This window comes from Aquarana catesbeiana, linkage group LG04 (genome assembly GCF_042186555.1).
Source record: "Aquarana catesbeiana isolate 2022-GZ linkage group LG04, ASM4218655v1, whole genome shotgun sequence".
Lineage (NCBI taxonomy): Eukaryota > Metazoa > Chordata > Amphibia > Anura > Ranidae > Aquarana > Aquarana catesbeiana.
The window spans coordinates 384,946,497-385,018,585 of NC_133327.1; the positions used below are offsets into that span (position 1 = coordinate 384,946,497).

The 72,089-nt window shown below is 42.2% G+C and overlaps 1 protein-coding gene across 1 annotated transcript; it reads left to right on the forward strand.

Moving 5' to 3' along the window:
* The first annotated feature begins 23,788 nt into the window (after positions 1–23,788).
* LOC141141257 (uncharacterized) lies at positions 23,789–49,899 on the forward strand. The gene is made up of 8 exons (XM_073628937.1): positions 23,789–24,058; positions 28,805–29,078; positions 32,181–32,312; positions 33,904–34,161; positions 38,796–38,887; positions 41,398–41,579; positions 48,249–48,418; positions 49,575–49,899. The coding sequence occupies exons 1-8, from the start codon at positions 23,789–23,791 to the stop codon at positions 49,748–49,750; spliced, it is 1,554 nt and encodes a 517-aa protein (XP_073485038.1). The 3' UTR covers positions 49,751–49,899.
* Positions 49,900–72,089: the final 22,190 nt, after the last annotated feature.

Sequence of the window (72,089 nt, forward strand, 5' to 3'; positions counted from 1 at the left end):
TATGATATACAGTTACCTGACTAACCATACCGAAGAGTCAGCCCGTCATTTGTTTCTCAATGGGAAAGGGATTTAGGGATTCAGTTTTCACCACAGCAAGTAGATAACATGTTGACTTTGGTACATAAGTCCTCTATTGCAAATCAATACCAAGAAATTGGATACAAAATTGTGTCCCGATGGTATAGAGTCCCCTACATACTTCACAAGATGGATGGAGCCATTTCGGATAGATGCTGGAGGTGCAATGCAGATACTGGCACACTTATGCATATTTTTTGGACCTGTCCGTTACTGAGATCATTCTGGGAGGAGGTGACAACTACAATTAGAAACTTGACAGCTGTTGACCTGAAAGACAATCCGGCTGCGTGCCTTTTACATGTGACATCCATTCGGAAGTATAAAAAGACCTTGACAATACAGCTTCTTAATGCAGCAAGGGCATGCGTTCCCGCACTCTGGCGGCAATCGCAGCCGCCAACGAAGATCCTGTGGTATTCTAAAGTTCAATGTATACTCCGTATGGAGGAATTGACTGCCACCCTTCACAATACAGAGGAATTAATACAGAAAAAATGGATGCCATGGAGATATTTCATGGGTACAAATGCATATATACAGGAGGTGGCTGAGTCGGCGTTATCAGGTGTCAGGGAAGACCAGCCAGTACTCAAGATGGCCGAAGGAGAAGTCGACCTGTGACCTCAGCCTGTCAGGGAAGACTAGCCAGTACTCAAGATGGCCGAAGGAGAGGTCGACCCGTGACCTCAGCCTCTGTCAGAACACCTTCGGTTCACCTGTGTGCACATTATCAAAAGGCTATTTAAACTTGGTCTGTGCTTGCATCCAGTGCTGTCCGTTCTACAGCATTCCCGTGTGTTCCTGCCTGCTTTACCCGTGATACCTGCACTTGTTTACCGACCCGGCTTGCCTCTGACTCTGCTACCTGCTGCCTGCATCTGACCCGGCTTGTTCTGACTCCGCATCTGCCTGCTCCTTCTACTACCACGCTGCCAGCCTGTTGCCGACCCTGCCTGCATCCAGACTACGCACCTGCCTCCGCTCCTGACGTTCCCGCCAGTGTTTGACCCGGCTTGCCCGACCTGCATCTTCTGCTCATTGGAGAACCCTGCTCCAGCACCGTGCCACCTGCCGCTGTTCTACATTACAGTGAAGACGAACTGTTTGGCACTTGTGCGACTCTGCACTTTTGCTCCTCCTGTCTACTCTATCAGGGGGCCAGAATCAGAGGAGCAAGAGAGGCCATTCCCTGCATATCAGGCTCTACCGTCAGGTACGTGACAGTAACGGACAGCCATGTCTGAGCCTGCGCAGGGACCCTCTCCTATGGATGAACTTTGCCAGCACCTGGCCGGCTTGGCACAAGCCGTCAAAGACCTACAGCAGGGCTACACTCAGCTAGAGGGACGCCTACAGACCCTGACGGGCGCTGCAACTCCGCAGGGTCCACCTTCAGCATCAGCCTTCTCTCAGGGATCTTCTCCTGCTCCTGCCGTGGTCATGCTCCCACCTGAGCCCAGGGTACCTACCCCAGACCGGTTCCTGGGTGAACGCAGCAAATTTAGAGTGTTTCGGAACGCATGTGAACTGTATTTTGCCCTTCAACCCCGCACATTCTCCTTAGAAGCTACCAAGGTCGGCTTTGTAATCTCCCTGCTACAAGGGGAGCCACAGTCCTGGGCCCACCGCCTTCTGGAACAGAAGGCCGAATGCTTATCCGACTTAACCTCTTTCTTCAGTGCCATGGCCCAGCTATACGAAGATTCTCAGCAGACAGCTTCAGCCGAAGCGGCCCTCCATGCACTTCAACAGGGTCGTAGGGCGGTGGAAGACTACGCCTCTGAATTTCGATGATGGGCATTTGACACAAACTGGAACGACGTCACCCTACGATACCAATTTCGTATGGGCCTCTCCGAACCACTCAAAGATGAGTTAGCGCGGGTAGGGGTACCCCCTACCTTAGAAACTCTGATTGATCTATCCATCCAGATCGATCGCCGGCTGAGAGAACGAAGACTAGCGAGAGCGTCCACTCCATCCCGTCCAGTGTGGATGTTACCTCGGGTACCCAGCTTGTCCTATCCCGCTCCACCTGCTCCAGCCACTCCGGCTCCTAACGCCTCGGAACCTATGCAACTCGGCCTGCTGCGGCCCTCTCTTACTGTTGAAGGACGACAACGCCACCGCCAACAGAACTTATGCTTATACTGCGGGGATCCAGACATTACGTGAGGTCCTGCCCAGTGAAACCTCGTAAGTCTCTCTTCACTACTTCTGCCTCGCTAACCCCAAGCTCGCTTAGCAACTCCGCTCACTTTACTATTCCCATTTCTCTACAGCTGCCAGGAAGGACTCTTCAGACTACCGCCATAATTGATTCCGGAGTCTGCAGCTGCTTTGTGGACTTGTCCTTTGCTGCCGAACACCATATCCCCCTGCAGCCTAAAGCACAGAAACTCTCAGTTCACTTGGCCGATGGTTCCACCATTAAGTCCGGAGCAGTCACTCACGAAACCATTCCTCTGCTGACCATCATGTCCCAGGACCACCGAGAACTGCTACGACTAGACGCCATCGCTTCCCCTCTGTTCCCAGTTATCCTCGGTATACCTTGGTTGAAGGCCCACGATCCCCATATCGACTGGTCTAAAGGAAGCATTAACTTCGTCTCCTCTTACTGCACCCAGCACTGCCTACAGACCTCCTGTGATGTTCCCGCTCTGCTGTGTCTAGATACGGACTCTGAAACCAGTCAGCTTTTGCCTACAGCCTACCACAGCGTCCTAGATGTGTTTAGTAAGAAGGAGGCAGAGATCCTCCCACCTCATCGGCCCTATGACTGCCCTATAGAGCTACTCCCCGGAGCCGAAGTTCCCTTTGGGAGGATTTTCCTTCTGTCTGAAAGCGAGCTGGTGGCACTGAAGGACTATATCAATGACAATCTCAGGAAAGGCTTCATCCGCCCTTCCACGTCTCCAGCTGGGGCGGGGATTTTCTTAGTCCAGAAGAAGGATCAGTCGTTAAGGCCCTGTGTGGACTACCGTGAACTTAACAAGGTGACGGTGAAAAACCGTCACCCACTTCCATTAGTTCCCGAACGTTTTCAAAGACTTGGTTCCGCTACCATATTTACAAAATTGGATCTTCGGGGCGCCTATAATTTGGTGCGCATTCGGGAGGGAGACGAGTGGAAGACTGCTTTCCACACACGATTTGGGCATTACGAGTATCTCGTGATGCCCTTCGGGCTCTGCAACTCTCCGGCTACTTTCCAGCATTTCATTAATGATGTTCTCAGAGACTTTCTGGACTTATTTGTCATTGTATACCTTGATGATATGCTAATTTTTTCTTCCTCCCTAGAACACCACCGCAGACACGTGAGAAGTGTATTAACCCGCCTTCGACAACACGGATTATATGCCAAACCCGAGAAGTGCGAGTTTGAACGCCAGAGTATCCAATTTCTGGGGCTGATCATTTCCACTGAAGGTATCCGGATGGATCCCCAGAAGGTAACGGCTATCCTGGACTGGCCTACTCCATGTGACAAGAAAGGTATTCAACGTTTCATAGGCTTTGCAAACTTTTATCGAAAATTTATTCGGGGGTTCTCAGCAATCATTGCCCCCATTACACAGCTTACCAAACAGGGGTCCCGATTCCGCTGGTCTCCAGAGGCTCAGTCGGCCTTTGAAACGCTGAAGAGGTTTTTCACATCCGCACCCGTCTTGAAGCACCCAGACTCGGCCTTACCGTATGTCTTAGAAGTGCATGCCTCGGAAACTGCGGTGGGAGCTATCTTGTCCCAAAGACAAGGCCCTATTGCACCCAGTCGCGTTCTTCTCGCGTAAACTGTCTAGAGCGGAGAAGAATTATGGCGTTGGGGATCGCAAACTTTTAGCAATTAAGGCAGCATTAGAAGAATGGAGATACCTTCTCGAGGGAGCAGCACATCCAATCTTAATCTACACAGATCACAAGAATCTCGAATATCTGAGAACAGCAAAGAGATTGAGACCTCGCCAGGCCAGGTGGGCACTTTTCTTTTCGAGATTTACCTTCCATCTGACATACAGACCTGGATCCAAGAACATAAAGCCGGATGCGCTATCACGCATGTTTAGCAAATCCCAAGACATCTCTCCCCGGATACGATCCTGTCCTCGGGAAATTTCGTTCTCCTACAATGGGACTTAATGACGCAGATTAAACAAGCCTCTGTGAGGAGTTCTACACCATCTGGGATCACTTTACGGACACAGGAAGGGCTACTCTGGTATGAGGATAAGGTCTTCGTGCCGGAGGATCTACGAACTGCCACGTTGAGCATGTGCCACGACCACGCGCTGGCAGGACACTTTGGGGTCAGCAAGACTGCTGAATTGGTGCAGCGAACCTTCTTGTGGCCGGGGGTGGCAAGAGACTGTAGGAGATACGTGGAATCGTGCACCACCTGCATCCATAATAAGAACAGCAAATCCAGGGCCTGGGGTCTGTTGAAGCCATTACCTGTCCCGAACAGACCATGGAGAATGATTTCAATTGACTTCATTGTGGAACTGCCCCCATCCGAAGGATACAGTACTATCTTTGGAATCGTTGATCGATTGTCCAAGATGGCCCACTTCATTCCTATGAAGGGCACCCCTTCTGCACAAGAGACGGCACAGGTCTTCATCAGAGAGGTTATAAGACTCCATGGGGTTCCGGCTAACATCGTCTCAGACAGTTCACCTCCAGATTCTGGAGATCCTTGTGTGAATCCTTGGGTATTGAACTTTCATTCTCTTCAGCCTATCATCCGCAGACTAATGGTCAGACAGAAAGGACCAACCAGACACTGGAACAATATCTGCACTGCTTCTCCTCCTTTTCACAAGACGATTGGGTGTCCTTACTTCCCTTAGCCGAGTTTGCCTACAATAATTCTTCTCATTCAGCCACGAAACAATCTCCCTTCTTCGCAAACTACGGTTTTCACCCTGTTTAATAACATTCCAGAATGCCCGGTACCCACTGTACTTGAAACATTGGATTTCTTTAGATCCAACAACAAGCTGCTACAAGAGACGATGGCCAAGACTCAAGTTTATAACAAACAGATCTTCGATAAGAAGAGAAGAGGGGACCTGGTCCTGAACCCGGGGGACCAAGTCTGGTTAGCCACAACAAATCTGAAACGAAGCTGTCTTTCAAGGAAATTAGGCCCCAGATTCGTGGAACCGTTTCCTGTAAAGAGACGAATTAACGATGTTGCCTATGAGCTGGAGTTACCGGAGACCTTCAGGATCCACCGGTGTTTCAGATAACCTTACTGAAGCCCGCCATCCCCAACTCTTTTCCAGATCAGAATACAGAGCCACCCGAACCTGTGGTGGTAGCTGGCGAAGAGGAATTTGAAATAGAGGCGATTTTAGATTGCAGGAGAAGGAGAGGTCAAGTTCAATACCTTATTAAGTGGAGGGGTTACGGTCCTGAAGACAATTCGTGGGAACCTGAAACCAACATTCATGCCCAAGAACTGATCCAAACCTTTAAGAGGACCTATCCTGACAAAGTAGCCAGATTGGGCATCCGGAGGCTGCCCGTTAGGGGGGGGCAATGTCAGGGAAGACCAGCCAGTACTCAAGATGGCCGAAGGAGAAGTCGACCTGTGACCTCAGCCTGTCAGGGAAGACTAGCCAGTACTGAAGATGCCCGAAGGAGAGGTCAACCTGTGACCTCAGCCTGTCAGGGAAGACCAGCCAGTACTCAAGATGGCCGACGGAGAAGTCGACCTGTGACCTCAGCCTCTGTCAGAACACCTTCAGTTCACCTGTGTGCACATTACCAAGAGGCTATTTAAACTTGGTCTGTGCTTGCATCCAGTTCTGTCTGTTCTACAGCTTTCCCGTGTGTTCCTGCCTGCTTTACCCACCCGGCTTGCCTCTGACTCTGCTACCTGCATCTGACCCGGCTTGTTCTGACTCGCATCTGCCTGCTCCTTCTACTACCACGCTGCCAGCACGTTGCCTACCCTGCCTGCATCCAGACTACGCACCTGCCTCCGCTTCTGCTCCTGACGTTCCCGCCAGTGTTTGACCCGGCTTGCCCGACCTGCATCTTCCACTCATTGGAGAACCCTGCTTCAGCACCGTGCCACCTGCCGCTGTTCTACATTACAGTGAAGACGAACTGTTTGGCACTTGTGCGACTCTGCACTTCTGCTCCTCCTGTCTACTCTATCAGGGGGCCAGAATCGGAGGAGCAAGAGAGGCCGTTCCCTGCATATCAGGCTCTACCGTCAGGTACGTGACATCAGGGAACTAAGTAACTACGACAATTAATACGATATTGAGACCCCGTTTAACTCACCTTACCAAACCCCCCCCCCCCCTTTTTTTTTTTTCTATCTCTTCTTTCCTGTTCTTTTCTTCTCCTTTTTATCTTTTTCTTTGCTGTTTTTTCTTCTGTTTTTTTTCTTTTTATTATGTAGTGATAATACAGCCGTAATCTCGGCTGTTATAAGTATAGAGAACATAAGATACATTGAGTTTGCAATTTAGGTTGTTGAAATGAGGACATATGTTCACGTATTAAAAGGATCAGATATGTATACTATTAACTTGGCAAATGTGCAGGGGGCTCTCTGAGGCCTTCTGGTCTTTCATAGCCTTTATAGGAATTATATAGACAAAGTAGTTGTTATTTTTGTTAACGAAATTGCTTTCAAGTCATGTAATGTCCTTTAACCTATGGAACAATTTGGCTAAGATGTGTATGTTTAAGGAACTGATGTATTTTGTGGAATGCTAAGCAACTTTGTCTTAAAAAAAATAAATAAAGAATTAAAAAAAAAAAAAAGTGTGTGTACGTTCAACCGCTAGTCGGGCTGATGATTTGCAGGAGTGGTGTGCAGCCCTCATGACCAAATCAAAGAATGCCTTAAGGAAAAGGAATGGCCGTAAACTTGTTAGTAAAGCCAGGGTACGTGCCATTGTCACATCCCAAAATTGGGATTGTGAGGAGGTGCTCTCCTCAAATGATAGTGAGGATGAGGAGATAGAGTTTGATATTTCGCATGATGATCTGCTTGTGGGAAAGAAAAAGTATGCCAGACCTCTCATTACTAAGCACAGGAAATGGCAACATGATAGAGAGGATATGGCAGATGGGAAGGTGCATTATCGCAACCCCAGAGATGTTGAATTTGAAGAAGTACTGGAGTTTACACAAACTGAACTCCATGAGCTGGCAAAACAATACAAACAAAGGTCTGGGGAGCCCCTATTGAGTTGGCTCCTACGCTTATGGGATGAAGGGGCGGACAGTGTTGTTTTGTCAGGTAAGGAAGCAGTGACTATGGGAGTGTTAACCCATGATCCACAATTGTGTCAGGCAATGCAAAAAGTCTGAGAGTTTAGCGTGAATTTTTCACTGTTAGACCTCGTGAGAGATGGAATAGTCCGAGTATACGCTAGTCCTACTGACCTGGATAATACCTACTCCTGGAAATCAATAGGAGAGGGTATTTCCAGGTTACATGAGATGTGTTGTATAACCGGATTAAATACATTTCCAGAATGGATGGGTCCAGATATGGAATCCTTTACCTCTGCTCTGCACTCTAAGCTGATGAAGTCTGCGCCATTTAATCTCAGGGCTTCATTATTGTCCTTGTTAGGAGGCCTGGGATTAAACAGCAAGATTCATGAAGCCACAACCCTTTTAAGCCAGTTGGGGGAGCTAGAGGAGACTAAAACAAAACCTGTCAGGGCAGTAGATAAGGTCAAGGCCAGACAGGAAGAATACAAGCAGAGAAGAAAGGGAATGGGGTAGAGAAGACAGCAGGTGAAGAGAAAACCAGGCTAGTTCTTTCTAGGAAAGAAATGTGGGTGGACCTATTAAAGGCAGGAGTACCTAAAGATGAGATAGATGGGATTTCTACTGCAGAAATGCTGAAGAGGTGGAAACATTTAGTAGGGAAAACTGTCAGGGTCAGAAACACTACTCCTAGTGAAGATAACATCAGCCTGGACTTAGAGAAAACAGAACAGACCCCTCCTGTTAGCTCCAAACCAATTCCCAAAACTGAACATGAACCCAAACCCAAATCCCTTTATCCTGGGGAGGAGTTAGAGAGAATCAGAAAAGGGGATTGGGAGGTTCCTTATCCTTTATGAAGGGAAGGTGAGTCTCCCGTAATAGCAGTGAAGGCAGTGACAGCAGGAGACCGACGCCCATATGCACCTGTCACTGTATGGTGGGTCAGTTTCTCCTACACATGTAATGGCTTTAGTTGATAGCAGAGCCAAAGTTACACTTTTGCAAGGAAATCCTTCCCATCACAAAGGAGAATTGATTTATGTAGGAGGTTTGGGAGGGCAAACTACACCAGCAGTTAGGATACGGGTGAAATTGGCTATGGGCAAGGGATCAGGATTTCTGACAAATGTTTTGGTATCAGAGTTACCCGAAAATATTCTTGGAATGGATGTACTTCATGGTCAGTCAATTCAGACTGAAAGAGATACATTCACATTCGGGTATCCTGATAAAGCGTATCTGGTAAGGGCGGTGAAGGCTGTGGTCAGAGGTCATGCGAAATAGACCCCTGTCTACATTCCTCCACCAGAGAAGCCAGTCTGTCTCAAGCAGTACAGACTTCCTGGAGGTCACAAAGAAATTGGGGAGACCATTCAAGAATATTTGAGAGTAGGGATCCTTAGACCTGCTGCAAGTCCTTTCTCGTCTCCGGTGTTCCAAGTAATGAAACCCGAAGGGACATATAGAATGACTGTGGATTACAGAGGTCTAAACAAAGTGGCACCTACATTGAAGTCAGCTGTAGCAGATATGATCTCAATTGTTGAGAAAATTGCTAAAGATGCAGGAGAATATCATGCTGTGATAGACCTGGCTAATGCTTTCTTTTTGATTTTGATAGACCCAGAGTGTCAAGACCAGTTTGCTATGGTGTGGGATGGCCGCCAGTACACTTTCACCGTGCTTCCTGAAGACTATGTTCATTCTCCAACGATTTGTCATGGACTGATTGCCCAAGATTTAGGTACCCTGAGTTTGAAAGTCGCTGTGTTCCACTACATTGATGACATCATGATCTCTGGAACAAAAGAAGATGTAACTGAAGCACTGCACCTGCTGATACATCACATGGAGAACAGAGGGTGGGCTATCGACAGAGACAAAGTCCAAGAACCTGCCACAGAAGTGAAATTCCTGGGAATGATGTGGACTGGGCCGCAGACGAAAATTCCAGAGACAGTTGTGCAAACTATCCAGGCGCTGTAGTCCCCTACTACCAAAAAGGAGGCACAGGAGTTGTGGAGTTCTGGAGATCGTTCATCCCATATCTTGGGCTGATTCTGAGGCCTATATATGTCACCAGAAAAAAGACTGAGTTCTCATGGGGTTCAGAGTAGCGGACTGCATTTCTGGCTGCTAAAGAAGCTATTTTGCAGCATCAGGGATTAGGACCCATGAGACAAGGAGTACCATTTCAGCTGGATATAGTTGAGCAGAATGGTACCATATCTTGGAGTCTGCGGCAGCCAAATGAAAAGAAAGGACTGAGAGCAATGCCCATTGGATTTCGGTCTAAACAACTAACAGGGGCACAGAAGAGATACACGCCCCCTGTGCCTGTTTGGGGCCTACACAGCACTTCAAAAGACCATTACAGGAAAGGACACAGTCACCATCCATACTGCATTGCCAATAGCAGGATGGGTGAGAAATAACGGACTGACCACTAGGGCAGCTGTAGCCCAGAACCAGACACTGATGAAATGGAAATGGTACCTTCAAGAAAGAGGAGGTATTGCAGCTGGGGATGTTAGAGACATTTCATAACAGTTGGCAGGGCTTGTTACTTTCACCAGCACCCGGCCAGAAGAAGAAATTCCTGTGCTGCAGTCATCTCCCATTCAAGAGGCTCCACCCTTTGAGTCTCTGTCAGAAGACATGAAGGAATCAGCGTGGTTCACTGATGGTTCAGCGATAGTCACCTCATCTGGGCGTAAATGGACAGCAGCAGCCTACAACCCAAGTACAGACACAGTCCTGCAGGAGACCAGAATTGGAGGGTCCAGTGACTATGCAGAGTTGAAAGCTGTAGTGATGACTCTTCAGGAGGATCCTTCTTCCCATGTCACGATGTACACTGACAGCTGGGCGGTTTTTAAAGGACTGACAACTTGGATGCCCACGTGGAAGTCCAACGAATGGAAGATTCATGGAAAGGTGGTGTGGGGAGGCAAGGAAGTCTAGGACTACATCTGGAAGGAAGCTCACTCCCGCACCATAAAAGTGGGGCATGTGGATGCACATGTGCCCCTAGTCCCAGACTTTGAGAACTATAACAGAGTTGCAGATGAAATCGCCAAAGTGAAGGCAGTTGTGCCAATTGATCATGTCTTGATGAACTTGGCCAACTGGGCCCACAAGCAATCTGGACATTTGGGGCAGAAAGCAACATACGAATGGGCACAGCAGAGAGGATTGCCTATATCCATGTACATTATAAAGACTGTATCAGGGAACTGTACAGTGTGTGGAGAAGTGCGACAATGGCCATTGCAAAAGTACTCCACCGGGTCGATTAAGAGGGGTGAGAGGCCTGCAGAGATCTGGCAGACTGACTTCATTGGCCCCCTGCCCCAGGGAAACAATGGACTGAGATATTGTTGCACTGCAGTGGACACCTATTCAGGACTTGTTCATCCTTGCAAACGTGCAGATCAAGCCGCAACGCTTCAACTGCTCCAGAAACTTGTCGTTGCTTACGGTTGTCCCAAACAAGTCCTGACGAGCCGAGAAAAGTTCAATAGCCAGTGCTGCGCTTCTGCTCGATTCCGAGCATGTGTGGCACTTTGTGTGTCGGAATTGTCTACACACGATCGGAATTTACATGAACAGATTTTGTTGCCGGAAAATTTTAGAGCCAGCTCTCAAACTTTGTGTGTCGGAAATTGCAATGGAAAAAGTCCAATGGAGCCCACACACGGTCGGAATTTCCGACAACAAGCTCCGATCGCACATTTTCCGTCGGAAAGTTCAATCGTGTGTACAGGGCATTAGGGGTAGAGAAAGGTTCAGATAGAACTCCATTTACTTTTATTTGTGCCTCCGGCCTTGTGTGTATGCTCGAGATCCAACCTACCATCCTCTCCCCTACACCCACATACCGTAGTACTGAAAACATAAAAGACCAACTGACTTTTCGGCATCCGTTCCCAGGAGCACAGTGGATGTTTTAGAATGACCGGCTAAGTGGACTAGATTCAAAATTTTAATGGTATTATCACGGGCATCCTGCGTTGGAATGAAGCCTACCTAGTCTGGGTGTACTAATGCAGTCAAATGTGGTTGTATACATGTGGCTAATATTTTTGTAAATAACTTAAGATCTACATTCAATAATGAAATGGGGCGATAGCTGCCACATATTGATGGGTTCTTATCCTCCTCCGGAATAACGGTGATATGTGCTTTCAGGGTTTCTGAAGTAAATCCTGTCCCGTGTCCCATTGCATTAAATGTTTGTACCATCTGCTTACCCAACTGAGGGGAAAATGTCTGTAAATATTTATGTGTAAAGCCATCCGGACCCGGAGCTTTCCTGGGTTTGGATGTCCTGATGACCTCTTGCAATTCCTCTAAGGTAATAGCAACGTCCAACTCTTCTCGAATCTGTTCTGTCAATTGAGAAATACCTGAAGAGGAAATATATTCCTCCATGATATTTTGAGGTTTTGATTTGGTAGGCAAATTATATAAGGATTGGTAAAATCTACGGAAAGTCCAGACAATCTGGGAGGGAAGGTGTACCTTTCTACCTTGGGGGTCCACTAAGTGGGGAACATAGGATTGAGTCCTCTGTTCCTATAAAGCTCTAGCCAGTGAATGGCCGCATTTGTCTCCTATTTCATAATAATATTCCGGCATCTCTGAAGTGCTGCCTTAGCTCTATGTTGGAGTAACTCTGTCACTTGTCTACGCAATTTAAGGAGTTCTGTCTCCCCCGTACACCTCGTTTTCTGTTTATGTTGGGTCTCTAACATCTGTATATCTGTCAGTAATTGGGTCAATTGGGCTTCCCTTTCTTTTTTTATTCTGGAACCATGCTTAATGAGTACCCTTCTTATTACCGTTTTGTGCGCTTCCCAGATTGTCCCTGCATCAGTCTCCTCTACAGTATTATTAAACTTGCAAGGAACCTCCACCATGCTTAACTGTTGCCCGCAGACACTCATTATTGTACCGCTCTCTAGCCCTTCGGCGAACAAATTATCTCCTGCTACAGCCAAATATTTCAAATTTTGAAATCAGTCCAGAGTACTTCCTGCCATTGTATATAGGTGAGTGAATCGCCCTGCCTTGTTTCCACATTGGAAGTACTGCTTTTTGGCCACAATTCTTGCATGAAGACCACTTCTGGCCAGACAACACCAGACAGTAGATGGGTGTACCTGGGTCCCATTGATTTCCACCAATTCTGGGCTGCTGGCGCTTTTGGACATCTCCTAATGTCCCAGAAGTCTGTCGCCACATGGACACTTTTTTTTACTAATTAAAAAGTAACTAGTATCCTCCTTGATACACATGAGAAATTTTTAAAAACTTAGACCTCATGGATACAATATGTCCACAATAAGGTATACATTTTTATAAGCATTGATGCCCTAGCGTTTGGGTTGGGGTGTTCCTGATGTCCTTCTCTTCTTTTCTTATACCTCTTACCCTCCTGACATCTCTGACTCTCCTACTAAGGAAGCCCCTGAACATATTTTTCTGCTGTTATGGTGGACCTTTCATTTGTTCTGATTTTAAGCTTGCCTCCAGGCCCACAGCCAAGGCTCAGTCCACACTTTTATGTTCAATGCTCAGTCTTATTGTAATATTTGTTTACAATCCGGAATACTTACTGCTTTTCACTACAGTTATATTCTTTTACTACGTTTTGTTGACCACAATTCTTGCACTCACTGAAGCCTTTATTTTTGATCCTAAATTTATGTAGGATACATTCTGTATTCTGTCCAAACTCAATAAAATGTTTTAAAAGTCAAAGAGATCTGCACACCCATGGCATAAAGAGCCAATTCAGAGCTACCAGGTTCACCAGAATCGACTTCTAGCTGACATACAGTAGTAATCACAGTAAAATTTTACAGGCAGGTAAGCTTTTATCAGAGTGTAGAGAGGAGCCACCGATGTGCCTGCATTTGCCCGGGGGTCTTTTCTCCTTGCTACAAACCTGTTCACCTTGGAGAGATGCAAGAAGGTTGACACTTGATACTTGGTATCTCCCATCACTGGAAGATTTGTTGAAAGACTTCCAGGTGAAGGGCCCACACTCCCTGATCCAAACATTATTGACTGAGCTAGTCTGCATGCCAGTTTTCTACTCCTAGTATGCATACTGTGGGCAGAACCAACACATGACCCTTTGCCCAGCTCAGTGCTTCTGCCATGCTCTTAGTCCCCAGGTGACTTATATACATCACTGCCATGGCATTGTCTAACTGCACCCAGACAGGGTTTCCTTGCAGGGGGTGCATCCAGTGAAGCAGGGTCGATCTAATCGTTTAAAGTTCCAGCATATAGATGGTACGCAAGGCTTTCCATGGGTTCCAAGGACTCTGAGTATCCAGAGACCCAGTACTCCTCCACAGCAATGCATGCTGGGTCCGTCATTGCTATTTTCCAGTGCAGAGGGAAAAACACCTTCACGGCTAGCAGCAGAGGACAGCAGAGCCACCCTCCAGAGTCTAAGTAGTGATAGACAGTTTGGACTTCAGTTTCAAGTAAGACTCTGCGTGCAATGGGATGTCCTCCAGGCAATTGGTATCCCTCTCAATCTTAAAGCGGCTAATATTGGGCCAACATCTTGGTGAACACCTGAGCTGTGGCTAGCCTAAAGAGCAGGCTCCAGACAGATAATGCTCCTCTCCTACCACAAAGCACAAGATCCTGGTAATTGGGTATTTGAAGGTGGGCATCCTTGATATCAATGGAGGCCAGAAAGTCCCCCTGATGCACGAATACCACTACCAAACTTGAACTTGCGGATTTTGACACAAACATCCATAAAAATGAAACGTAAAGTCATACTCTATCCTTCTTGGGACCATGAAAAGATTTAACTAACCAAGGAATCTTTTTCCTGCCGTGACCATAATCGCCAACCCGTGGGCCAGAAGTCTCATGATGGCCAGAATTAAATTCAGTAACCTCAGGGAAGAAAGGAACAAGTTGGAGGCAAGCAACATCTGCTATGGGCATGTATAAAACTCAATTTTGTTGCCCGAGGCTACCAATTTCGTTAACCCATTTATGGGACACATGGGTTAGCAAATAGTCCATAAATGTTAGCAGATATGCCCCTACCTTTAGCTGAACAGATGGGGACAAAACCTCATGCAGAGGGGGGCTTCCAGGGACACTTAGGCCTCATGTACACTACAGCTCCTAAACTTGAGTTTAGGAGCTTTTTGTGTTTTTTTTGCCAAAGCTCCTAAACTCAACTCCATAAAAGCCTTTGGGGTTGATTTACTAAGGCAAATCCACTGTGCACTACAAGTGCACTTGGTAGTGCAGTCGCTGTAGATCTGAAGAGGAAGATCTGAAATTAGGGGAAGCTCTGCTGATTGTTATCATCCAATTATGTGCAAGCAAAAATGCTGTTTTTTATTGTCCTTGTATTTCCCCCTCAGATCTACAGTGACTGCACTTCCAAGGGCATTTGTAGTGCACAGTGGATATGCCTTTGTTAAACAATCCTCTATGTGTCCATGTACACATAGGCTTTTAGGATCATTTAGAAGCTGCTATGGTTAGGTGAGGTTCAACCTACCTCTCCTGAACACGGAGGAATCATGTTCAGGATAGGAACGTTTTGAAAGCTGGCCACAAAATGGGGCAAAATCGCAGTAAAATCGTGGCGTGATTTTGCTGCATTTTGCGTTTTTTCACGCCCATGGTCAAAGTAGTTTAAGTGTACATGAAGCCTAACTGCCTGAGGAGATAGAGAGCTTGGAGGACTTAGTCCTTTTGTCTCAATTTCTGGAAAAAAAAAAAAGGGTAGGACCAGATTCGCAACAAGAATCCTTCTTCAGAATTATAGAAAAAATCTTGCGAGCCACAATCATCCAGTGCCTCAATAGAAAATCAACCAAATAGCTACCCGGCTGCAGACGCAGATCACGTATTCATGACCGTGCGATAAATTATATATGAAAAAATGCGCCGCGCCTAGGGGTGTACCTGAATAACTGTAAACCTGAATATAAATCACAAATAATATAGCGTGCAAATCTCAGATAGTTTGAAACTAAAATCACTTGCTGAAATCCCTTGCTGTGTGAATCCTATAACCATGCACGCCAAAATGTCTAGTGCAATAAATCACAAGGTGCAATGTGCATATAAAACATACCTATATCTTACAATGTAACCATGATGTGATAAATATGATGTGATAAATATAAAATCATCAGTGGTTAAAATAAAGAGAAAATAATTTCTGATGGGGTGTATATACTAAAAAAATGTTAAACACATATAAGTCCACTGTGATTAAAGTGAAAAAGTAAAAAAATATATATATATTAGTAAAAATGGTAAAAAACACATATAGAGTAAATCAGTCACATGCGTAGAAAAATTAAAACTATAATCGCCCTAATTATGGTGTTCAAATCACAATCGTGAAGAAATCTTCCAATCCAGTAAGGTAAAGTGACCAAGTTCAAATAAAAGTCAGTGTATTAGTGATGGTTCAAAAAAAAGTTCCAGTTCTGAGTCAAACGTGCCCAAAGAAAACATGCTGTGAAGTGCCTTGGTGACCCCCAATGTGGTTGAGCTCACCTTGGAGCGTGTGACACAGTATTAAATGTGTCAATACACGCTTTTGGAGCCACCCCTGGGCTCAGTAATTGGTACAGCTGATTCCCAAAATAGATTCTTTATGACTCCACTCACATCAGACCATATAAAAAAGAAAGGCTAATATAGTGTAATACCGTAGGATACTTTTATTAAAATCACATCCAATCCCCGCATGGGGTACTCACATTTATAAGGTGCTCATGTGCACCAAACATAACAATGGAAAAGAAACGGCTGTGCGGCGTGCTGCGGGGTGTGAGAGCTCCACAACCCAGAAAGGCTAAGGATCCCCCTGATGAAGACACGTGACTCCCTGTGTCGAAGACGCGTAGGGGAGGAGCCAGGACGGAGCGATCAGCACAGAGCTGGGTTGTGGAGCTCTCACACCCCGCAGCATGCCGCACAGCCGTTTCTTTTCCATTGTTATGTTTGGTGCACATGAGCACCTTATAAATGTGAGTACCCCATGCGGGGATTGGATGTGATTTTAATAAAAGTATCCTACGGTATTACACTATATTAGCCTTTCTTTTTTATATGGTCTGATGTGAGTGGAGTCATAAAGAATCTATTTTGGGAATCAGCTGTACCAATTACTGAGCCCAGGGGTGGCTCCAAAAGCGTGTATTGACACATTTAATACTGTGTCACACGCTCCAAGGTGAGCGCAACCACATTGGGGGTCACCAAGGCACTTCACAGCATGTTTTCTTTGGGCACGTTTGACTCAGAACTGGAACTTTTTTTTGAACCATCACTAATACACTGACTTTTATTTGAACTTGGTCACTTTACCTTACTGGATTGGAAGATTTCTTCACGATTGTGATTTGAACACCATAATTAGGGCGATTATAGTTTTAATTTTTCTACGCATGTGACTGATTTACTCTATATGTGTTTTTTACCATTTTTACTAATATATATATATATTTTTTTACTTTTTCACTTTCACTTTAATCACAGTGGACTTATATGTGTTTAACATTTTTTTAGTATATACACCTCATCAGAAATTATTTTCTCTTTATTTTAACCACTGATGATTTTATATTTATCACATCATATTTATCACATCATGGTTACATTGTAAGATATAGGTATGTTTTATATGCACATTGCACCTTGTGATTTATTGCACTAGACATTTTGGCGTGCATGGTTATAGGATTCACACAGCAAGGGATTTCAGCAAGTGATTTTAGTTTCAAACTATCTGAGATTTGCACGCTATATTATTTGTGATTTATATTCAGGTTTACAGTTATTCAGGTACACCCCTAGGCGCGGCGCATTTTTTCATATAAGAATCCTTCTTCGACTTTTGTTTAGCCAACCAACACTATGGCCATGTTCACAACTGAGTGATTTAAAGCTTCATCGCTTCAACACTTGACACTAGGATTTCTATAATATTGAATGGTGCCTGTTCACACGGTTGCTTGTTCACATGGTGCCTGAGTCCAGTGTCACTTGAAGCTAGTCATTTAAAAAAAAAAAAAAGAACACAAGCTTTCTTTGGGGTAAAGTTGCATGTTTTGGCCCCAAAAGACTTCAATGCAAGCACCTGAAAAACGTGTGAAACTTTTGTGCGTCTTCTCACCCAGTAGCCAGCTTTCCATTAGAAATAAAACGAAAACTGCTTAAGCATGGAACATTTGTAAAAACATGTAAACGCTGGTACATAGCATGAAAAATTGTCAGACTCATCCTGTGGGATCTTAAATAGAAGAAGCAACCTCCATCAGAATAAGCGCAGCCTTGTTTAATCATGAAACAGGAGGATCTACCACAGGCAGAGATGCCCACTTTTTAGTAAATTCTTCATCAAAGTGATATTGCACTGAAAAGTGCCTTGGCAAAACAAATGCTTGAGTTGGTCGCTTACACTTCATGCACATGGACTGTTTGAGGACTAAAAGTCTTTGTAACCTAAAATCCTGGGGTTTTTCCATTCCTGGAGAGCCACAACTGGTGCATACACAGGGGTGTGGAAATTGTCCAAGGGACTAAATCAGGATAGCAATCTACTTGTTCTAATAAAAAAATATATATATTTTTTTCCCAGGATGGAAAATATGAAGGGTTGATGTTTTTTTTATTAGGCAGAGGTGCTTTTAGGATTGTCTGGGGTTTTTAAAAACGAAAGGGGTTTTTTGGGCAAAATTTCTCAGAATTCCCAAACATTATATATATTTCTTTTAAAGCAGAGGCCCTAGAGAATAAATTGGTGGGTGTTGCAATTTTTTATGTCACACGGAATTTGGGCAGCAGTTTTTCAAACACCATTAATTGGAAAAAAAAAAACACAATACATAACCCAATTTTTTGGTAAAATATAAAAGATAATGTTATGCCGAGTAAATAGATACCACACATGTAACGCTTTATAATTGCGCACGCTAGTACAACAGCAGCAAACAACGTAAATTTTACTATCCATACGGCACTTTAAAAGCTTTTACAGGTTACCACTCAAAGTGATTGTAAAGGCAAACGCATTCTACGCATTAAGACAAAAAGCATTCTGTGTGCAGCAGCCCCCCTAATACTTACCTGAGCCTCATCTCTACCCAGCGATGTTAAACAAGTGTCTCGGCTTCCCAGGACTTCCTTCCTCATTGGCTGAGACAGCAGTGCGGCGCCATTGGCTCCCACTGCGGTCATTTAAAATCAGTCCGGCAATCAGGAAAGAAAGGGGTCGGGCCACGGCTCCGTGTCTGAATGGACACACAGTGCTGTGACTTAGTTCAGGTGCCCCCACAGAAAGCTGCTTGCTGTGGGGACACTCAACAGGAGGGAGGGGCCAGGAGCACAAAAGAGGCACCAGAGAAGAGGAGGATCTGGGTTGCTCTGTGCAAATCCACTGCACAGAGCAGGTAAGTATAATATGTTTTTTTTTTTTTTTTGCTTTAAAAATAACAAACAAGACTTTACAATCACTTTAAAATTTACACAGGTGGTCTGGATCTAGAATTACTGCCCATGATCAGATGTTCACAGAGGTACCTCACATGTGTGGGAAAATTGCTGTTTGCGTGCATGCGGGACCGACGCGTCAGTTTGCCTCTGGGCACGAGCTCGGGGGGACGGGGTGCTTTAAAAAAATGTTTTCTATTTTTTTACTGTCGTTTTAATTATTATTACTTTTATTGCTGTCACAAGGAATGTAAATATCCCTTGTGACAGCAATAGGCAGTGACAGGTACTCTTTATGGGAAGATCTGGGGTCAATAAGATCCCAGATCCCTCCTTTGCCCTTAAAAGCATTTGATCACACCAAATGTTATCAAATACTTTCCATCTTTTAAAATGGCGCCAGGAAAACAAAGTGATGTAAGCTCATTGCTTCCTGTTTCCTATATCATAGAGGCACAGGCTGGTCAATCGAGCATCCCGATGGGATGGGACAACCCATGGAAGGCAACGGAGAGGTGGGAATGTCCCCTCCCGCTGCTAGTTAACGCGATCCAGCGGCTAGATAGCCGATTGGATTGCTTGTACAAGAGAGCCGGTCGGCTCTAAACCCTGCTGCTTGCCCGCAGCAGGGCTAAATGTAAAAAAAAAAAAAAAAAAAAAAAAAAAAACTTCTTGCCCGAAACATCTATGACTGATGGAATCAAACCAATTCAAGTAGTTCTTTTCTGCGACTCTTTAACTGTACAGCACTGTTGTTCAGAAAAACGCCAATCACCACACAAATTGTGAAGGAGCAGAACTCATTCCTCCTATCCTTTACAGCCAAGGAAGCTGCCATCTTAGCCTCTGTTTGATCTAATATCACACCAGCCATTTGATGGCTTGACAGTTCAGTTGAAAGTCAACATAAGCACTCTAGTAACCAGTTGCGGACAACACACTGTACATTTACTGCGACAGTGCAGCCCCGCAGCACTGGATCACGTACATGGTGTCATTACACAGTGTACAGATTTTTTCACTGATCACTGCATTAGTGTCACACACAGGAGACTTCAGACGGCATTAGCATCAGTTAGCATGCCTCCCAGATAGTGTCAGATTGCCATTCACATTTGATCCCTTGATTGCAAGCAACAATGTCACACTAACAAAGCAATTACTAGTATAGTGTCTGAACAGATAGTATATTTAATCAGATCAGAACTATACATCTATACTAGTGTCCACACTAATATAGTGTCCCCAAAAATGCAGCTTTAGCAGAATCAGCCAAACACCTCCCAGCACTTATGTTTAGCCCCTCTGACACCCCCCCCCCCCCTCCCAAACAAGTGCAGTATCAGTAGATCACTGCCTTATTTGATCCACAGAGCACCAAACAGCAGTGTTAGCAAGATCAGGCCTGATTTTTGCTAGCACTAGCAGGTAAATTTTATTTGTAGTCGTTCAAGCAGTCCCTGACAGCCAGGAGCTCTTTTTCTCGTGAGTCGCATTAGATATCTATAAAATTTAGTGGTCAAAATGTCCAAAGAAAGGTACTCTAGTGAAGAGGCCAACAGGATTATGAGCATGTCAGATGAGAGCGAAGGGGAGTCTCTGACAGAACCCACCTAAAAATAGGAACTGATAAGAACAGCGGCACCCTGACAGATAGCGCAGACGATGGAGAAGATGAAGACGATGCTGTTCTTTATCATTCTTGCAAAACTAATAAAAACTTTTTAAAATAAAATGAACCACTAGGCCAGGCATTTTCTGGCACCTTTTGTATACATATGAAAATGTTTTTTTTTTTTCTAGAAAATAACTTCTAATCTCCAAACATTGGATATATGTTTTAAAGCAGAGGCCCTAGAGAATAAGTTGGTGGGTTTTCCAATTTTATGTGTCAGACTGTATTTACGCAGCAGTTTTTCAAATGTAATTTTTGGGGGAAAAAAAAACACTTTTTAAAATTATAATGCAAAGAAAAAACACAATACATAAACCAATTTTTTTATAAAATATAAAAGATGATTTCACGCTGAGTAAATAGATGCCAAACATTAAAATTGCGCACTCCTATGCACCGGTGACAAACAACGTAAATTTTACTATTCCTAGGCGACATTTTAAAAGCTCTTACAGGTTATTACTTCATATCTACAGAGGCGGTCTAGTGCTAGAAGTACTGCCCATGATCTGACGTTTGTGGCGATACCTCACGTGTGGGATGATTGCTGTTTTCGTGCAGGACCGACACACGTTTTCGTCTTTGCGCGCTAGCACGGGGGGCACTTTAAAGGGGGTTTTTTTAATTATTGTCGCGGTATAACCGCGCTGTCCCATTGATTTCAATGGGCAGGAGCGGTTTAGGAGCGGTGAATACACCGCTCCTTCACCACTCCAAAGAAGCGGTTTGCAGGACTTTTTTCACCGTCCTGCCAGCGCACCGCTTGTTCATTGTGAAAGCCCGAGGGCTTTCACACTGAACAAACAGCGGAGGCTGTTTAGGGGCAGTTTGCAGGCGGTATTTTTAGCGCAATACCGCCTGCAAACCACCCCAGTGTGAAAGGGGTCTTAGACAGCCACGGAAGGCTGCGTGAGGACGTCCCATCCCACTGCTTGTAATAGCAACCAAGTGACTAGTTAGCCACTCCAGTTGATATCACAAGAGAGCTGACTGTCAGCTCTAAAAAATGGTACCGGGGCGAAGCATGTAGCTGCAGACTTCACCCCGGTATAACCACTTGAAGTCAAATGATGTACCAGCTACTTGATTTGGCGGCAAGTGGTTAAAGTGGACCTTATAGAAATCTTGTCCCTCAATTCCCAATCACGCTCCACCCATCCAGTGACAAGTCAATTCTCAAACAAGATCATTCTCCAAAGTTGGGTAATTACATCACCAACATCCCTGCTTACATTTTTCTTTCAAGCTAGGGAATCTTCCAAACAATGTCTAAAGCCTTGTTCATGCGGGGGCAGATAAATGCATACACCTGGGCAAGGCAATATGTTCTATGCTTCCTGTCTATTGATGTCAATTGAGCTTCAGACACAGCGTGTGTGTGTGTGTGGGTATCCCGAATGCACCCCCACAGATGTCACATTAGGAGCAGCAGCTGTGTCTGTGCAGCCACTGCCTTGCATAAAGGTATGCATTTATACAGTCATGTCACATACATAACAGCTTCCCAACATAGACGTGGCCTGCCCTGAGTATTGACCTACCCCTGTATTCCAGCTCACGATTGGTAAAATTATATATATATATATATATATATATATATATATACACACACACACACACACACATCATTACTTTGACGTTATATACCGTGGTTATGGCAGCGGGTAGCTGCCTTAACCCCAGTATTTTTTTTAAACAGTGGGTGATCCTCTTTCACATAAAAGTGGTCCTGGTGGCGGATTCGCCATGGGAGCACTTTTATGGGCAGTGGGAGAGGTGCCCCCCTAGTTGTTTACCGGAGCCGTCGGTAAAGGGGGAAATGGGCAGGAAGTCGAGTGAGGGCAAGATGGCTCCCACTCGACTCTATGCTCTTGGAGGACTGAAGTAATGTCTGACGTCACTTCCCCCTAATGGCCTTAAAGAGGCATTTTTTTATTAGTAAATGTAAAATTATATATATATATATATATATATATATATATATATATATATATATATATTTTTTTTTTTTTTTTTTTTTTTTTTTTTGCTTTTAAGTGTAAATGTGAGATCTTTTTGACCCCAGATCTCACAATAAATAGGACCTGTCATGTTTATTTATATTACAAGGAATGTTTACATTCCTTGTAATAAGAATAAAAGTGATCAAAAACACTTTTTTTAAAGGGACAGTGTAAAAATAAAAAGTAAAATAAAATCAAATTAAAAATAAAAAATGTTCCGTGCTCGCGCGCTGAAGCGAACACATACGTAAGTAGGGCCCACATATGTAAACGGTGCTCAAACCACCCATGTGAGGTATCGCCGAGATTGTTAGAGTGAGAGCAATAATTCTAGCGCTAGACCTCCTCTGTAACTCTAAACATGTAACCTGTAAATGTTTTTAAAGAGTCACCTACGGGGATTTTTAAGTATCGTAGTTTTATGCCATTCCACGAGCGTGTGCAATTTTGAAGCATGACATGTTAGGTATCTATTTACTTGGCATAACATCATCTTTCACATTATACAAAAAAATGGGCTAACTTCTCTGTTTTGTATATTTTTTAATTCATGAAAGTATATTTTTTTTCCCAAAAAAATAGCGTTTGAAACACCGCTGCACAAATTCAGTGTGATGAAAAAAAAAAAAAAATATATATATATATATATATATATATATATATATATATATATATATATATATATATAGTTTGGGGGTTCCAACAAATTTTCTAGCAAAAAATACTGATTTAAACTTGTAAACAGCAAGTGTCAGAAAAAGGCGTGGTCCTCAGTAGCAGTAGTAATGATGCATGTGTCAGTAATGTTACAGACTGGCACAAATACTTGCCTTCTTATGGAACTGTGACCAGAAACGTCCTCCAGAGATTTGAGCACATAGTGATAAGCAGCGCCTGTGTCGCTCTATCCAGCGTGGGAACCAATGAGCACCATGAAGAGGAAGGCCAGTCACTGAACCCTCCCCCCACCTACAACACTAGCTGACAAATCAACACAGCGCCCTCTAGTGATACCTCCACTCACTAGCACTTATAGCTATAGAGTCCAACAGAATACACATTGCAGTACGGCGAGCACACCAGCATATGAAATCCCTTGTGTATAAGAACCCAGGGTGTGTGGTGTGCTAAGCTGTCGGTGTCACTGGGTTTACTTAGACTTTGGAGCTCAGTGATCCCCCCCACTACCTGTCAGGTTTGGTACAGTCCTACACTATATAAGCGGTATCCGGCCAACATGGCGTAGGTAGACTTGCTGTGATCGCTAATGATGGCGGGGGAGTGCAGTACAGAGCGATGCGAGATGTGTTTGGCTCCGCGGCCTAATCAGTGTTGGGAACCGCCAGAGCAGATGCGGGCGGCGGGCGGAGACAAGCGCGTACAGAGCGCCACCTACAGGGGGTTACTGGATTTGAGCGATGAGGTCCTACTGCACATTCTGGATCTCCTGGACCCCTTGTCATTGCTGTCTGTTGGTGGAGTATGCACCGCTCTGTACAGAGTCAGCGCTACTGACAGTCTGTGGGCCAAGCACTGCCAGGTAGGTGACTATGTGCTGTCCGATCTCCTCACATTGTAATGGATCCGTGAAGTTCCTGGCAATGTCACTACCCACTGAGATCTGATGGCAGATAACCCTACCCCCAGTGACACTAGATCAGCCTTTCTCATCACTTACCTTGGGGAAATCCTCTAACCTTCAAGATCTACAGATTATGACGTCTTGGCACCATCAGGCTGTGGGATGTGTAAAATAAAACGGGATGGTGGAATTGTTTTTAATATTCATGACAAGGTGTACTTACTGATCCATGCTCACTACTGGGATCCCACCCCAGGCTCTGAGGGTAATGAGGTCCCTCAAGTGCATGACTTCACAGCCTTCCACCATTGGGTTCACTGCTTGGCCTGAGCACTGTCACATGGGGAGGCCACTTGCTCCTCCATATGTGGCAGCTCTACTTGATTAGAGCAAATGTTCAAGGGCTCCAATGGGGTTGGGAGGAGGTTTGCAGGCACTGATGGATGCGTTTGTTTCTGGGGTAGGAGAATGTGGACTGAGACATATAAGTAGATGGGGATGAGGAGCTTGGGCATGTTAGGACTAGGAAATCAAATTGTGTAGAACCGTCTCCAAACTTTGGCTCAGGGGCTGGATGTGACCTAGTGCTTGATTTTTATCCAGCCCTTGGGGCACAGTTCCTCCCAATGACAGCAATGAGGTGGCATTGTTTACTCCCACTAATGCTGAGATATCTTCTACTCAAGATTACTAGTCGTCGTCTTCCCCCCCCCCCCAAATTCTGTAGGAAAGTAAACTACGCCTTTTTGTTTAGAAAGTTTGGAGACCTCTGATGTAGAAGGGTCTTGCTGACCTTATCCCAGATATCAGTCATTGATTGCAATGGACAAAAGTCATATTAAATGGTGGGGGCATTTTCCTGCCCACAGCTGCATGTATGTAAATGGTGTGTGGATTTACAGCTGCAGGCAAGTAAATCCTTGGCTGCATATGAATGGCCTGTACCCCATGAGTTTCCTTACAGGATTGCACTCATGGATTTGGATCCTAAGCCAAGCATTCCTGAGCTAATCACTGATCAGGAGGCATTGCCACTCTTCAATGAATGGTCAATGTCTTTTACTATCCCTCTTCCCTATATAGAAACATTTGCCATACGCCTGAAATTTAAGGAATGACGGCTCCTTACCTAGTGCAGTGGAATCAGTCCCAGCTTCATTGGTTGTCAGTGTCTGCTGTAGGTCCCCACACTTCATTGCTCCTGGAACCACTTGCACCCCCTGGAAGAACGCTAGGGTTCCATGGGATCTTTGAGAAATGCTGCTCTAGATGAAGGTAGCCTGGATGAGTGCTTTCAGTAAGAATATGCTAAAATTGTGTAGTGACGTTGTAAGCATGCTTCCCTTGATGAGCAATCGTAGTCCCTTTCCCAGACAACAGAAAACATTACTAGTGAGACATTCACCTGTAGTTAAGTGCTGCTTAGGTTCTCATGCATCCTAGATGTTGACCCCAGCCATCCATCTCTTTGCACAATTTGAACCCCAAATTGTTGACCTTCAGGCAGCTGGTAATGTGCTCCTTTTTTGTCTTGTGCTGTAAAAGGTGTCTGGCATACACACATAAATGAGGTGTATCCTAATGCCGACCCTACATGCAGTTATGCAATTAAAAAATAAAAATAAATTTATGTAATTACTCTATGGGAAAAGTTTGGTTGAGCAGACAGTTCCACATCCTTATATAGAACAAAACAATTGTACCTGCTGGTTGGAACTTTTAAGGGCACATACCATTCTATAGCAAGAGCTTTAACATTTAAATTTTAAAAGTATTACATTGTTAGGTCCTTTTAAAAAAATCTCACAATAACAAAAAACTGGTTAACGACTGTATAAAGGCAGCCATGGTCAATGACCTATCGGCAATTGAGTGCCTCAAGGCTGTAAATAGATCCCAATGCTCTTCAATTCCTCAAGAATCCTCATTGGGGGGAAAGGGACAGTAGTTGGTACGCTTTTGGAAAGTAGCTCTACATTTAGAAATGTCCAGCTCGAAGTGTACATCAGTATGGCTGTTTGAAAAGCAGGTTTCCTGAATAGAGCTTTAGTTTGGCATCCTTTTTTTCCAGTCCACTTCAATATTGGTTTGGACGATTCGGTGCTCCTTGTAAATCTCTAGCTGTACACTGTGTGGACCTCTGGATGACTAAACACTCCAGTGGTGTTTACTTTGTATGATTAGCAACCCTGCCTTGCACCCCTGATGAAGATTCTTATGTGAACTAAAATATGATGGGTCTATTTATAGCCCTGAGGCACTCTATTACCGAGAGGTTATCCGGCATGGTCTTTTTATGCTGTTGGCAATTGTGGGTGCCTCAATGCTATAAAGACCAATGCACTTCAATTCACTGAGAATCTTCAGGGGGAACAAGGCAGGATGGTTGGTAAATGTTACAAAGTAAACCTCAACCACTAGTGTAGTCATTCAGAGGTCCACACACTCTAGTGGTTGATGTTTACCAGCCACATTGTCCTTTCCCCCCTGATGAAGATTCTCTGAATTGAAATGCATTGGGTCTTTTTATAGCGCTGAGGCACCCACAATTAATAGGTCATCTGGCATAGAGGTCTTTTTAAGCTATCGACAACTGAGTGCCTCAATGCTATAAATGGGCCCAACACATTTCAATTAAAATAAGAATCTTTATCGGGGAGAGCAAGGCACAATGGTTGGTAAATCATACAAAGTAAAGATCAACCACTAGTGTGTAGTCACCCACGGTCTAGAGGTCTGCATGGTGTACAGCTGGAGACATACAAGGGGCATAAAATCCTCACCCAACCCAATATTGAAGTAGTCTGGAAAGAGATGCCAAACTTTAAAGAGCCTGCTCTTCAAATAATGCAGTCATACTGATAGAAATATCCAGCAGGAATTTTAGAAATGTAGATCCATTTTCCTGAAGTGTACCAACCGCCATGCTGCCTTTCCACTGAAGATTCTTGGTGAATTGAAAAGCATTGGGGTCTATTTACAGCATTGAGGCACTTCTAATTGCCAAAATGTCATTGGGCATGGGGTTCTTTTTATACTGTCCAGTTTTTTTTTTTTTGTTTTTTGTATGGATTTGTGATCCTTTGAAAGGACTTGATAGATGTAGGAACTCAGTTTTTGTTTAATGGGTTTTATGTACCAAAAAACTCGCTACAGCAGGTACAATTGTTCACTCTCTGGGGAAAGATTCAGCAACATCCTCCTTACTTTCCACAGGATTTGAAGGTTTCTGTTCTAAAGTTTTTCTGGCAAACAGTCTCAAATGTTCTTTGAACCAAATTTGTTGATTGACTGGCAGCCTAAACCTTTGGCTGCGAACACTTGCATGTATGGCCAGCATTGGACTGCTCATGCTGATGCTGCAATGATTGTGGCCAGTTTACAGGCCTAAATTTACCTCCATGCTGGGGCTGTCCCCTGCTGATTCTGGGTCTTGCTGCCCTCCCCACCTGCCTCTCTAGGTATTTTATAACTGGTTGAATGAAAGATTTCAAAATGGCCACCTAAGGTATCATATCAAACATTGTATAAAAACATACATTTAAAAAATTTAAAAAAGGCACCATTTGGCTTGTATGCCAAAACACATTTAGAAATCGCTGCACCAACTGTAACTCCATAAATATCATCTTTTAAACCATACAACCTAGTATAACTGGACTCTAGAATAACTCTGTGCTTTTATAGCATATTTATAAAATTGTACATGGATTCGGAAGACACCTGCACGTTGTCTGAATGGGCTTACTTCAATACTGACACTTTGAACGCCTATTGATATCGCCATTTAGATGGGACTCCTGCATACATAGTTGTGACATCTGTTCTTATAGTATGCTATTGTGTTCTCCAGAACGGGATCCCATCAGTATACATACAAAGGATGTGGCAGAACTCTTAAAGCTGAACTTTACCCATAACCATTAGCAATGAAAATTTTACATTAAATTACGCTACCATAATAAGCGTGCTATGTAAATTGCCTACTGCATTTTTTCCTGTCTTCTTGCAGGAGGCTGTCATTTTGCTGAAGCCTAGAACCCCCTGAGCAGCAGTAAGGCTGGGTTCACACTAGTGCAAATTGGTTCCAGGTTTCCCCGTACCCAATTCACGTGACATGAGATTGTGATCGGCTCTCTGGAGCCAGTTTTCAAATCTCTGTGGCGGAGTCCTGTGCGTCTTTGGTTCCGTTTTCAGGGCTGAATTCAGGCAAAATGTGACCCAGATTCAACCCTGAAACTGAGAACAAGGATGCACCAGACCCCTACTGCGAGCTGCAGCCATCGCTAGTGTGAATCCAGCCTTAATATTTAGGCTGTCGGCAGATCAGCCTCTAGTGATCAGCACAATATGAAAATGGAGCGCAATTGGGTGTGCAGGGTGAGGGGGGGGGGGGGGGGTGAGACCGCTCCCACTCCATCTTTTATGGTGTACACTTTTCAAAAAACTAGAAAATGAGTGACAGAGGTTATATATGGCTGACTAATTGCATTATTTGTGTCCAAGCTCCTGCAGGCTGCGGTATAACTAATAACTTACGCCAGTGTCCCCAATGAACTAAGAAAAGGTTTTAAGAAAAGTAGAAACTGTATGGTTTGGGTGTTTTTTGGTGTTATAATAAAGTAAAACAGATGTGCCAATGTAAGCGTGTCAAACACTTAGGCTTTTTATTTAATCCCAACTTTTATATATTTTATTTTTTAGGTTGTCTTTGGCTCTGATTTTAGGACAGGCTGTGGTGACTGTACCCCCAAAGAGGCTTTTAAACTTCTTTACATTTGGAGTAAGTTGTACAGGACATTGCCATACAACAGGCAATTGCAAGACCTCTTTTTTTCAGGGGTTCCTCTAAAAAGGTATTGGCTACAGTTGCTAACACTAGAAGAAATAGTTCCACTCCCCCCTGTCGAGCTTCCTGATCATGAAATTGTAGATATTTGGGGTATAAAGAGAGATCTCCTTGACGACAAACATAAAGGTTAGTACCATTTCTGCTAAACATTGTGCAACTATCACAAATTCACCTATGTGTTTTGGAGGACCTTTTTTCAAACTACCAAGTGTTTTAATGCTTGTGAATAATATGGGGGGGGGGGGGGGGTTGGTTATGCCTTATCACTGTTTCCAGGGAAAACAAAGTACCTGAGACCTTGAGTTTGAGGCTGTGCATTTTGCTTGAACGTTTATCACCACGGTTCCCAACCTTAGTCCTCAAGTACCCCAGTAAGTGATGTTTTGGCAATTTTGCATAGATAAAATAGAGCCGTTAGCAATACCAAGCCACTGTCTCAAACTTAAAGCACCTGTGCAAGGTGAGGGTTATTTAAAGCTGTATTAGATTCAAAAACCCCCAAATTTTATTGCAGCTTAACAATCGGATGTGGTGGCTGCATCTGTTATCAGTTGATCTGGCCAGTAACACCACCTGTATTGATGAGACAACTCTAGGGGAATGAGCATGGAGGGGAGTGTTAAATGTATTAGCAGATTTAAATACACTAACAAATGAAAGCCAGACTCCAGCTAACACTTTATAATAGTTACAGCAAGCAGCTTTTTTTCCATTTGGCATGAGTCTTACATGAAGAAATCTGATCATTTAAATCATTGCTACTAGTGTTACATTTTTTCTAATCCATGTAAACTGATGCTCTCTGCTGGATAACTTGTGTTCTTGAAAAAACACTTGCTAGCTGGATCACCAGATGAAAACATGTAGGGGTTTGTTTTTTTTGTTTTTTGTTTTTTTTTTTTTTGTTTTTTTTTGTTTTTTTTTTTTCTAATGCAGTCTTCACATGGAAGAATTGGTAAGCTGCAATATAATAGTTTGCTTTTGGGTTTAAAGTGATTAGTAAAGCTGCTTATTTTATTGAGAAGAGAACCCCAAAAGTCATGAATCAGAATGCTTATTAATCACAAAGGGAAGTTATTAAATCAGAATAAATTTCCCTTTGGGATTAAAGTATTGATACTTTTTGCTAAAGTAGTTGTGCTTGCCTGCATTGATTTTACACAGAACAGCCCCGATCTCCTCTTCTCTGGTGCTCCTTTGGCAAATTCCCCCATAGAAAGTGCCTTCCTATGGGGGCAACTGTGCATGCTTCCTTCTGAGCTGCCTGTAATCTACTGACACGGTAGCTTGGGCCCCACTCCCTTGTCAGAATGTGATTGACAGCAGGAGCCCATGGCCAACAGTTAGAATCACTCCCTAGGACACACTTAACCCCTGCAGCACCCCTCCTGGTTAACACCTTCACTGCCAGTCACATTTACACAGTAATCATTGCATTTTTAATTGCACTGATTGCTGTATAAATGTGAGTGGTCCCAAAAGTGTCCGATCTGTCTGCCATAATGTTGCAGTCCCGATAAAAATTGCAGACTGCCATTACTAGTAAAAAATGAATAAAAATGCCATAGCTATTCCCTATTTTGTAGACGCTATAACGTTTGTGCAAACCAAACGCTTATTGCAATTTTTAATTTTTTCCCAAAAATTATGTAGAATACGTATGGGCCTAAACTGAGGAAAAAAAGTTATGTATTTTTGGGGATATTATAGCAAAAAGTAAATTGCTTTTCTTTCAAAATTGTTGCTTTTTTGTTTATAGTGCAAAAATAAAAACCGCAGAGGTGATCAGATACCACCAAAAGAGCGCTCTATTTGTGGGGGGGGGGGGACATCAATTTTGTTTGGGAGCCATGTTGCACGACCGCGCAATTGTCAGTTAAAGCGATGCAGTGCTGAATCTCAAAGTGATCTGGTCTCTGGCCAGCCAAATGGTCTGGGCCTGAAGTGGCTAAGGGGGTGAGGGAGGGATTCTGACTTTTTTTTTATTTTTTTTTTTTTTTATTTAAAGTTGATGTGAACACGTGTACCCAGTGAATTGAACAGCCTCTGATACACAGGGATGAAACCAATCCTCCATAAGTTTTACATGTAGATCTGCTCTCTTCAGCTTTATATACAATTTAGAAAGTGCAGATCGTGTTAGAATTTTCACTTCCTCATTCAGAACTGAGGGAGGTCTTGGATTACACTGGGAGATGGCTGATTGGAGGTAAGACCACCCACCCCCCTCCAGATAGGCAGACTTTCAGAGCTGTCCAGTGAGTAAATTCTATTTATAGCATCCTCCCGGACACAAAATTCAGGCTGGTTTTATGTGTTAGAACTTGTCAGAAGTTATAATGCTGATGACATAAGAATGAAGCAGGAAAAAGCTACAGGACTTAGTGCTTTGAAGACAGGTAGGAAAACACTGCAGATATGTGCCCAGCTCAAATTTCATGAATCGGGTTTACATCCACTTTAATACATAGAATGCATTCAAATGGGATTTAGAACCACTTTAATAGTGCTTTAAGGCCTGAGGTTGGGTACTGCTGTTTAACAGATTGCACAGGGAAAAATACTTGCCCCATTGTTCCCTGAATATCTGTCAGGAAAAACCTGCTCATGTAGGTAGCTTGCCCTACAGTGAAAACTAGGAATCTAATAAAATGGATACTTATGGCTCTTAAAAAAATGCAAGTAGATGACTGCCTAAGCTTGCATTAAAACCCAAACTCCTAAGTCCTGTGGGGGGAAGGAAAGACCTATGCAGAGTATAGAAATCTAACTGGCAACCGCCAATCAAATAAAATGAACACTGTAATACTTAACATGGTACCTAAACCAAAGAACAATGAGAAATTTTGCAGTCTACCAGTTTATTATGGAAGCTGCATTTGGTTCTCTTTGGGCTTACATTTTAGCTTGTCCTGTCAGTGATGCACAAGATGTCTTAGTGTGTTATCTGTATCATTGATGCCCTAGGGTGATTGTGACTACAGAAGTTTTTTTCTAAACTCAAATATTCAGCCACTTTCATGTTTGACTGTTTGGTGTTAAATGTAACAATTCATTGTGCCACTGTGTAGCAGGATGAATACAAGATTTCAATAATTTTTATACACAAATGACTGAAATGGCAATGTTTGTAATGATGAGAGTGGAAGTGCAATTTTGGGGTTTTTTTAAAAGTAGCAAAGTGGATTGTTACATTGCTTTTTCCCTTTTATCTTCGTTCAGTTACAGATGAGTGTCTTGAAGAGGCACAAGTGTCCATCTTCAAATATGAGTGGAAAGAACTGAATAGCCTGGCACTCTCATACCATGGTGACTATTCCAAAATTCAGAAGCACGTTCTTTATAAGATGGATGCTGAATGTAAGTGTGCTAACTGTTTTTTTCATATGGTATAAAGATGGTTGTGTGGGGTGTTTTTTTTTTTTTTTTTTTTTTTTTTTTTTTTTTTTAATCTGGGATTTGTGTAAAGCTGAATTCTAGACTGTTCAAATCTCAGCCAGTTTAACAGGGATCTGCTGAGATTTGAACCATGTATGGGCAGACCGTTTTGTACTCAAGTTGATTGATCAACTTGGGTACAACCAACATGTCAGCTTTTTCTTTTCATGTGATTATTGCCAGTGGCAATCGCTGTTCTCCCAGCATGGCCCTGTGCCCCCCTTTGGGAAAACACTAACTCTGTGGTAGATTCTCCAATCAACAGTGCCTGTTATGGAGGAATCAAGTGATTTTTCTTTCCTGCAACCCAAAGAGAATCGCCAAGCTTATAACCAGCTTATTGGCTTGACTCACACTTGTGGTGCTGCTATCAATTCAAATTAAATGGTTGTCGAGAAGCTAAGGGTTTATCCAACATTTGAAGTATTTGTAAAATTGGTAAACTACAGTAATACATTAGTTTGTAAATATGTATCGTACTGGATTCTCCAGAACTTAAATGGACATTGAAGGCTTGAATGAGTTTTTCAGCCTCGGCATATAGAATGCCCTATTGGCAGATTTGTCTGTAGAAGAGTACAGGAAAAGGGGTCACTGCTTCCTGGATTTCTTGGAATTGATTTTGTCCAGTTGGTGCTTTTGTGAGCTGTATGAGAAGCTGGAGAAATTCCTTGGGACTTGAAAGACTTAGAGCTGTCTGTTCTTGTGATATCTACACTGAAACATTTATAACACCATTAACAATGGCAAGGGCTTTTAGTCTTAGATCTATATACATAATAGAGTTTGTGCTTTTAAAATATTAAAATAAAGTTGTACTTTAGAATAGATTCTGAGGTTTTTAAAGTGCCGGCTTTGGTTTTTATCAATACTTTGATACTATCTAAAAATTGTTGTTTTTCTAAAACCACATAAATTGTACACGTTTTTATAATGTTTAATTGTTCTGTTATCTATTTCACGAAAAGCAGTACAGGACTGAGCATTGGCTTAAAAGCAAGTCTTCATGACTACTTCAGGTGTTTGCCCTTATTCTTAAAATTCTATGGGTGCACATAGCCAAGCTTTAAAGGGCACAATTTTTGTTCTAATGCCTTCTATGGAAAATTGTTAAATTTAACCTTAAGTGGGGTACACACTATGAGAAAATTGAAAAATTCCATATGGGACAAGGGACAAACTCCAACTTTTTTCCCATGTGAAAAGTTTTTTTTTTTTGTTTGTTTTTTTTTTTTCTCCCAGTTTAACTGTCATTGAAACATCTCATTGCATGATCATGGCAGCTTAGTTGAATGAGTGTGAATAAAAATGGTATTCTCTCATTTTTCACTTTGAAGAGACATTGGTATTGCACTGTTTTAGATTAGGATTTAATTCTGCATCAAGTTTATCAGGATTGTAAAATGGTGCTATAGCATAGCACTTATCACTACCACTGCTAAATACAAGATCTTTGCATTGTACACAGTAGATAATTTTACAATATAATTTATAATTTCATATCTTCCATTAGGTCATGATGATCTAGATCGGCTATATTGCCAGTACAGCAAAAAGCGGTTTCAGTGGCTGTTTTCCTATTGGCTGTTTGGACTTTCCAAGTCATGTGCCAGGCAGCTGCAAAGAATTTATCTGTGGTGGCAAAGATTTGATAAAAGGAAAGTGTCCCGGTGGGGTTCTACAGATTGTGATGTCCAGTATCTTGCATCTCTTCATAATGTCACAATTGACTTCTGGAATGGGCAGCTGGCTGGACGTGATGAAGATATAGGTAACATGTTGACTCCTAATAAGGGGAAAAAACTTTGGCTTTGTCCTATGGAAGGCTCACTGACAAATTTTAGTTCTTTATACTATGAAGCTCCTAGCCCTTCTCAAATATGTAATGTGTTCAGTGATGAGCACATGTTTGTAAGAGTGTAACTGTGGTTTACTTCTACTAAAACCCTTCTGTGCCTTAAAACAGAACGGTTATTACATTTGTGAAATTTCTTACTGTTTAAGAGATGACTGATTGAATTTTCAGGAAGTCAGCTCTGATTCAAAAAAATGCATCTTTTCTGGCAGGGAGGATCTCTTGGAGAACAGTGATTGCATCATAGTCTAATCGGACTACATTTCTCATGAATCCTTGGGATGGGAGTGAATGTGGGAGGTACACTAGGCTTGTAAATGTGAACTTGCCCACTTCAACATAAATTGCACCCCTCATTCTGCAGCCAGAAAGCCATACATAAAACATGGTATGATTAGGTTACAGCCATATAAATGCATATTAATATAATTAATGCATTAAATTTAATATAAATAGAAACCAGTGTATAGCCAGCATTATCAGTAGTTGTATGACACAGCAGGGATCTCCTGCGTTGTTGAGTGTTGTATGTAAGAACACTGATCACTGATGCCCCACCGCCTTTATTAAAGAGGAGTTCCACCCAGGGGGGCTGTCAAAAAAATGTAAAAGTCAGCAGCTACAAATACTGCAGCTGCTGACTTTTAATTGGGCACTCACCTGTCCCTGGGTCCAGCGATGCGGGGGATCGAACCCCCGCTCGGTCCCCCCCCGCTCGTCGGCGCTGGCATTTCAACTTTGGGCGCCCGGCAGTGGCTTCACAGCCTGGCACCCACTGCGCATGTGCAATCGGCGCCGCGATTGGCCGCTCAATCACCTGGGACCTGTAATGGGTCCCAGATTGACAGGAAGGAGGGAGCAGAGCGGAGCCCTTCCTGTGCCTGGGGGGAAGTTATGTCACCAGCCCAGGCAAAGGAACAGGCAGACTACAAGGGACCACCTAGCAACAGGCATTTAGAGGTAAGTGGGGAAAAAAAAAAATATCCAAATTTTTTTTTTTACAATTTTTCCAGGTATTTTTGTTTTTTGGGTGGAACCCCACTTTAAGATTGACAGTGCACTGTTCCTATAACAGCGGGGGGGTGGGAGATCAGCGATCGGTGTTCTCATATAACAATACCTGACACAGTGGGGGATCCCTGCTGTGTCATACGTAATTACTGATGATCCCTGCTCTGCATGGAGATAGCGGGGGGTGGAGTGGATGGGTGGATTGCTGGCAGGAGCAGAGGACACCTCCTCCATGGGTGGCAGACTAGGGGCTGTAAGACCCCCTTCCGCCCACATGTCTGCTTCCTCCCTGCTTGCTTTCAGAGGACTACAAGGGGGCATGTCAGACCGCTGACTGAACTTCGGAGGATAGAAGCCAGCGGTCTTACAAACAGCAAGTCACCAGGCAATAACAGTTGTTCAGCAGCCTATTAGAGGAGCTACAGAGCTCAAAAGGACATAGATGGCAAAGCTGATGAAGGTAGATCAGCAACAAGAACATGTTTGCTGGTGTTCTGCTTTAGGTATGCTAGTGTTTGCAATGGTTTGAACACTTGTTAGTGTTTTGCTTTGTCCCAATCAGATGTCTCCAATTCCGGAGACACTAAATCCAAAATTGGCTTTATTTAACAAGCCATAGTCTTGTGGCTTGTGTTCTCCCAGACTTGTAATCGGGGCTTATACTGGGAATTTGCCTTTGGTTCTTGCGTAAGCTGTGTCTAGTAGGTATAATCTCTACAGTCAGGGTTATCCAAAATTACAATTTAAAATTCTAAAACCACATTTTAAAGAATTGTTAAAATTATGGGGGCCCCACTCACCTTGTATATTTACTCACAAAAATAAAACTACCTCAGATCTTGGCATTGCTCAATATGAAAGTCCAGCAAGTAGTTTTTTTATATAATTTCATAGAAATGGTGCCTTGTATGCCGGAAAGTATATCTATAATATCTGGTAAGCAAATGAACACAAGAATATTGTAATCTAATGTGACAGCAGCAAATCCTAATGTTAAGTAGATTTCTAAAATTGCAGGAGAAATATTGTCATGGAACGTCCCTCACTTCACTTGAGTGCTTCCGTCAGTATACCGCTTCCTAAGTTCTGGAACACGAGTCTAATGGATATGGCTATAGGAACCCCCAAGAACTAGACAACACCAGTCTTTGAGTACATCAGGACTAACTCTTTATTTGAGATCTCACACAAATGTATACAGCAGGATGACTCAGCTAGCTAATTAACATGAGCTAACTTACTACAAAATTTACCCAGACCAGATGACTGACATGACCTGTAGGACAGACTTGGTGGCACCGAGCTTCACACAGTAGTATAAACACAATAGCAGGAGCTAATTACAATTAACAATACAATCTCCCCCCCCCTCAGCCTAGACTGTTCATCTGCTAGCCAGTGCTGGTGGCAAAAGTCTGTCACAAATATATAAATTGATGTCCATTTAGTAGCACACTCTAGCTCAGAAGCCCTTATCTGGGAGCTGCAATATGAGCTATATTGTGGGCTAATGCTGTATATGCCAGAAAGTTGATTGGTAAATATGCTGGCTCAAACCTATAATCTTGATCAGATAATGCAGCAATCTAGTAAGAGAATTTCTGCTTGGAATATTACATTTTGGGTAAAATTGTAACAAAGATGCAAAGTTGGGAAAACTAACAATCCAGCTTCTTGCACATTAAATCTATTCAGGGTGATGAATACAAGAATTTGCAACAATCAAGCATTAAGGCAGCCAAGAAGGTATTAGTATTGTACAACCACATGCATTGCACGTGGCATCAGGGTGCTTGCAAAGTGGCCCCTTTTACTTGAATGGGCTGAACTCAGCTGGTGCTATGACTACCAGTGAGGTAGAATTGTAGCTGCTGCCTCTGCAGCTAAAGAGGGTAGTGGTTGGGGTGCTAGAAGCATGGCTTAAAAGTGAAGTTTAGTGCCCCCATGTTTGAAAAAGCCCTGAGTTGTACAGCAGATTGTGATTATGCTGTAGGGTTGCATCTGGGAACGTTTGCAAACTGGCCCGTCCTGAATGTAAGCGCTACACTACTGCTGTACAGACTCTTCCACATTATCTGACATTCCTGCAGCGCTGTAACCTGGGATTGTACAGATGCTGGGGCTCCCTTGAAGCTTGCTGGGACTACAAGTCCCAGCAAACACTGTTTCTGGTAACACCAGAGCGCTAGCACTGTCACTTCATATGATGCAGTGAATGCTGTATATAATGGGGCTTCCATTCTGTCAGCCAGCTCTGATTGCAACTGGAGATGCAGTCACCCACAGCATCAAATCACATGTCACTTCTGGTTGGTCACGCTCAACATAGCTTTGGACATGCTTTATCTTTTATGCACTGACCAAAAGGTGAAGCCATGTGCCTTAAACATGTCATGCACTGCTCCTAATATCCAAGGCTGCGGTGACTTTCTGTATATATATATATATATATATATATATATATATATATATATATATATATATATATATATATATATATATATATATATATATATATATATATATATATATATATATATATATATATATATATATTTATATTTATAATTTTTTTTTTTTTTCTAGCTTTATTAGCTACAAACAGGCTGACTTGACTTTTTTTTTTTTTTTTTCTATAGGCAGATTGCTCACTCCAACTAAGTTTGAGGTTTTTTGGATGGAGGGTTAAACCCAGTGTCAGTTTCTTTTCCGTATGTCCTGTTTAGGTTTCCCTTCGCACTTCAATTCACATCACTCCCATAGACTTGACTCTTAAAACCGGACAGTGATGCAAATGCCTTACCACGCTATCCAAATCTAATGGTTTACTTCACATTATTATTTTGTGTGCTTTTAGGCCCCTTTCACACAGGTACCTCCATGAAGTGAGATCCACTTGCTCAGCGGGGGATCTCTCCACTGATCCCTGCTAAGCAGGCAGACGACAGGTCTGTCCGCTCTGCTATGCTGACACAGCATGTTCGTCTATGGGGCAATTGGATGTAAATGGGCTGCTTGTCTGTCTCTATCCGATGCCAGCTGGATGGGAAATGGGTCCCCCATCTGCTTTTGGCAGACAGGATTGGATGGTGGTGGGTGTCAGAGGACATGTATCCACGGTCACCCACCGCTCCACACACTGTGGAGGGTCTGATCAGGTCCGCCTGAAAAACTGACAGGTGGACCTGATCAGATCACCCATGTGGAAGGGGCCTTATTTGGTACCTAAATTTGGCAATACCTCTTTGCAAGCAGATGCTGACTCTGGTTCAGATTATACAATGATCTACATGGTGGCGTTTGCGCAGTTCTAAACAGGTCACTTCCCTGCAGCAATATGGGAGCCAAGCTTATGGATTTTTAAATTGCTGTGGAGGAGTCAGTCTTTGCAACTATAAGGAGCATCTTTACATAAAGCAAAGTCAATGGAGACCAGGCAAACAGTAGTTTTCACTACATGCTAAAGAAAAATGGGCCTGCATCAATGATCAGTTTGGTTTTGTTTTTTTTTTTTTTTTTTTTTGTTTTTTTTTCCCAAGGTATTCAAACTGTGGAGAACTACTTTTCCATGTGCAGATCCCTCTTGGCGTGGATATTGGGACGTAAATGGGGACGTTTTAAACAAAAGAAGGTATCAAGTAGACTTTTTTAATACTCTTGGGTGTTTAGTAGTAACACAAGTCACACACTACTTGCTAGATACTATCTGCTCATCAGAACACTTCAGATGACCCCAGATAGGATGGATCCAAAACACTCACACGCCAAATACAGCTCTTTCAATCGATGGAATAAACAAAACCCCAAGAAGATGATGGATAATAGTGTAGTAATTTATTTAAAGTGGATAAATAGAAAATTTCACATTTGCATAACAGGGTGCTTAAGTGAGTACCACCACTAGATGTGTGCTGCCAAAGTTTTCATTTTGTTGGGTCATTTGTTATGATCGAATTGTTTTTTCAAATTTGAAAATGCCAACTAACTTTAATTTGTAGGTATTGACATTTCCTTTCAAATTTGGCTGTTGGTGAATGTAACGAATACAAATTTATCCAAAGTTAGAAATTATACAAAATAACAAATGCCGCATCTAAACAAATTCATTTTATTTATGATTTGTTACGTTCCATGCGTTTAGATGCAGCATTCATTATTTTGGACAATTCGTAACTTCAGATAAATTTGTGTTCACTACCAGCCAAATATGAAAGGAAATTCCAATACCTGTTGTTGGTTTCAGGGCTTCATTCTCTTGAATTCCTGAAAATTATATATATATATATATATATATATATATATATATATATATATATATATATATATATATATATATATATATATATATATATATATATTTTCCCAAAAATTGTTAAATGGGTTTTCGTTAATTCAAATGTTTCTGAATTAACGAATTTCATTGAACGAAACGAATTGCACATGTCTAACCAACACAGCCTCATTAATAAACCAGTACAGCTGGCATGCCTTCCAAAACCTGGAAGTGAGGCAATCTGAGTTTCATTGGCCTTTAATGAAGAACTGAGGCCTTTAATGGTAATTTTTGGTTGAGTGCGTTTTACTCACTGGTGGAGCACTTTAACAGGAAAAGTCACAATGTATCAAGGTGTGGTGATTGGAGGATTCTCAAAGGGCCTATCACTTTACAGTTTCTTTTTTTAGAGCCCCCCCCAGAGGCGTATCTAGTGAAAATGGCACCTATGGCAAGCACTGAAACTGCACCCCTGCCAAAACAAATGGCTAACAAAACTACAAGTCAAGCTCTTCAATCTTTCGTTTAACAAATTATGAATTGGCACTTGATTAAGTGCCGATGGGTCAGTCTGCCCCGCTTATTAAACAGTCAACATTCAGTGAGTCCATATTGAGCACTATTTGATTTTCTGCTTGGCACATGCACAATGGCACCCAGGAAAGTCACCACATGACTTCAGCATGCCCAATCACGCTGAGGGGTGGAGCAGCCAATCCTGGGAGAGCTTGAGAAGAGAGGAGGGGACCTGAAGTACAGAATGTCTCTCAGGCTTGTGCATGAGATGTAAATCACCTTTCACTCACAGCAAGGGGGAGAAATGACTCCTATTTCTGTCTGGTTTTTTTATCTTGCTGAAAAATAAGAGGACTGCTCAGAGCTGGATTAACACTTCTTGGCAAACAGATGACATGAAATCCTATACTGTGCAAGCCTTAATTAAAACATTTTTTAAGTTACCATTCTTAAAGCTCAAGTTCAAATAATGAAAATTGGAGTTCTGATGCCTCCTTAGTCCCTGCACTAATAACAGGCTGCACACAATCACATTGGAGGACTTGCCAGTGAATCAAGTGTGTTTTTTAGACCTGCTCCCAGAGGAGATTGTCATTGGTCAGTGACGGTTGCCTGCATTGTTATGCTGCACAAGATTGCATGTGCCCCCATTATTGCAATTAGTGGAGAGCAGCATGACTCTGTGCCCTCATGGCAGTGTCACTGCTTATGGCTTCAATGGGATTTGCTGCTACCTTTTAAGCAGAATTTGCTTGGTAGAAGCAAACACACAAAGATTAACTCGTATGAAAGCAAAACCTAAGCATTTGCTACCCGATGCATAACAAACTAAATCCCTTTTGGTTAGGGCTTGGATGTACTTCCTCCATTCTCATGCCTGTATACCACGTAGGCAATTTTTAAACTTCTATGAGCCTATTGATATGGCAATTTGGTAATTAAAGTGGTTGTAAACCTCACACATGAACTAGGAACAAAGCACATCCCTGTATACTTGTCTATCCAAAGCACTGAGTGATTTCTACCTACTGCCTCATTCCTGTTATATGCATGTGTCACTTCTGACTGCTTTTCTGACTCAGATAATTGGTGACAAGGGAGGAGAGCAACACACAGCCTGTGATTGACAGTCACAGCTGTGCATGTTCCTTGTACTGTGAGGGAGGATAACAAGGTAATGGATGTGTACATATGCTGGATGTCATTTTTCTGGCAAGTGCAAGATTGGAAGAGGCAGGGCAATGTACTACATGTCCTGTGTACATGAAGCCTTTTATTTTTTTTTTTTTTTGTTGGTACATTAATCACAACTGTAAAGTCATTCATTTGATAACCTATGGAATTGTTTTTAGGTTTACAGAGACACATTGAAAGGTGTATATAGTTCTCTGAAATCTGAGATGAGGGTTTCATTAATAAGCCATGAACATTTTTGGACGACAGCTAAAGTTCAGATGTACAGAATCTGCAGTCTTGAAGAAATTGCTGGCAACTATGTAAACTGGAAGCTCATAGACTCACTACCATGCTACAGGTACAGCTCAGCTTTAAAATTCTTCCTAAACCCTAAAAGGTTGCTCATCCATTGGCTGCTAGCACTGATTGGATGTTGGTTGGTTTCCAGCATGCCTATTCAACAGAAGTTGGGCAGGCTGCTGTACACACTGGTTGAATGTCAGCCAGTTTGTTGAACTAGTGATATTTGGATTGTGTACCAGCCTTTAGAAGGTGCGTTTGATACCCTAGGATTACACTATGTCCTTAGTTCTCAGTGTCATTAATGCTGAGTCATTTAACCAGCATAGAACAACTTGTGGTAAAGGGGTACTGCCTGACACTTGGGATTCTTTCATTGTCTCTATTGAGTCGTGTTGATTTGCACAGGTCAGTACAAGGGCACATAGAAATCGTTTGACCTTTCCCACCACAACACTAAGGTGGGATGTGCTGTCATATAAAAATGCAGCATGCCTGCAATTTTACCCATTTTGCCACATGTCTGCCTTGCACTGTTGTGGTGAGCAGAAATGAATGTCATTTTGTGACCTTTAAATTAAAAGCAAACTGTCAGTGCTGCATCAATGCATGGCACTGCCACACACTAGAAAGGCATGTTTTGGCCTTGGTGCTGGTATGAATGTTGCCTACCCCTTGGAGTAGGGGTAAGCAACATTAAAGTGGGGATCTAACTGAACATGGGAGAAGCCAAAGATCACTGGGGAGTGTCCCCCGCCCCCCCATTTAAACCTCTACAATGGCTTGAAATAATTCGTACCCCTTTTCCACATTTTCTCATGTTGCAGCCAAAAACATAAATGTAGTGATAGACCAACACAAAGTGGCATAATTTTGAAGTGGAAGGGAAAATGATAAATGGTGGTTCAAATTTTTTACAGATATCTGAAAAGTGTGGCGTGCAACCCCCTTTCGCTGCAATTACAGCTCCAAGTCTTTTTGAGTATGTCTTTCAGCTTGCATATCTAGAGACATTTTTTTGCCCATTCTTTGTAAAATAGCTCAAGCTCTGTCAGATTGGGTGGAGAGCATCTGAATAGCAATTTTAAGTCCTGCCAAAGATTCACAATTGGGTTTAGGTCTGGACTTTGACTGGGTCATTCTAACACATGAATATGCTTTGATCCAAACCAGGGGTCTCAACTTTTCAACACAAGGGCCACATTGTAGGTTTTACAAGTATTCGGGGGGGCCAAAAAAATTGGTTGTGTAGAATTAATCATCCCCACTATTGGTGTCCCCGGCACATTTATGTTTGCCGATTTATGCTTATTTGCCTCTTGGCACTGTTTGAGCCGACTTCAGCTCTCCTGCACCTCCCAACTCCCACCCACTGCTACACACAGGCTGTATGGTGGAAGGAATTCTAAAGTAAACAGCAGGCGGGAAGCTGGGAGGTGCCATGTTGATGGCATCACCACCTAGCGGCCAATCCCTTGGCAGCACGGGAGGGTGTGGGAGCGGCTTTGTATCCTGGACCTGCTAGACACACTAACAGCAGCTGCTTTTAAAAGCCAGCCAATCGCCAGTGATGTGTTGGCAGAGCCTGGGTAAGCTGTGGGCCAGGGGTTTGGACACCCCTGATCTAAAACATTTCATTGTAGCTCTGGCTGTATATTTAGGATCGTTGTCCTGCTGGAAGGTGAACCTCTGCCCCAGTCATGTCTTGCCGACTCTACCAGGTTTTCTTCTAAGATTGCCCAGTTTTTGGCTCATCCATCTTCCCATCAACTTTGACCAGCTTCCCTCTCCCTGCTGAAGGAAAGCATCCCCCACAACATGATGCTGCCACCACCATGTTTCATGTTGGGAATGGTGCATTCAGGGTGATGTGCAGTGTTTTCTGCCACACATAGCATTTTACTTTTAGGCCAATAAGTGCAATTTTGGTCTCTGATCAAAGCACCTTCTTCCACACGTGTGCTGTGTCCCCCACATGGCTTCTCATGAGCTGCAAATGGGACTTTTTATGGCTTTCTTTCAACAATGGCTTCTTGCCACTCTTCCATAAAGGCCAGATTTGTGGAATGGTCAACTAATAGTTGTCCTGTGCAGATTCTCCCACCTGAGCTGTTATCTGCAGCTCCTCCAGAGTTACCATGGGCCTCTTGGCTGCTTCTGATGCTCTGCTTGCCTAGCCTGTCAGTTTAGGTGGATGGCCATGTCTTGTTAGGTTTGCAGTTGTGCCAAATTTTTTCAGATGGATTGAACAATGCTCCGTGAGATGTTCAAAGCTTGGGATATTTTTTCTTTTTTACTTAACCCTGCTTTAAAGGAGAAGTATGGGTTTAACCCTTATCCCATATTCATAGTTTCCTAAATGGATGCAGCATTAGTTTGATGCATCTGTCCCCTGGTGTTTCTGCACTGAGAACCAAGCCATCAAACACCGCCGATTGCTCCGTTTTCTAGGCTCCCCGAGAGGAGAGCTGCTGACTTGTCAATCAGCAGCTCGCTGGAGTGCTGAGCAGTGGCAGTGCCTGGACTGATGACAGTTTCAGCGGCTTGCTGAGACTGCCATCAGTCCAGGCACCTGGCAGATTCAGATTTCTGAAGTTGGGATGCGGTATGTGGACTGATCTTGGTGACTTCAGCAGAGTGTACTTCAGACCACTCTGCTGAAAACTGGTCACAGTAGTGCAAAACTGATGGCACTCCTGTGACCCTTGGGAGAAGCCCAGGCTGGACTTCTCCTTTTAAACTTCACCAACTTTATCCCTGAGGTGTCTGGTGTTTCTTGTCCTTCATGATGCGGTTTGTTCACTAAGGCTTGCTAACAAACCTCTGAGCTTCACAGAACAGCTGAATTTATAGTGAGATCAAACTACACAGGTGGACTGTTTACTAATTTAGGTGACTTCTGAATGTAATTGGTTCCACTTAAAGTATCAGGTTAAAGGGGGCAGAATACAAAGGCACAGCACACTTTTCAGATATTTACATTTTGAAAACCATTTATCACTTTCCTTCCACTTCACAATTAGGTGTCACTTTGTAACATCTTAAAATGACTGTTTGAGTCAGTTTTACTACCCCTTAGCTGCTAAGGCAGCAGCCAAAGGTGTACACATGCCACAGCAAGAATTGAGTCCTGTTGCTTCTGCCTGCCATTCGCAACCCATTCACGTAAATGGGGCCTCTCTGCAAATGTCCCATAGCTGCATGCTTCTGCAGGGTCCAAGGGTTTAAAGCATGTGGTGAGAGTAACATGCTGCTTGCTTTAACACCCTGTTTTCTCTAAAAGATTGAAACATTTGCATGGCAGCCTCACTCACTTGAATAGGTGATGCTCAACAGGTGCTACACCAACCAACGGGGCATATAACTCCTGTTGTGACATGTGTACACCCCTGACCACTACAGTGTGGTGTTGGGGCAGCAAACTAATTTTACTACCCCCAACTACTAATGTAAATTAACCCATACTGTTCTGAGCCCCTATAAGGCTGCTTTCACACTGATTTGCTGTGGTTTTCCAGCACCATGGATGCAGTGCAGTGAATCCTAAGACTTTTGTGGGTTAGCTGAGCTTTGCCATAGACTTCTTCTGTTATCCTGCAGGTGTGGTTCACTTTCTGAAGGCACACAAACTCCTGCATTCAGAAAGTGCACTAAACCAGCAGGCTATAATTGAAGTCTATGGCTAAGCACAGGAAAGCAGTAGGTACACTGCACCTACCAGTGTGGGTAAAGCAGCCCGATACTATTATGGACAGTGTATTGCTTCATGCTGACCTGAAGATCTCCTTTCCTGCTGCTGGCACCACTCTGGAGACTGCTAGCTGGGATAAGAGGTGGAGAGGAGTTGGTATCGCTCCACATGGGACAGGAGCCAGCATTACAGAGGAGGCATCAGCTGGTGTGGCTCTCGCTCCCTACTACAGCTCCAATTTTTCCAAGTACTCCCTCTGCATTGCACTGTTTAATGCTCTGGAATGGTGGGTCAGCAAGCCCAGACCACAATCTATGGGGGGGGAGGTGTTTGAGCCCCTGCTGATTTTGTATGTTTGGCCACTGACAAATGATCAATCTATAATTTTAATGGTCAGTTTATTTTAACTGACTGACAAATATCCAGAAAAACACATTATAAAAATAATAAATTGATTTGCATTTTAATGAGCGTAATAAGTATTTGATCCCCCATTCAGCATGATTTCTGGCTCTCAGCTGTCTTCTGTACAGGTAATGAGCTGCGATTAGAAGCACTCTCAAAAGGAGCGCTGCTAATCTCAGCTTGTTACCTGGCTGACACCTGTCCACAGAAGCAATCAGATTTCAATCTCTCCTCCATGGCCAAAACCAAAGCTGTCCAAGAATGTCAGACAAGATTGTAGACCTATACAGGGCTGGAATGGGCTCCAAGACCATAGCCAAGCAGCTTGGTGAGAGGATGACAACAGTTGGTGCGATTAGTCGCAAATGGAAGAAACACAGCGGTCAATCTCCCTCGGTCTGGGGCTGCATGCAAGGTCTTGCCTCGTGTAGTTTCAATGATAACTGAGGCATCCTAGAATTGCACAGGAGAATCTTGTCAATGATCTTAAGGCAGCTGGTACCATAGGCACCAATAAAACAATTAGTAACGCACTACGCCGTGAAGGTCTGATAATCTGCAGTGCCTGCGAGGTCCCCCTGCTGGAAGCACATGTACAGGCCTGTCTGAAGTTTGCTAATGAACATCTGAATGATTCCAAGGAGAACTGGGTGGAAGTGTTGTGGTCAGATGAGACCAAAATCGAGCTCTTTGGCCTCAACTCGCTGTGTTTGGAGGAGGAATGCTGCCAATGACCCCAGGAACACCATCCCCACTGTCAAACATGGAGGTGGAAACCTGCTTTGGGCTGTTTTTCTGTTAAGGGGAAAGAACTTCAGCACATCAAAGGATGGACAGGGCCCTGTACCATCAAATCTTGGCTGAGAGACTCCTTCCCTCAGCCAGAGCATTGAAAATGGGTTGTGGATGGGTATTCCAGCATGCAAATGACCCAAAACACCCCAATTGCAACAAAGGAGTGGCTCAAGTAGACCATTAAGGTCCTGGAGTGGCCTAGCCAGTCTCCAGACTTTGATCCCATAGAAAATATGTGAAGGGAGCTGAAGGTTCCAGTTGCCAAACATAGGCCCCAAAACTTTAATGATTTGGAGAGTATCTACAGAGTGGGACAAAATCCCTCTTGAGATGTGTGCAAGACACGTCTGACTGCCAACAAGGGTTTTTCCACCAAGTACTAAGTCATGTATTGCAAAGAGGTCAAATACTTATTTCACTCATTAAATTGCAAATCAATTTAAAACTTTAAATGTTTTTTTTTTTCCAGATATTTTTGTTCTGTCTCTCACTTAAAATAAACCTACCATTAAAATTAGACCACTTTTATTTGTCAGTGGGCAAATGTACAAAATTGGCGGAGGATCAAATACTTTGTTCCCTCACTGTACCAGTCACCTGGCTGATCTATGGGTGGCTGACCCGGTCTAGAGTTTATAGGAATGTCAATGGCCTGTTCTGGGAATCTTGCTCGCTTATCAGGGGTAACAATATCAGAGGTTCTAAAATGATTGTCGTAGGCATATGTATATCCTTGTATAATGTAGGTACAAAAAAGTCTTTCTCTGCAAAAAGTCAATAGCTGCAGTTTGGGGAATGTGGTTAATTGGTAATCAAATTGTGTGGTGTTTTTATACATTTTCTACTTGTGTAGAAGTGCCTGTGATAACTGCAGCTAACATCAACTCGGTACCTGCAAGAGCCTATTCCCAGTATGTCTGGGACACTATCATATGCCTAAGGTGTACACAAGGATGTGCCATTGATACACTGCAATAAAACTAATACAGGTGTTTTAACAATTCCCTTCCCCATCCAAATATGTACATGGGGCCACATCACCAACATGAACTGCAGGTAAAGAATTTTATTTTAAATGCTTGCTTGCTTCCAGTGTTAAGGGGAAAAATCAAAAGGCACCTTGCAAGAAAATTTAGATGATGGACTGCTTCGTTCCCTAGCACAGCCCCCTCCCTGCATGTCATAGCTCTTTTTTCTTTTGGAGTTTTCAAATTTCTGCCCCTTTCACATCCCTACATAACCCTTATGTAGCTGCTGTGAGGAGTGAGGGAGCACTAATGTAATTTGAGTGACATCTTGAGTTTGCTGCGACTGATATCACTTCAGGATGGCAGCAGTCTTGGGCTTTTGGATGCCTATGCAAAGGAAGCTTTTGCAGGTAATGTGGATAAAATGCATTTTGTAAAGGTGTACTCTAATGCTGAGATGTGCTTTGGAACAGGACATATTGGAATATTTTTGTTGACATGAATGGTCAGGCAGAAGGGTTTCTTTAAGGTTACAGATGCATAATGATGTTTTACATTTGACGGTGGTGGTGAACCTTGGCACCCCAGATGTTTAACTACACTTCCCATGATGCTCATGCAGTGTAGTTTAGCATTATGGTAAATGTAGTTCCAAAACATCTGGGGTGCCAAGGTTCACAATTACTGACCTAAGACCTTTCACTGCTTTTGTACAAAACTACTAGGTGTGAGTGTTCTCACTTGGTTTTTGACTCCTGTGCTGGGCAGAACTTGACCCACATGGGTAGTGGGTGGATATGGTCAGTGGTTGGCAGTTGAGATGGAATAATCCAGTCACCTGTCTCTTGTTACAATTGCCATCCACCAGATTGTTCATGGCTACTGGAGATTTTTTCTACTTGGAACAAATCAAAGGCTTCCTGTTCCGGAAGCAACTTGTGAACAACTGGATCCTTCAAAAAGAGAATTTGTGGTTGACCAGCCTTTTACCAGAGAGCCTTTTCCATCTGCTGGAGTATGACACAAAGCTTTATGAAGGTAATATTACAGGAAAATTGTGTTATATGGATGTACATTTATTGACACCTACTCACTGATAGAATATTGTAAAATCTAATGGTAACAAATGATCACTTTCTTAAATCTAGCTCAGGGCACATTTATGCATCTGCTCTGGGGAAAAAATGCAGTAAATCTCTGCAATACTTGGCACATTTCCCCATGTTTCATCACTTGGTGTTTCTAAACCCACAACAGTTAAAACCAGTCTCTATATGCAGTAAAGCATGCTTTGTTATACTCAACTTAAGGGGGTTAATCCTCTGCACTGTGAATAAAGACTGTTTGATCCTGTCTTCTCTGATCCTCCCCTTCCACTGTCCCCATCCATCCCCTGATAGAACAGCCTTTGGAGTCACTCTGCACATGCTCAGTTTGGTGTGTATTGATGGGGGGGGGGGGGTTCTTGGGGGGTGCATGTGATCAGCACAGGGCCAATCGGCACTGTCCAGACATCAGCTTTAACAAGCTGATAGTCACGACTGCTAAATACTGCTGACTATTTGGCAGTTTATATTTACTAGACTAATTGCACTTCCATGTTCAGTGTACAGTGGGAGACCGATAGTAAATCCAGGGTCCTGGGTTTAGAAACACTTTACACAAGCAGTGTTATCAACCCTGCCTGATTTTATCTTTCTGGACTACAGAACACTTCATATTATACAAGGTTTTGGGTATTGAAAGGCCAAAATGGGCACCACATCCCAGGTAATTACAAACTTGGACACAAAGTGGGATTTTAAAGGTGCCAAAACTTTTCACAAAAGTTAATATACATTTATTTGTGAAAGTTATGTGGGGGGTGTTTTTTATTTTTTTTACAAAGGTAGAGTAGGGATGTTAAATTCCCCCAAACTGCTGGAGCAGCTGACAGCTTTGGCAAGTACAGTGGGGACCAGGGGGGTGGGGAGGGTGTCGGCATTCACGTTTTTAAGCACTAAAGTCATGTGCATGAACCTTCACATCTGTCAGACTAAAAACTGTTCAAGATCCTGCTCCTATAAACTTAGTTTTAACTAATGGTGTAGTATAAGGTTGCTTATCAATTTTGAGCAAGTTGTAAAAATTGAGTAAATGACAGGTGTGTGTGTGGGTTTTTTTTTTCCAGTAATGTCTGTCTTTTGTTTTTCAGAGGGACTCCATGGAGATACAATGGGGGCCTACTTGAGCAGATTAATCTGGCTCTATCTGCATTCTGGTCAGCAGATCTTCATGGAAGCCACGAAGGGTTTTGTTTATGAATGTGCTTATGCAAGCTATGTATACCAGATTTATGAAAGTGCCAGTATACCCTATTTGGGTTTTTAATAGGAAGCTTTTTTACACTTTTTACAGAGATTATTTTTATTTCTTTTAGAAAACTGCATGTTTTTAGCAGGTTTGCTTAGTAACCTTTTTACCTCCATATTTTATAAACCTGTAAAATACTTGAATTTTTAAAAATACATTCTGGGCAGCAGGCACAAATATATATTTATCCTAAATCTTTTTTTTTTTTTTTTTTTTTTTTTTTTTTTTTTTTTACATTAACTTAAGGCTAAAGTTAAACCAAATTTTTAGGCGGTTCACATGAACTGCACCACATTCCTGTTAATTGGCATGCAATTTAGTGCAGTGCAATTTTGAGACCATTTACTTGGAATGGGTTTAAGTTGCGCTGGACTGCAACTAGATCGCATGGTGATTTTTGTACCATGCAATCCGGTCCTGGCAAAGGCACTGTGTTTGCCACCTGTTAGGATTTCACTGACGCCTGCTGCAGATCGCAAGGGAAGTGAAATTTCAATGCGGTGTAAAACACTTGGATCACTTTCCTGCACTGCATTTGTGTAAACCTAGCCTCAGACTATCAATTTTTTATACATATAAAGTAAAAACTGCAGAGCATTTGAGATTTCTTGTATACATTGGGACTGTCTGAAGTTTATAGAAGATCTGTAGCCTAGCTTTAGCTTTAAGTTTGACTTGCCTCTCAAAGCTGTTATGTCTCTTGCAGTGTCTTGTTTCTAAATTGAATACATTTGTTGCTGCCTCTCATTTCTTAGTGAATTTCTTTTTTATCTTCAATCAACTCTCTATTGGAAGTTTTTGCTGTAGAAAAATCATAGGCAAGGCATTATGGCAATGCAGTACAGCAAATGACTCCATTACCAGCCTTGGTTTACTTATGCTAGTCATGAGTTGGCTTCAACTAAGTCATGGGTGCTCAACCTGTGGCCTTCTAGCTGTTGAACTAAAAGTCCCATGAGGCATTGCAAGACTGTTGGTTAAGTAGGCATGATGAGACTTGTAGTTCTGCAACAGCTGGAGGGCCACAGGCTGAACACTCACAAACTAAGGGTTGTACTAGGGACAGTATCTACAGGCATAGGCCATAAACAAGCTTTGTTCTTGAGAATGCAGGAAGGACTAATCTTTCTATAGACCTTTTATTATAAGGTCTCTTTAGTTAGGATGCAGGGTGTATGAAGAGCAGACAGATGACAATTTGTATAACGACCCAACATTGGGCAGTAACCACGACCTAGATTTTAGCTTCACGTTGAATTCAAAAGCATATTGGTTCTGTGGGTTACCTTTTACACACTGCTTTTGCATTTTATAAAAACTGTTTAAATATCTTGCAGTTGGCAAAATGTGTTCAAATGTATCTTGCTTTGTAAACATCTGACTTGTCATGCTTTAGTCTGTACAGTTTTTTTTTTTTTTTTTTAATAATTTCCAGGTTTTAGGTGAGAGGTGGCCACATTTTTATTGTAGTGTATAGCCTATAGTGCATCTCCGTCTTGAAAATGTGGATGTAGGTATTGGAATGAATCAGGGCAATAAATACCTACTTTATAAACCTAAACTTGTATTGGTCATTTTTCTGAATTTTGTATTCTTGCTAATGTTTTTACCATTCCAAACAGTAAATGTAGTACAGTCCACTTCAGAAACAAATGGATTTTGTTTAGCCATCTAATGGCAGCCTAACGCAGGACAGTCTCGTTGGCATTACATTGCCTCCAAGTGTGCATTGGTTTTCTCCCACAGTACCACAATATACTTATTAGCAGCAAAAGGGAGCTCTCGTCTGACTTGCAGCACTGCCAAGTAGATCCTGCATATGTAATGGATGCCTGTATTTACAGTTGGGCTCAAGTTTGCATACCCAGGCAGAAATCTTGACATTGATGTTGAAAATATGACTGTTCTTCAAAACTTATTTAACCACTTCAGCCCTGGAAGATTTGGCTGCTCAATGCTGGGCCATTTTTTAGCAATACAGCACTGTTTTAACTGACAATTGCAATGTTGTACCCAAACAAAATTGACTTTTTCTTTCAGGAAAAAACAGTTGCTTTTAACAAATCCCAACAGGGTGTCCCTGATAACCGCCATACCAATTAGTTGATGTACTGCACTGGTGACTGTATATCTTAAAAAAAAAAAGTTCATTCCCTTTCCCAAAAAATTGTGAGATTTACAACATCAAACTCTCCATGCCTCTTACTAAATGCCTTAGTGTGTGAGACCGCGCTAAAAGCTGAAAATTGGTCTGGGCAGGAAGGGGGTGAAAGTACCTGGTATTGAAGTGGTGAAAGGTTGCTGCACTACTACTCTGATGCGACTTGAGTGCCAAAGACTGCAATGTAAACTCTAGTTGCATGTAAATGTTATCAATGTGACAGTTGTGCAACAGCCAAAGTTGCATCATGAACTTTGGTGTTCCAAACATGAACGAATGGAAACTTCAAAAGTTTCAATACAATCTACATAAAGTCAAGTGAAATTTAATTTGGGGGTTAATAAGGGGATAAAATATTTTAATCCCCCCCTTATATGGCAGTTGGGTGTAATGGGCTTACACATAAATAAATGTAGATCAAGACCTTAGCTTTTAAATCGATGGCTTAGCTGATTGCACAGGAGGAATGTGGCTCTCCCTATGCAATCTGAGCTTCATGGAAGCTTGATGCTGTGCTCTGTTTATCGGGAGCAGGCAGCTGTCTCACTGACAAGAGTGCAGCTCTGTGTAACTGGGGGCACTTCAATCACCCAGTGTAATATTCAGTCCTGGAAGATTGAATTTTTTTTTTTTTTTTTTCGAACCAGAATCGGATCGCATGGGTGTTCACACCTATGCGATCCGAATTGTCAGTTTGCAGTGCGATATGCGGGCTGAACTGGGGGTGTCATTAACATTGTATGACACTCCCCAGCAGTTCGCATATGGCAGTGTGAACTGCCGTGCGAGTTGGTGCAATGCAGGAACCCGCAGTAAATTCGCTGCGTTCCCGCACCGCAGCAGTGTGAACCCAGCCTTAGTGCAAGAGAAACTGTTGCTGTAACTGCAATGTGAGACAGTTTGGCTTTGTTTCTTTAAAAGTACTAGCAAATTTAGCTACACTAACACTCCCCTCACAGTAACAGTGCTGCTGTCTGCTTCATCCACACTTATGTTAGTATAATACAAGAGGTATATCCAGGGATTTTTTTTTTTTTCTCAGAGGAAAAGGTGCAGGAACTCAACCATGCCCGCCACACACCTGCCAAATGGCCTCAAATAGTAGCTCTTCCCTCTGCATACAAACCCCTCCCTCCACTGCCCTCATCTTCTCCCCCCTCCTTAAAAGCTTCACCATCTGTCATATTTCTTACCTTTGTTGCAATATTAAGCTGTAGTACCTCCCAGCATACTAGACTATAGTCACTTGCAAGGGAGATCATGCTGTAGGAGCATCAACTGGTCACCGGGGAAAAAATGGAGACCACAGAGGCTGCAGCCTACCACACACTCTCATGCCTATGACTGCACTGAACCCTGGGCACCTGTTCTATATCTCCCTTGTCCCTGTCCGGCACTCAGTGTGATCTGCACAGGGGATCTGACCTGTGGGAGCTACTGGGAGATAAGCTATCACTTGTAAATGCGGAAGCTGGACTTCAGTGTTACCTAGTGGGGAGCAGAAGACCTGGGCCAGAGGTGGTGAAACTGAGTTCCCCCTAGTTCCTGCTGAAAAAAAGCCCTGGGTACATCACTGATTAGATCAGCAGGTGGAAAAAAGCCTAAACAAGAAAACTATCTACACATCTAATGATTGGGAGGCTGTAATATATTACATTTTTGGTTTTGGATTTAATACCACTAACTCCAAATTGATTAGCTGTGATGGACATTTTTCTTTAGTGTAAAAGTCTGTCACCGCAAGGACACACAGGAAATCATTGTTTTTTTTTTTTTTTTTTTTTTTTTTTTTTTTGTGTCCCCTTCACACTGCAATGCAACCTAGCTCTGCTCTAAAATACAAATGTGCTGCATTGTATTGAAGTGCATGATCTGTAAGTTTTGTACACTTCACATAGTGTGTTTTTTTTTTTTTTTTTTTTTTTTTTTTAAAAAAAAAAAACATGCATTGCAATCAATTGTGCACCCCACTGCCCCCTAGCCAGCTGGCAACGCATAGTGTAAATCACTATGGCTGCCCTGTGATTTGCCATTTTGATGGTGTGAAATGCCCTTAGGGGTTCTAAAATGGACCATGTTTTTGGGTATTGCAATCTTTTGTCACTTTACACACAATTGTAAGGCTTGACATATCTATTTATGCAATAGTATTGTGTTTTGTGTAGTCTCTACACCTGGAATCACGTAAGTGGTGAAAAATAATTACAATAAAGTTGGTGCTTTTTGCGTAGAAGGGTATCAGATGTGACATATACCTGATCTCAAGCATCTAGCTGTGAAATATGGTGTAAAGTCTAGCAATATTGCTTCTCATTTAAAAACAAAAATTGTGCCACAGTATCAAGGTCATCTGCACTTTAGTTTTCAGTGTTCCACTGCAACGTCCCCCAAATACCCATTGAGCTTGCCAGGAGAGTCTACCTTTTATACAGCTTCCTGTGATGGTTGTGGCAACAATTCCTCTGAAGTCAAGTGTTGCCACTAGGTTGTGCCTGTTTGCACAACAGTGTGGTAAAGAGTTGGAGGGGATGTTGTGATCAGCATTGGCAATACTGATTCACTAGCCTGTTGATCAGTACCTGGTCAAACCTATTCCTGCCCACTGCTTTTCAGCACTGCCTCTGTTGCTAAACACCCTCCCTTTCCCCTACTGTGAGCTGCCATGTTTGGGTGGAGGGAACATTTGAGACACCTAGGGAATTTTGACTTATTTAAAAAAACAAATTGGGCTTGTGCATTGCATAGTAACTGGATTTGGCACTAGATTGTCATGCAGGTGCCTTTACTTTAACATGAAAATGGGACATCTGCCCAATGCTGTTTAAACTAAAAGACAGACATACACCCTTGCTGAGACGTAATGTCTAATTTCTATCTCTCTGGTATAGATTATAGCCTTTCCCATTTGTCTTTAGCCACTGAATCAAACTTGCAAGAACTAGTTTAGGCCTACCATCAAGGTTTATGCAATTGTTTGACCATTGACATTAGTCTTGTTCTTTCAAATGGGAAAACTCTGCCAGTATTTTTTTTTTTTTTTCCCCCCCGCAATAGAAAAAAGAGAAATCCAACCCCATATTGAATGTATCACCCTAATATGTAGATTGTAACTTGAATCTTGTTGCCATATACTTCAATTGCCACATATTGATTTCAATATGATGCAGATTAGACACTTGTCAGCAAGGCTTTAACCTCAAGCTAGTGCGTTTATTGTAGAATAACTGTACTTCTAGTAGTGGATGGTGGACATCCTTTCTACAGGAATGATTGGAGATTTCCTCCATGTAGGTGCAGAAGCAGAGCCTAGCTTGGAGAATTTTAGTGGTAATTGAACATGATATCCAGGCAGCTAGTATATTTGAAAAAAAAAAAAAAAATAATAGTATTCACACAGAATTACAGTATAGGACCTATGGATGCTGTAGAAAACAAAAGACCAATGTTTTCATGTACAATGATTGTTAAGAGCTAAACATTCGTTATATGACCAACTAGTAGCCATACAAATAACCTCAAAGCACTACCTTTATGACCCAGTTTACATACTGTATATCATCTTGTTACCCAGATTACTGAGCCTTGGAGGATCATTATGTAATGTGTATTCCAGCTTTAATGTCAATGTACAAGGGGCTTACTAACTTCAATGCATTTCATATTTATCAGGGAGACAGGTAATCTGTGGTATAATACAGTATGAATTAAGTATAATGGCATAGGTTTAACAAAAATACTTCTATGAACACCATACAAAAAGAACTGGCCAAATCAGGCCAGAGCTTAATTTATGGTCAAGGGCCAAAACCCTCTCTTGTAGGGGAAAGGGCAGGGGGCACGCTATGGAGTGTGGTACTATAATGCATAGGAAAGGTGAATGTAAATATCAGTATAGATGGTAGTAAGTATGTGGCATTAACTGGTTTTCTTCAGTAATTTGCCAGAAAATGTGAGCTGATCCTTATCACAATAGACACATACAATGTGCTTAAACTGATAAAACAGACAATTGTAATTTGGGTCTTTATTAAACATACCTATTAAACATTCACAGTGCTAGAGGAACCATACGTGAACCATTTGAGTTAATAGCTGGTCGAACCTCCTTTTGGCAGCAATGACTTCAAGCAAGTGCTCTGACAGGCTGGATCAGACCTGCACAATGTTCTTGAGGAATTTTTTTTTTTTTTTTTTTTTTTTTTTTAACTCTTACTCTTTACAAAACTGCTTAAACTCAGACACATTTGTGGGATGTCTCTTGAGGTCATGCCACAGCATTCTATGGGGGTTAAGGTTTGGTCTTGGGCCACTCAAACATGCATTTTCAGATGCCAATCTGTGGTGAATTTACCCCTAACAAACAAAAATGTTCTTTAGCAAGAAACATACATTCCACATTAATCATTGTGTTACCAAAATTAGTGTGTGCTGTAAATTGCTGGAAGCTGCCAATTATGCTGAAGCCCAGAGCCCCCAAACAGCAGTAAATCTTTAGGCTGGCAGGAGATCGGCCTCTACAAATTTGTCAGTGCTGGAAAATAGAGAGCAATTGAGCATGTGCAGATGACAGTGAAATTTGGCTGCACACAGCCAAATCTCCTGTTTCTAATGATAACAATTTCGTCTAATGATATAAATGCATCTCACCTTCTGATCGTATGCCATCCTCTGGTGTGCGCCCCTTCCTCACAAACAGACACAACACATGCTCATGTTCCCAGCTCCAACATCGCTCTGCCAGCCAGTCTCCCCTCACTTGCGAGTGAGCCACTTTATTAGCATATCAACAGGAAGTCCCAAAACTTGAGGGTTGGGCTTCCAACAGCCTAACACCTTTTACAAAGCTTGCGACCTCACAGGAAATGAACACAGAATGTGAATGACCATATAAGTAGTAGTAGTAGTCGCCGGTCGTTCTGGGATCCTCTGTGTCTTGTACGTGGGTCGGGCTTCGGGGCATCTCATCAGGGAAGATGTGGTCATCTGCTCAGGCTCTGGTCACGTGTCCAATCAGGCAACAGGAGCACCTCATCATGGCATATAGAATGAATAGAAACAAAAACAACATGAGTATATATACCCCTACTTCCTTCACTACGATCCGCTGCAAAATAAAAATTAAATCCCCAATGATTCCCAAACCCTTAAAAAGGATTCCAACCTTCACTAGCTATAGCTCTGGCTTTGCCTTGTAGGGATCTAAACCTTATCCATATGGGCCCGAAGTTTATCACTACTATCCCTGATCCAGATATAACAATCTTTACTTATGAATTCCCAGAAACCCTTGGACTGTGGGAACTTCCTTGTAGCTTCAACAGTTACATGCAAGTGTTTCATAAGCTCAAGCCCCCACCGTGTACAAGCAATTCCCTTCCAGCTGTCCCTGCCATTCTTACCTTCTCTCACGCCATCAGATCCTCACGATCGGCCGCGACATAAGATGCTGGGACGAGTTTCACCAGTACACGTGAACCTCTTGCCTTATGGGAAATTACCTTATAAGCTGTAGATCCGCATTAATACCAAACTACAGTTGAAGCACACTTGTGGGCTACCTAGTTATCCCGATACCAAAGCTGGCAAGAACCAGAGCTATTGTTAAAATTATAATTAATTTTACCCTCTAGAAATGTTTTGTTAAGTTCCTTTGACAGGTGTCTGTTTGGATTTTACTAGTCTGTCAAAACTCCTCACACCAATATAAACGTCACATATAGCATGTATCATTGTCATTGCTGGGGCACTAATATCCGACCATGTGTCCTGTTCTCTTTCTTAGCTAGTTGGAAAATACACTTTAAAAATATAAATAAACAAAGATACTCCTGATCCTTTTGGTGTAGTTGATCCGCTTCTTGCAGTGGCTGGCGTGGTCTCATTCCTCAAGCTTCTTTACAATGACCCAGTCACCTGGTTGGAAAGAATGTAAACTGGTTATTGTGTCAGGGTCCAGGATGGACTCGTGAACCCTGTGGTGGACCTTTTGAAGTTCATGTTACAGTGATTGCACCCACCCCATCAACTCAGAATGTAGGCAACAGCTAATGAGGAAAGTACAACTCTGGTTTTGGTTGACCTTCAAACAAACCTCATATGACAATAACCCAGACATCGGGACTGTGGTCACTGCATAACCTGTGCGTGGCTTACCATCTGGGGTGTAATACCTGGAACCAGTGACAAAAAAGGTTCTTAGCATCTGGGATAGGAGCCTCTTTCACCAGACTGCTGCTTGCTGATTCAAATTCTATCAAAGAAAAACAGTCTTGGCACAAACTTGGTTAGAATTACAAAGGTTAGTATTATTGGTTTGAAAAATTGTCATTCTAACCACTATCATCCCCCCTTTTCTTCCCTCCTCATTACAAACTGGAGGAAGACATGCAGGGTTTAGTATGGTGCAGAACAAAACAGTGAAATAGCCTATGATACTTTTACCTTCTTATACACCTGTACACACACTTCCAGAAACTCTTTGGACCTGAAAAGATACTTATAAACAAAGGTTATTAACTCTATCCTTCAAAGAATGGTAAACAATTCAACATTTGTGTACATTGGTAAATTGTCACTGACATTCCACAAAACCGATAATAACTAAACCCTCTGTAAATCTTACTTTTTACCTTTTTACTAAAATACAACAGCCGCGACACGCAAGAGGGCTGTCGCGGTAGGTTCAAACATCTTGTTACCACATACAAACAATGAGACAAACATTTAGATACAAATGTGGGGGAGATATTTCATAGTTCTCAAAAACGAAAATGAAAAAAAATAAAAACGACCAGATGGAATGCTGCCTTCACTCTTTTAGCGATAGAAAAAGAATACAAATTTAAAAGCATGAGAGCATTTCGAAATCTTTGCATGAACCAGCCACACAAAGTTCAAAAACAGGCCTGTGTATTTTTAATCACACAAACGTGTACTACGCATCCATCAACTCACTCAACATTACAAATTTCTGAAGCCACAGTCGCGCTACATCAACTCCAGAGGGATACCCAAAATAGTATCCTTGGACCACCTATGTCAAACTTTCTAGGATTTAATGGCCTTTTTCCTCATAACTAGACTCCATGCTCTTGTGCATCCGTTTGACTGTGGGAAGCCTCGCATTCCTTCCCTTGCACGGACTGCCTTTGCTCATGGCGATTCAAACCGGCTTATCGTCTTATCCCTGCATCCAGGGAAAACCCTTGCACCTATTTCGGAGACCACCGTCCGGTGTCTTCTTACACGGTGGATTGACGGACTACAACCACTATTAGTCACTCAACTAAAAACACTAAAATGAGGCATCAACTCTATGGCTTGTTGTCCCAACACTTTTGGCACAGAACTACAGAGTACCACTCTTTTAACAACCAAACTATTAACTATGCCAAATGATTCGCAACAACCACAGATCAACCCCCGAATTATGTCTCTACCCCTCACAGTGTATGCATACACAAGCGCATTGCGCTGTACGACCTGCGTCGCCAGAAGAATCTACACAGAGCACTTTTGCCTGCTTCTTTTACAAAACACTGCGGCTTCTCTCTGTACCTAGATATTACAACAATAACTTGGATGCCTCCTGTTTGCTCTCTACGCAAAACTGTATTACAGTATAAACCTTAATTTAATTTAAAAATAATTTCGTCCTTCCAAACACAAGTCAAAAGACCCCAAGCCCCTCCCACCAACTTCCTGTTGCACACCTGAGTAAGAAGAGGGAGGGGGAGGGGAAGCCTTGAATAGCTTCATATTTTGTCTATCAAGACATTAGAAAAATATATGGCTAACATCAACAAATAAAAACTTTTGTCCAGGAGTGGGTAGAATAAGCCCCCATATTGCAAATGGGAGGGAATCCCCCTTGACTCACATATCCCCTGGGAAGTCAAACCACAAGTTTTGAGACCGAAATACCACACAACAGTGTAACAAAAGCCAAAAACTGAAACTCCTGCAAAAAGACGGCTGAAGGAGTTCAACCAAAGTCTTTCCCTTCCACTGCAAGCCACTAACAAAATGGCGCCATTAACACATGGAATTTAGTTGTTGATCCCGCCAAAATCGAGATTTCTTCACTAGAAACATAAACTTCTTTAAAACAACTGGAATAAAAAACCTAAATGATTCTACTGGAAATGGAATTCAGTACAAAACCAGTGATATTTCGCTCGAGATTAGAATCAACAGAAACAAAAAAGCAGTTGCAGCAATCGAAAATCGGTCCATGGCAAAATGGTGAATGAAACCCGGACTACAGAAAAATGGCCGACATTAACAAATGACAAGACAAACCATGATTTCTCCCTACCAAAACTGATTATCCAATTGAGACACCAATTGAGACACCAATTTTAACACTTATCCCTAGACAAACACTTTAGGCTATGTCAATTAGGGCCTATACTGATATATAGGCATATTTAACTAAACAATATTGGGTGGCACAGTGGTGTAGTGGTTAGCACCCCCGCCCAGCAGCAAAAAGGGCCGCTGGCTTGAATCCCAACCGCGACACCACCCGCCCGGTCTCTGCATGTTCTCCCTGCACCTGCGTGGGTCTCCTCCGGGCACTCCGGTTTCCTCCCACACTCCAAAGACATGCTGGCAGGCCAATTGGCCTCCGTCCAAAATTGGCCCTAGTACATGAATGCAAACCGGGGACCCCGGACTGCGGGCTCCCCGAGGGCAGGGACCGATGTGAGCATGCGATGCACGTGTGGATCCCTGCACAAACCGATGGCGCTATATGGGTATCTTTAAACAAATATCAATGAGACACAATGCACAGGGACAGGGACAACAGCAGACACACACCCACACTCACTCAGGCTGAACTGGATGGACTGGTGTCTCCACCCAACCCCACCAACCATGCAATTATGTAATATATCCAAAACGCCAAAGTTACATAAAACATGAAATAAAACATATCTCCCCCCATGCTATTACCTAGAAACCTGAGACCCCCCCCCCCCCCCGGGTGTAAACAGCTCCTATTGTGATGTCCCAACAATGCATGGGCACTTGGATATGCGACAGGCATTTCAACTTAAAACCAATATTCAATACAGAAAACGCAATAGTTTCCTTGAAAAGTATATAAACAGTACAAAACTAGAATTCACTTAAAAAGAGAGGGAAGGTGGCGGCCCAGACTGCATGGCTTTGCACACACAAAGGAATAGAAAATGGAGCAGCTTCCCCTGTAGGAAGGCCCACAGGTCTTCAAAATGTCCGCCGATCCACATGGTGACTCCAACAAAAGCCAGACCACAACAAAATGGCGCATTTTCCCACCAAATCCAATACAAAGATGGATAAACATTTCAAAGTTCACACCCAAAGGAATAGAAAATGGCCGACCGTAGTCACATGGTAGACAACAAAAGGAAATAGCAGACAAAAACGATTTTCCTGCCAAAACCAAAAATGTCTCCTCACAAAATTACACATTTGAGATACTAAATGAACACTTAGACAAACATTTAAAAAAAGTGTTAGAGTTACGAAAAAGCACAACTTAGGAACACATGGTATCTAATGAAACAACCAAGTCACATAACCCACAATTACACGGCTGTAACATACCCTCTCTTCTCAAACTCAGTTCACATCAGCTTTCACAGGAACAAGACATTGAGAAATACAGACAGTGATGCTTCCCTGTTCTTTTCATCTCAAAACAAAACCTTTCTATTGTCAACAGGGAGTAGCCAACTTTCACCATTGTAAAAATGCTTGGTCGCCCCTCCCCCAGGCAGCATGCTCACTTGAAAATGCAGCAGCCGAAGGGGCAGGAGGCGGAGCCTAGCAGAGCAGACATGCATTGTTAGAGCTCCACACCGCTGAGGAGAGAAGAGAAGGACAAAGCGGAGCCTGCAGGCTCAAAAGGTATCCATTTGAACCTTTTTGCCCCAGGGAACAAACTGTGAAAGTTTGGGCAGGAAATATGGTACTGGGAGGAAACCGTGGCAGAAATAAAAATCACCTCACAAAGAGCTCACAGGCACTCACTGCAGCTGAAGCAGCTCCAGTCACCTCACAAGATACAGCATCAGGGCGCTCTCACAGACAGAAAATGTCACAGCAAGACTCTCCATTTGAGTCAGATACAGAACAAATCCTCTCACAAACTTCTCCACAAGCCTCCTCAGTATCCCCAGAAATATTATTACAATTTGAAAAGATGCTTCATAAGGCTTTAAAACAAACCTCAGACCAAATAACAAAAAGCCTAACCAAAGAAATAAGAGAGCTGGGAAACCGCACCGCAGCCTTAGAAATAAAAATGGATGAAATTGAAATTACAACCCAAGAAAATAAAACAGAATTGGAACAATTAAAAAAAGAGAATTTAATACTTCAAACTAAGCTCGAAGATTACGAAAATAGAGCCAGACGTTCAAACTTGCGCATAAGGGGAATACCTGAAACTGTGACAGACCTGCAATCTACTATTACTGCTCTATTACAAGAACTAAAGCCAGATATCCCTATTGAATGTTTAGAACTGGACAGAGTACACAGAGCCCTCACAGCCAAAAAGAAAGATGGACCCCCACGTGATATAATCACAAAATTTCATTATTACAGAACGAAAGAACAAATACTAATTGCTGCAAGAGAAAAAAAGGAACTTAATTTTCAAGGACACAATTATCAAATTTTTGCTGACCTATCCCAACTTACTATTACTAAAAGACGATCCATGAAACCCCAACTAATGGAACTGCAACGCCACAACATTATGTATCAATGGGGCTTCCCCTTTTCAGTCAGATTTAACTACCAAGGTACAATTTACAGAAGCAGATCAGCAGATGAACTACAACAAACCCTTTTAAAATTAAATCTGACAGAACCCACAAGCAGCAACACTCCCACATGCAGAAGAATAGCGTCATCTTCACTTTCAGGCAGCACCCAGAAAATTTCAGAACAAAATGGGAATCATCATTCTCACAAAAGAGGCCGTTATGCCACATCATCCATGGACCAAGAAGATTCAATGGACTGACAACCTAATTCCTGATATCTCTTCATATATTATACTAAGAGATGGTTCTCTATAAAAAAAAACTATATTTATAACTGAATGTAACTGCATTCTGATAGTCACACACTGTGTGGGATCATGTTACATTCCAGTTATATTTCTTATTACTTCTGATTCATATAGCCTTAGAATATATAAGTGAAATAAGGAAATTCTTGTTCAGTTATATATTATCAGGTAATAACAATAGATTTATTACTTTTTAGGACAAATATGTTCAATAATCCAGAAGAAATTGAAGCTTTTTCTTTCTTTTCTTAAAACAAATATATTATTACCTAACTAGTTCCTAGAATTATGTTTTTGTTTATTCTAATCTGAAGCAATACAACCTCAATTTTATGAGTTAACATATCTAAACAGTTACATATGAATAAAATATGTAATTGTTTACTCTAAAAGGGTTAAAATCCCAAAATAATTCAAACTATCTTCATCAATACCAAAGTTATTAACAGTACCTTTCTAACTGAATTATTTAGCCTAGGGCAAGACTAACCATATACAACCACCCTGGAATAAATAATTTCAACAAAAACTATATTCTGCACTCCAATTAATGAAACATCATTTTGATGTCTTTTGACATAGCACTTCTCTCCTGTAAGCGGAAGATCCGTGTACCCCCATTAGCCCTCCTCATTCTCCCAACCATATTATGTGGGAGTGTGACGAAGGCACTTATTCCCCTGAGAGAGATATTTATTCTCTTTCACGGGTAAATTGTGATTACTTGCAAAAAATAATTTATACAATGTATCATCTAATCTCATATGTTTTTTGTTTACTCTTTACTCCAGAATTCACTGGTTTCTTTTCTATCTATTCATCTCTTCAGTCCACACAGGTTGATCTGCGCAGTCAGCTCTGCATAACAAAAAGTAAGTCAAAACTATTTGATCTATTGCCATGGCACCACTGAATATACTTTCCCTGAATGTTCAGGGAATAAATGTCCCTCAAAAAAGGACCAAAGCCTTCCGTACTTTCCATAACAAGAAGGCTCACATAGTATGCCTCCAAGAAACACACTTCACCAAAGATTCTACTCCAAAATATATTTCTCCTTTTTATCAACAAATTTACACGGCTTCTGCCTGTACCAAGCAAAGGGGAACTCTAATTGCATTTCACCGATCCACACCATTCACCTTATCATCAGAAATTAAAGACCCAGAAGGTAGATACCTGATACTCATGGGTTATATAATGGATACAGCAATCACGGTGATTTCCTACTACGCTCCTAACAAACAACCTACACCATTCCTCTCACATATATTACAAGTGATTAATACACACAAAATAGGAACAGTGATAATGTGTGGGGATTCGAACCAGGTCCTCCTCCCATTTCTAGATAAATCACCTTTTACACCATCCAAAATAACCTCTAGATTACCTTTTTCTCAACTTCTTTCCAAATACAATCTGGTAGATTCATGGAGAGAAAGTAACCCAATGAAAAAGAAATTCACTTATTTCTCGCACCCTCATCAAACCTTCACCAGAATAGATCATATTTTTCTAACAATAGGAATGATACCAGAAATTATTGCATCAGATATAATTCCGATTCCGTGGTCTGACCATAATGCAGTATACACTACTATAGCCTCAGCCATACCAAAAGCGCATGACCCAACGTGGTACTTACCGGACATAATGCTCAAACACCCACTACATCAGATGGCCATTGAACAAGCTTTAAAGGAATACATATCAATTAATAATACAACAGACATCTCCCCAATAACACTGTGGGAAGCTCATAAGCCTGTCTTGCGTGGTACAATACAAAGACAAATGGCACTATTTAAACGGGAACGCAAAAATCTAGCAAAAAAACTAGAGCTCAATTTTAATGCAGCCTACATATCATTTCAAGATAATCCATCTCAGAGTACAAAATCTCATCTGGAAAAATCTAGATTGGAATACGATCTATTTCTCACTGAGTCAGTTGATAAATCCCTCAAACGCTCCAAACACAATTTCTACATGAATACAAACAAACCAGGTACATATTTGGCTCGGGCATTAAATTCAACTAACAAATCTTTCAAACCAATACGTTTGAAATTATCAAAAAATGTTTACACTTGTAATCCAGTTAAAATAGTCCATAAATTTCACTCACATCTCGCAACTTTATACAAGACAAACAATGAATTTAATCCTACAGAAGCTGAATCCTTCTTCTCAAAAATAACCTTACCTGAGTTATCTCAGAATCAAAAAAGCAGTTTGGATGAGCCTATAACTATAGATGAAGTTGCTAACGCCATAAAAGACCTAAAACTTAACAAAAGACCAGGCCCAGACGGCTACTCGGCTTTATACTATAAAACATTCTCAGAAATACTCTCTCCCATTCTCACTGAAACTTTTAACAAACTTCTAGATGGACATTCTTTTCGGCAAGAAACACTAATGGCAATTGTTTGTATGATCCCAAAACCCCTTTCTGATGATACTTCCTGTGTGAATTATCGGCCTATCTCTCTGTTAAACCTCGATATTAAATTATTAGCAAAAATAATAGCAAAACGCCTCAATAGCATTATAGGAAAATTAATACATAGAGATCAAGTAGGCTTCATGCCAAATAGACAGGCAGGCGATAATATACGCAGGGCAGTGTTATTGGCACATATTGCTAAAAAACGGAAAATCCCTTTATGTTTTCTATCTCTCGATATTAAGAGGGCATTTGACACAGTATCCTGGCAATATATGCAATATTCATTACAAAAATGGGGTTTTGGACCCCACTTTTTAACATGGATCAAAGCATTATATAATAAACCCAAAGCCTATATAAAATATGCTGGATACAAATCTGAAGCCTTTAATATCGAAAGAGGTACCCGACAGGGTTGCCCATTATCTCCCTTATTATTTGCCCTTATACTCGAACCCATGGCCCAATACATCAGAACAAACCAAACTATAACTGGCATTGAAGTAGGAGGTATTACACACAAATTATGTATATTTGCAGACGATATATTACTTTTTCTATCGTCACCACAGGTCTCTGGTCCTAACTTAATACCAGCTCTTGATGGATTTGCAGCCCTATCCGGCCTTATGATTAATCCTAAGAAATGCCTAGTGCTTAATATTTCACTCACAAACATGGAATTGATCCCGGCTAGGGCTGCACTCCCATTCACATGGGCAGAAAAATCAATACCATATCTTGGAATTCATTTAACAGCATCTCATTCTGACTTATTCTCAACCAATTATCCTCCTGTATTAAGACAGATCACAAATCTAATAAAACAATGGTCGCAACTTCCTTTATCCTGGATAGGGAAGATTAATGCAATCAAAATGACTATTCTACCCAAATTGCTTTATCTATTCAGAGTCCTCCCTATTCCAATTCCTTCCTATTTTTTGAGAATAGTACAAAAAAGAGCAACTTCGTTTATATGGGGATCTTCTAAACCACGTATACCTATACACACACTACATCTTCCCAAAAATAAAGGAGGCCTGGGATACCCTAATTTTACTAACTAATACAGAGCAGCACATTTGGCCAGTCTGTCCAAATACCATGCAAAACAGGAAATCCCATTATGGGTATTTATAGAGGCTTCAGAAAATTACCCTCTATTAATATCAAATTTATTATGGCTTGATCCTAAAGACCGCTTTAAAATTCATAATCCCATAACTAAACACTTCTTATCTCTCTGGGATAAACTAAAAACCAAATATCAGTTACAATCTCCACACAATCCTCTCCTTTCTTTTATCAGAAATCCGGCCTTTTATCCGGCATGGATCTACCCAAATTCTTTTAAAGCTTGGACAACATCAGGCATTCAGACACTAAATGACTTCATAGCATCTAAATCATTCCTTTCATTCCCATCACTTAGAGAAAAATATGATCTACCAAACTCTGAGATATTTAGATATCTCCAAATCAAAAATTTCTATACACCATTCCTAAAGGGGGATACACCATTATCCCAATTATCCATTTTTGAATCAATCTGTACAAAAGATCCATTTGCTAAAGGTACAATTTCATCACTTTATAATCAATTATATGGAGTAGCAAATCTTAATAGACCCTCTTACGTTCAGAGGTGGGAGGAGGACCTGGGACGAACTTTAGAAGACACGGACTGGTCTAATATATGGCTCACATCTAAGTCATCTTCACCCAACATCTTGGCACTGGAGACAAATTATAAAGTCCTAACTCGCTGGTACCTTGTACCCGCTAGAGTGGCAAAATATTCACCTAATACCTCAGCTCTTTGTTTTCGAGGATGCCCAGAAATTGGCACATATTTACACATATGGTGGACGTGCCCAGTAATCCAAACCTTCTGGAAGGAAGTCTTCGTGATTGCATCTAAAATATTTAAAAAAATAATACAACCAGATCCATATTTAACTTTACTTAATCTAAAACCGGAATGGTTAACACTCTCTCAATTCAAACTTATGATCCAACTAATAACGGCTGCAAAACAAACAGTGGCCAAGGCATGGAAATCTCCTACATTGGTACTAGCAGAAACAATTCACAGAATGAATAATACAATGTCCCATGCTAAGATGGTAGCCATCGATCAAAATCAAATTCCAAAATTTGAAAAACTTTGGCATCCTTGGATAAAACAACAGTTCCTGTCAAATTTCAATGACTCTGTCCTGTTGCCATGGTAACAGATTAATTGACTTACAGAGACACCCATTCTAAGGCTTCAAAGAGAACTAAAAAGAATAATAAACTAACGAGCGGGACAACCTTGTGGACCATACCTCTACCTTTCAACCCTTTTTCTTCTTTCTCTTTCCTTTTCTCCACCTTACGATTAAAGCTCATTATCAGAATTTATTTGACCTATATACACTCTACTTGTAAACAATATGTATAGTAGGTATAAATCATTTAAATACCTACAAAAGTAACTAAGGAAATGATATATATCTTTAATTTAGGTTTACGTGAACCCAATGTTTAATATTTGAAATTTCATGATATTTACCTATATAAACCCTACTGTAAAACAATGAGCTTACTTTATAGATCCTTGTAAACTTACTTTATGTATCTTTATGTATCTTTATAACATTGTATACTCAATAAACTTCTTTTGACAAGGAAAATGCAGCAGCCATCTTCAAACCAAAAGCTTTCAAAATCCACTAACCATCTGTGTCTTGAGACAATTAAACACTCTACAAAACTTATACAATATACTTGTCCCATACATAAGTAATAATTACAATTCATCCATTTCTCGCATGCATTACAAACTTGATACACAGCATCAGTCACACACATATTGCAGGCTGCAAATGATCATACATTTCTATTTCTCATATACTTTTTACACAACTACACAACATACAGTTACTTACACATACACACAGCATCAGTCTCCTTACACAAACATTTGAGATACAAATCACACACACACACACACGCACACACACACGCACACACACCAGACATACGATCAAACTTCCAGCATTATCTCAAAAGATGAAAAATTTGTTCTTTTCGCGAAGCAGACCCTCTCCAACACATCTTAATGATCCAATTCTGAAGGAGGTTCTGTTCACTCCTACGTTCTGACTCGCCAAGCTGACAGCGAAATTTGGCTGCACACAGAGCACACAGCCAAATCTCCTGTTTCTAATAATAATAACAATTTTGTCTAATGATATAAATGCATCTCACCTTCTGATCGTATGCCATCCTCTGGTGTAGCCCTCCTCTGGTGTGTGCCCCTTCCTCACAAACAGACACAACACATGCTTACGTTCCCAGCTCCAACATCGCTCTGCCAGCCAGCCTCCCCTCACTTGTGAGTGAGCCACTTTATAAGCATGTCAACAGGAAGTCCCAAAACTCGAGGGTTGGGCTTCCAACAGCCAAACACCTCTTACAAAGCTTGTGACCTCACAGGAAATGAACACAGGATGTGAATGACCATATAAGGATTTAACAACACAATAAAATACATACAACTAAATGACGATGACTAGAGTTCCTCATGGATGGGAGATTATCTGCAGGTGTACGTCATGGCACCCCAAACATGTGGATCAGGCATACCAGGGGTGACAAGAGTAAACAACCGCTAAACCGATAATGTCTTTGCAGAGCGAACACACCCCCACCAGACGATCGTTCTGTGCATTCCACAGGAGTACTTTGCTGGCGGACATGTCCTCTCTCCACAAACAGCTCTCTCCAAACACCAGGAAGTTTTCCACTACCTAACAGATCTCAACCAGCGTCAGTCTGCCCCAGTCAGCTCTTCAGAGCGGGCTGCGAGAGAGCAGACACTGGGAGACTCTTATGACAATACATTAACATAACATTTTCCACAACACAGAGCAGGGTGAGACAGCAATATTACTGGAATTCAAATAATACAGGCACTTATTTTTAATGTTTTACATAGCTATACCTGCAAAAGAGGACAGCCTGAAGTGATCTAGCAGAACTTAATTTTCTGACTAAATATTAACTTTAATGTAATTTTCCTGCTGCATCATCCAACTAATACTAAGCTTCAGCTGGCAGACAGCATTATTCATACAGAACTGTGCAAAAGTTTTAGGCAGGTGTTAAAAAAAAAAAAAAAAAAAAAAAAGTAAAATGCTTACAAAATATATAATTTATTTGTTAATTTGTATCCATTTACAAAATGCAAAGTGAAGAAGAAAAGTCTAAATCAAATCAATATTTTATGTGACTACCCTTTGGCTTCTAACCAGCATCCGTTCTAGGTACACAATGCTTATGCTGAAAATAGTTCTTAGGCCTCATGTACACTACTGCTGGTAAACGGACATTTAGGAGCATTTGGGTGTTTTTTTTCAGCTGCCCCTGAACTCTCCTCAGTTATCTTATCAGTTCATGTACACAGGGTCGTTTATAGTTGTTTGTAGACAGTTGAGTATAGAAGCATTTTTTGGAAAGCAAAAAAATGCGTTCAGGACAGATGTTCAGAGGCATTTGAAACGCCAAATGCCTGTAACAGCTTGTAAACGCGGTAACTTGTGAACGCGGTAACTTGTGTTTAGCCACATTTCGTTTATAGGTGTTTTTAATGGAGATACATTTTTGACTATTTGAAAAAAAAAAAAAAAAACGCTCCTAAACGTGGCAAAACTATCTGTCAAGTTAAATTATTCAGGGGAGGTTTTAAAATGTCCTGTGTACATTAAGCCTTAACCACTTAAGAACCGGGCCTCTTTCTGAGATTTGGTGTTTACAAGTTAAAAACGGGTTGGTTTTTTTTTTTTTTTGCTAGAAAATTACTTAGAACCCCCAAACATTTATATATATATATATATATATATATATTTTTTTTTTTTTTTTTTTTTTTTCCTAACACCCTAGAGAATAAAATGGTGGTTGTTGCAATACTTTGTTACACCGTATTTGTGCAGCTGTCTTACAAGCGCACTTCTTTTTAGAAAAAATAAATTTTTTTTAATTAAAAAATAAGACAACAGTAAAATTAGCCCAATTTTTATATTGTGAAAGATAATATTAGGCTGAGTAAATTGATACCCAACATGTCACGCTTCGGGGGGGCATGGCCAATGACCGGGATGTGAGGACGTGTAAAGCCTGAGCTCCGTCCGTCCCGTTTAGATCCTCCAACCATCCTGCTAGCCCGGCCGCCATCTGCATCCATCCTCGAGCTCAGTAACATCCCAGGTCTCCAGAGCACCCCTGGCAATGGTCAAATACGGTCCGGCCATGGAGGAAGCCCCGGGATTCGGTCCGCCATCGCAGCCATGCCCGCCGCAGCAAAATGGCGCCGGCCGGCTCCACGCTCAGAAGCAAGGCCATCCATCCACCTCCCTGACAATCCAGCAGCATCGAGGGAAGGGTGAGTCACAACATGCCCCTGGCAGTAGCCCTGAAGACCCCCTTCTGTCCACCTCCCCAGATGACATTGACTCAGTATCTTATCCTAGTGCTGATGTAGCTGCAGTCCCTGCAGAGCCCTCTCTCTCACAAATCATGGAGGCTATACAGCACAGCCATGCTTCCTTCACCACTCAGATGGACTCAATTAAAACTGATCTATCATTCCTGAAGCATGATGTGCAAAATCTGCGACATAGGGTGCAAAATGCGGAACAGCGCATAGGAGATTTTTTAGAGGATGACATGCGTCCCTTACAGGGTTCTGTCAGGGAGTTGCGCCAGGCCCAAGATTATATGTCTGATAAGCTCACAGATATGGAAGACCGCCTGAGACGCAATAATCTCCGTTTCCTAGGCTTTCCGGAAGGTGTAGAGGGCAAGGCCCCAGAAAATTTTATGGAGCAATGGCTGATGTCAGTGTTTGGTGCCAAAGTTTTCTCCACCATGTTTGCCATCGAGAGAGCCCACAGGGTTCCGCTGCGTCCCTTACCCCCTGGGGCACCCCCACGTGCTATGCTCATTAAGTTGCTGCATTTTAGGGATAGAGAAGCCATCATCAGGGCAGCCAGAGAAAAGGGAAACATACTTTTCAACGGTAATGGCATCACCATCTTCCCTGACTTTTCGGTAGCCACGCAGAAACAACGTGCCACTTTCCTAGCGGTCAAGAGGCGCCTACGTGATCTACAACTACCATACAGTATGCTATACCCTGCACGCCTTCGTGTTATTCACCAGGGCAAAGCCCATTTTTTCACTGATCCGAAAGAAGCAGCTCACTGGGCAGACACGCTAGGACCTTTGGAGCAAAGGAACCTGCCACGGAGATCACCCCCTCGCTGACCCCTACATCTCCTTATTGTTCCAATAACAACAAAATTCTCTGTTCATCGACATCCTTGATAAACGCTCTTTTAATATCAACAGAGAAAATTGAGAATCAGCATAAGGACTTTGACATTCTCATATTGGCATTTATCCAATTACAGGAAGATTAAGAAACCCAATACTGCCCGTCCAAAGATGGAACTGTTGGTATCCTTCTATTGGCTGACCAGTCTTGTTATAGCCCGGTGGGCCGGAACTGAAACTTTTCTGCAAACACTCGGAAGAATATTTTTCTAAGGCCGGGCTGCTGACTATTCAGCTCGGGAAGTGATCACGGGTGGTAGCTTGTGTTCACAGCCTCCCCCTG

What these genes read in the sequence shown, in the direction of transcription:
- LOC141141257 (XM_073628937.1), top strand. Translation starts at nt 23,789, where the DNA reads ATGGCGGGGGAGTGCAGTACAGAGCGATGCGAGATGTGTTTGGCTCCG. An exon ending in CCTTGACGACAAACATAAAG is followed by an intron (nt 29,079 to 32,180) that starts GTTAGTACCATT and finishes GTTCAGTTACAG; the next exon opens with ATGAGTGTCTTGAAGAGGCA. An exon ending in TTATAAGATGGATGCTGAAT is followed by an intron (nt 32,313 to 33,903) that starts GTAAGTGTGCTA and finishes ATCTTCCATTAG; the next exon opens with GTCATGATGATCTAGATCGG.